Genomic DNA, 72089 nt, shown 5'->3' with positions numbered 1-72089 from the left:
TGACGTGCAGCTAGTTTGTGCCAACCTTGGTTTTATAAGTTATAACCTGGCAAAACTGTATGAAGCCGACTTCTGGAGCTTAAAAATTTTAGATGTGTCACAATGAATGAAGTGTTACATTTCACATGTTTTTATTTTTTGTTCTTCACAGGCTGTCTGCAGTGCCACTGCTGACTTCTGGATGGCACTGTAAAATTTTAATAGTCCCAATTTCAGGCACAATTTGTTTTTTGTTGAAGTGTCAGACCTCTTTTAATGGGAGTGAAAACCATGCAACGAGTCAGGTGCAAAACAGCTTAGGGGAAATATCAGAGAATGTAGGAGAATAGAGATTGCAATGACAGAGTTTTATTTATAGCCTCAACTTACATATTCAGATTCCTACATTCTTTCAAAAATAACAATGAAATAAACCTAATAATCAAAAACATGAATGTAGTTCCATATGTTATTCATTTGTATGTGGATAAGAAGGTATTTGAAGTAGGATGTGATTACCTTAACAGATTAATAATTAAGCCAGTGCTGTAATGTCTTCAGAGAGGAAAAGGGGCTTTCTTAGGAATTGTTTATTTCATAAAGTCAACAATCATGTCCAGTGTTAGCCAGTATACACCTTGAGATAAATAAATTGTGATTGCGAATAAGTACAGAAAACGTGCCTGCAACATATAGTCACACACTTGTGGTCACAAGAGGACAATGTCATTTGCTGTACAAATGCAAAGGGGAAAAATTGACATTAAGTCTTACTGTTTCAAGTCTTAAACAGGGATATGTAAAGCAGAAAAATTTGGAAAGATACAAAACTATGATTATCTTTGTTTGGGCAATGATGGAATATCTAGCTGAAATTAACTCTAGATTTTACATCTTATTATTGTCAATCTTGTATGTTTCTTTATTGGTATTAAAAGTCTCCTCAATTGCATATTTATCCAGAATTGAAAGATGCAGCTCTAATATAAAGAATAGATTACAAAATTTTACCAAATAGATCAAATAAATGATGAAATAAAGCAATACAAGAAGCTTTAGTGCTTTCTAAAAACAATAAAAAAATCATAATGCATAAAATTTTCTAAGTGTATTTTATCCCATGGGAAAATTCAGACTTAATAATATCTGAAACTGTGCCATCCTGCTTTTATCATCTTTCATATTGTAATTAAAATAACCATAGTAACAATTGCAGAAATGTCCTTCTGAAGAAATATTTGCAATGTGACTTTTATATTGTAATATACACATACACACGTGTTTTCCTCCCATATATGTAATATATTTATCAAAGACATTTTTATTTTATTTTAATTTACTTTCATAACTTTAGTATATTATGGCATTAAATGTTTTTTTCAGGAATAAAACCTAACTTCATAACATCAAAAGATTAACTTATGAAGTCTTTACTTGATAGGAACCAATTACCTTGATAAGCAGGAATCTTTTGCATATTAACTCAGAGAAAATTAGTTAACTGTACATGTAACATTTCCTATAAAGGTGTATGATGAGTCAAGCACAACTACTGAGGATGTTTACAATTAGCAAATTCTATTTTAATAATTTTTGCATGCATATATTTTTATATATATATATAGTCTTAAACAGTAAGGTCCTTGAGAACATGGATTATGTCTCATTTATTTTTAATATCTTATTGTACTCTTAGTACACTATATTAAAATAGTTATCATTCAATAAATGCTTATTAGACAATTTATATTTTATATATGCATGAGTATTACAAGGAAAAGCATACACTTATTAGAAAGACAAAATTTCATAGATTAACACATGAAAAAATCTTGAAACAATTTGTAACCATTTCTGTATTCCATTGAACTTAAATCCTTTCATATAAAATTCCTTTTATTATCGTATTTGTTTCCAAAGTGATACTACATCATTGATCCAATGTTTTTGTACAATAACCATTAGATTCTTCCTTGTTCATGGACTCCTTCCCCATTTCCCCAACTCCTTTCCCACTTCCCCAGCTTCTTCCTTTGAACTTCCAATTGAATTTTGTCTGTACTTTGACTACAACATTTACTTCTTTTCAGTTTTTTTTATTATTTATATATTTTATTCATATATATTTTATGTATCTTATTTACCCTTCTGGATTGCTCCTTGAAAATAGGATTCACATTTGATTCATCTTAGTACCCCAGTAGCAATTCACAGAACATACTAGCAATTCAATGAATTGAATGGATACATAAATCATTAACAATTTATTGAGTACCCACTCTGTGTACAGCAGTGTGTGAGACCCTGAGGATACAAAGAAACATAAGAGATGGCTCCTGTTCTAGAGGAGCTTGTGTTATTTAAAGGAATGCATATAGGTACATCAAAATGTAACCATAGGTAATTATGGGTTCACAATTTCCAATACTTTTGCTTGTCTTTCTTTATATTTAGTTTTTAAAAAATAAACTTCACTTATTAAAATACAACTTACAAAATATTCTTCATAGAAATAGTTTTATTCTTTTATTTTTGCATGACCTGAATTCAAATTACAACTTTATCAAAACCAAACAGCCTTCAAGCCTTCATGAGACTCAACATGAACATTCTCTCTGGATAGGTGCACCTCTATGCTTACATTTCTTCCTCCTAAAAAATAAAATAATTGTGTGTGCATGTAAATACAACCAGAGGCAGGCCTACAGAGAGTATCAGGCATAAATTATAAAAGTAGTTTATTCTTCTTTGGATTCACAGGGTAAATTATTCATATGTGACTCTGTAAAGCACATCGAGTAAGTGGACTATTTTCCCACTCGACTTCAAATATCCCCACTCCAAGCTTTAAAAGTACTAGCAGTATATTTTGGGGAGAAAAATCTATACATTTCTCTTAGCTAATATCTAACTGAGGGTTATCAAAGAAAAGACTTAAATGTAGCATATGTGATTTTCTTTAGAATCATACCATTCTTTCTTCTTTTCTAATTTAATATTTTAGAGGATAATAAGCATTAAGAACACAAAACAGATATCAACGTAGTAACTACTGTGAAAAATTCAAGTGTGACATAAGGAGAGAATCAGATCTTCAAAGCTTGACCCTCCCTTTCTCCAACAGATCTTGCCTAGAGCACCTATGTATTTCCATTTAAAAATGCTGCAGTTGTTACCTCTTTTTCCCTTTTTATCACTATGTAACAGATTTGGGGCTGTATTTAAAATTTTTAAAGAACCATGTTTTAGATGATAGGTGGTTTGAACTACTAAATAGAATATTGACGTGTGGGTGGATGTTTGTCTCTTTTCGCACGTTGCAGCTGAATGCCTGAGGCATTGCCAGAGAACAGTGGAAGATATTTCAAGAAGCAGGCAAGTTTGTATGCACCCCTGCCAGCCAGCAATCGATCTCCCTCCCTCTTGCCCTCACCTCTGTAAACATATTTATAGGCAATTGCATGTGCAATGCACACACATACATGCTACACAAGTAAAACTGTTTCTTCCGTATGCTTAAATTTTCTCAATGCTCTTCATATTTTTCATTTTTCTGATATTTGAATAGGTCAAGCAATCAATGTACACATTCAATGTGATATTGCATCTTGTTTTGCAGAAAAAGTTGGCATAATCAAAGCTAAATAATCTTGCAATCAATGGCATTTTAGAATAGAGAAAAGATTGTGAGTATGCATATGATTTTCACTTTCCTTGCTTCAAGTTTATTGACTCCAAGATACCAACTTGGCTTTTTCTCTTCTGTTCCATTCTGTTACTGTCACTCTTACACATGCATACATATTTGACTACATTTCCGAAAGAATAGAAAACAGTGGTCTGTTCCACTTTAGATAAAAAATACCTTCTTTAAAAATACATGTAAATAATCTTATAGAGAGATGAAGAAGGTTGCTATTTAGAAAAACATTCTTTTGAATTACTTCATAAAGTGAAGGTCTTTTGAAAAAAAAAGAAACTTCAGTTACTTTTTATTTTTTAAATATTTCAAGCTACGTAGATTGGATTTAGTAAAATTCAATTGTTTTATTTCAGGAATGCTTCTTGATGTATTTAGGTGCTGATATAGACACAAACTGATATCTGAGAGCTGGACACATAGTAGGCTCACAAATTGTCTTCTGTTGGAATTGATTTAAATGTGAAAGTGATTTGTAAATTTTCATTGTATATGCTTCTGGACCAAGATAAAAATGTCATCACTCCATTAATGATTTTATTATCTTGTATTTAGATATTTAGAAAGAAAGACTAAAGTCAATACCTGTGGCAATGAAATTTTGACATCTTTAGGAAGAAATTGTGTGTGTGTGTGTGTGTGTGTTTGTGTGTGTGTATGTGTGTGTTTAAAATCCTATATGTATTATACTTTATATTGGATCAACAAATTTATTTTGTGAAAGTTGCAGTATAAGTCCTTGTGTGTGTATGCATGTGTGTGTCTGTGTAAGAGAGAGACAGAGAGAGAGTGTGTAAAGTAGATAGAGAACAAAATATACAAAAATTCCAAACTAAACTTTATGAATTGAATTAAAAGCTTGCATAGAGGGCGTTCAGTCACATGAAATCGGTACAGACAGTTTTTCAACATAGAAGAAGGAAAATTGGTTTGAATAATATCTCAAAATAGCACAACTTGCAGCAAGTATATAATTTGTGAAGTAATTGGGTAATTAATTGAAAAAAAATGTTGAGCAGTGCACGAAGCTTGTCCATCTTTCAAAAACTGGAGCTCAGATGGCATATGGCAGAATATAAATGCGTCTCTTTTCTGATGCTTTGAATGTTAATTTTACAGACTGTTCTAGTTTATCCCATTTTTAATGGTAAAGATAAATTTTGGTTCACAAGAAAATATATTATTTAATACAGAGCTTATATTTTTGTTTTTTTTTTTTCAAAATTAATACAAGTCTTATGGAATATTTCTTAATATTTTAGGATATCTTCACTTTCTTAAATTTCTTTCATTAATTGTTTCTTTCGTCAGCATTTTCCTAATGTAGATTATGCCTTAGGAAACATGGTCCTAGTCACAATTCAAGGCCACTCTGTATACCTTTATATACCTTTATGGTCTCATTAGTTTCATTAGTTCATTAGTTTTCATTAGTTCTCTCCATAAACACCAACCTTCAATCTCACAAAATTCCTCTCTTCCTACCTCTAGCCCCCAGCCCCAGCCCACACAACATGTGCCAATCTCTTTCGAGATACTGTGTTTCTATCCAAAATGCCTGTGCTCATCTAATTACCTGGAACCTACATTCTCTTATTTTTATTTATTTATTTATTTTTTTTACCTGCTAACCCTCCAGTCACCTTTCAACACTCTATTCAAACATAGCCTTCTCTAACACAGCACCTTCTTCTTACTCAAGCTGAGATAGTTCCTCCTCCCTTTGAGTTCCCCTTGTGTTTGCTCCATTGTGTTAGAGATTTTTTTTTTTTTAAATGAAGTGGTCTCTCTGTCTAGATTACATGCTACTCAAAGGAGGAGGTCATGAGCAATTAATATTGGAATCCTCAGTACGAAGCATAATGTCTGAAATATACAAAATAATGCTAATTAATTTTGATAATATTTTGCTTGAGAAAAATAGTGGTTGTCCTCAAATAATAAGGGGATTAAAAACACTAAGTTCGTTGAGAGGCTGATCTGGGTGGATTATTTGGGGCCAGGAGTTGGAAACCAGCACGTTTTTACTAAAAATACAAAAAAAAAAAAAAAAAAATTGTTGGGCGTGGTGGCATGCCCCTGTAGTCCCAGCTACTCGGGAGGCTGAGGCACAGGAATTTCTTGAACCCAGGAGGCGGAGGTTGCAGTGAGCTGAGATTGTGCCACTGCACTCTCGCCAGGCGACAGAGTAAAATTCTGTCTTAAAATAAAACCAAAACACCCACTAAGTTACTAAGAATAATACATAATAAATAGCAGAGAAACACATAATTGAATAATGGAGTCATACAAGCTTAAAAATCGAGAGAGAGAGAGAGAGAGAGAGAGAGGAAAATAACTTAGCTAGCTAGGTAAGTTATTTTCTTCTCTCTCTCAAATTCTGATCTTGCATGTCTGACTCCTTTGTCACTTATAAGTATAAATCTTCTGCCTAAGTATAGGTGCTGAGAGACAGTATTTGAGCCAGGGTTGACTCAATCAAGTTTACCAAGGTTGACCTAGGGAAAATTACTTAAATTTGCATTTCTTCTTTGAAAAATAGGGAGCATATGAATACCAGCCACGCAGCTTGGTCATGAGGGTCACATGACGTCATACATGTAAAGTTCACAGGATGTGAACAGACTAATGTCTGTTCATTCAATAGACATTAGCTATTATTATTATTATTGAGATGGAGTTTCGCTCTTGTTCCCCAGACTGGAGTGTAATGGCGAGATCATGGCTCACTGCAATCTCTGCTTGCCGGATTCAAGTGATTCTCCTGCCTCAGTTTCCCGAGTAGCTGGGATTACAGGCATGCATCACTACATCTGGCTAATTTTTAAAATATTTTTAGTACAGATGGAGTTTCACCATTTGGCCAGGCTGGTATCAAACTCCTGTCCTCAAGTGAACCACATGCCTTAGCCTCCCAAAGTGCAGGGATTACAGGTGTGAGCCACTGTGCCTGGCCCATACTATTATTATTATCACTACTTTTGCCCCTCCTTTGAAATTTCTAGTCTTTACCATACTGGTTCCTGAGCTCTGCTTTGCATTTAAAAGATAATTTTAAAAATAAATAACCTAACTTTGGCAGTTAAGACACCATTTATCCAATTTCTATCTTATTAGTAGAAGTCAATGTAGAGAAATCTTTTGAACTTAATCTATTCCCCCTTAACAAATCCAGCTGGTAGTTTCTGTAAAACCCATTTCAGATGGTTAAACCTAGAGTCACTGAGTTCCCTTAGAATAAACTCACATTTTTACCCTCACCATCAAAGTCAAATTTACCTCCTAAGAAGTTTAAATATTCTATCTTTTCCTTTTCAGAGATCATTTTATTACATTTCTCATCTTTAGCAGACAAAGAAGTTACAATATTATAGGCCAATATCACTTCTGCAAATTGATGCTGCTGGTTCACACATTAGCACTAGCATTAAAATGTTTAGGTCAGAAACTACCTGCTGGATGATTTCTCATGGCATGAGGAGCTTGGATGGCAAGGACAGCACAGTCTGCCCCTCCCTACTTAGGGCATTGTGGATACTATGCTGCAAACACTGATAAAAAGCAGGTGTCACTGAAGTAGCTAGAATAATGGAGCTAAGAGGGATAGAAGGATGAGATGACATTTTCACCAAGTGCATTTTAATTCTCACTATATATTTTTTTAAGTTTAGTGAATTTTTTTTTTTCATTTCCTTCTTCAAATCACCTCTGAAACTCTTCCAAGCCTGCCCATTACTGTCTTTGTGCTGAGAACTTGTAGTCTCATATCAAATTCTGGGCCCTTCACACACACATACAAAGGATGATACTTGCAGGGATTGTGACTGGGACACACTGAGTATCCCAGTGACTGGGTATGCATTGAGTACCTAGGTAGCACAAGGCAGAGGGAGAATGGGAATGAAAATGTATATTTCCTCCAAGCAAGGAACTGATTGTCTTAAATTTAATAAGTATAGACATGTTTTTACTTTAAATGAATGCATACTATTGACCCAGTATCTAATGGAATGATGAAAAAATAAAGAAAAGTAGAGCTTTGTGACCAGATGAAAGAAAATAACAAGACTGGGAAAAAGTGTATCATAAATTTTGTGATTGTTGACAGTTACATCTTGTGACATTAGAGCAAAGTGGAAAAGTGGTTTGTGCCGTAAAAAGGTGTTAAACATAATAGAAGAGACACTATTAAGAGGAAATTTTTTAAACAAAACACAGTGAATTTGGTAGGACATTTCCTTTCAATAGACAAAATAGGATCGATGAGCTAGTCATCTGAAACCAGAATTAAATGTTGCTGGCCAAAACAATAAGCTTAGATCAGGATCAGGATCGAAGCTTATTTAAGCTTTGACCAGCTACAAACTGACCTGAGTTCTGCACAAAAAAAAAAAAAAAAAAAAAAAAAAAACAAAAAACAAAAAAAAAAACATTTTTAAATGGAGAGATGAAGAGATGTCATTAATTTGTGGTCCCCCAAAATCAAATTCATGGCACAGATATTTTTGAATCTTACATCTGTCAAATAATAATTTCAGCTATGTATGAAAAAGTTAGTTTCTATCACAATTGATAGTGTTCCAGCTACGTTAGGTAAAAAATCCAGGTTTATTGGAATTTTAAAACAAGAGACTAATATTTCTCTTACTGTTTCATTCCTCTGTGTAATACATATTGAAAATATTTGGAACTTCACCAAGATGGCTTGGTAACTCAGTTGGAAACGCAGATCTCAGTCACCCTTTGCGTCACTCTGGCTAGGAACTGCACTTCAGAGCTGGACCTATTTGGCCATCTTGGTGAAGCTCCAAATATTTTCAATATTTGAAAATATTTTAAGAACTCTTAAAAAAATCAACAAATACAGGAGCTAACTTTTTTGAAAAGATCAAGAAAATAAACAGACTGCTAGCCAGACTAATGAAAAAGAAAAGAGAAGAATCTAATAGCTGCAATAAAAAATGATAAAGAGGATATCAACACTGATTTCCCAGAAATACAAACTACCATCAGAGATTACTACAAACAACTCATAAACCAGCAAATCTGGCAGAAATTGATAAATTCCTGGACACTTAGACCCTCCCAAGACAAAACCAGGAAGAAGTCGAATCCCTGAATAGACCAATAACAAGGTCTGAAGTAGAGGCAGCAATTAATAGCCCACCAACCAAAAAAAGTCCAAGTCCAGACAGGTTCACAGCCGAATTCTACCAGATGTACAAAGAGGAGCTAGTAATAGTACCTTCTGAAATTATTCCAAACAATTCAAAAAGAGGGAATCCTCCCTAACTCATTTTATGAGACTGACTCATCCTACTACCAAAACATGGTAGAGATACAACTAAAAGAGGAAATTTCAGGCCAACATCCATGATGAACATCAATGCAAAAATCTGGCAAACCTAATGCAACATCACATTAAAAAGTTTATCCATCACGATCAAGTAAGCTTCATCCAAGGGATGCATGGCTGGTTCAACATATGCAAATCTAACAATGCAATCCATCGCATAAACAGAACCAAAGACAAAAACCACATGATTATCTCAACAGATGCAGAGAAGGCCATCAACAAAATTCAACAGCCCTTTATGCTAAAAAAAAACCTCTTAATAAACTAGGTATCAATGGGATGTATCTCCAAATAATAAGAGGTATTTATTACAAACCCACAGCCAATATCAAACTGAATGGGCAAAAACTGAAAGCATTCCCTTTGAAAACTGGCACTAGACAAGGGTGCCCTCTCTCACCATTCCTATTCAATATAGTGTTGGAAGTTCTAGACAGAGCAATCAGGCAAGAAAAAGAAATAAAGGGTATTCAGTTAGGTAAAAAGGAAGTCAAATTGTCTCTATTTACAGACAACATGATTGTATTCTTAGAAGATCCTATCATCTCAGCCCAAAATCTCCTTAAGATGATAAGCAACTTCAGCAAAGTCTCAGGATACAAAATCAGTGTGCAAAAATTGCAAGCATTCCTATACACCAACAGTAGACAAACAGAGAGCCAAATCAAGAGTAAACTTCCATTCACAATTGCAACTAAAAGAATAAAATACCTAGGAATACAACTAACAAAGGATGAGAAACACCTCTTCAAGGAGAACTACAAACCACTACTCAAGGAAATAAGAAAGGGCACAAACAGATGGAAAAACATTCCATGCTCATAGTTAGGAAGAATCAATATTGTGAAAATGGCCATACTACCCAACGTAATTTATAGATCCAATGCTATCCCCATCAAACTACCATTGACCTTCTTCACAGAAGTGGATAAAACCACCTTAAACTTCTTATGGAACCAAAAAAGAGCCTGCCTAGCCAAGACAATCCTAAGGAAAAAGAACAAAACTGGAGGCATCATGCTACCTGACTTCAAACTATACTACAATGCTACAATAATCAAAACAGCATGGTCCTGGTACCAAAACAGAGATATAGACCAATGGAACAGAACAGAGGCCTCAGAAGTAACGCCACACATCTACAACCATCTGATCTTTGGCAAACCTGACAAAAACAAGCAATGGGGATTCTCTGTTTAATAAATGGTGTTGGGAAAACTGGCTAGCCATGTGCAGAAAGCAGAAACTGGACCCCTTTCTGACACCTTATACAAAAATTAACTCCAGATGGATTAAAGATTTAAACATAATACCTAACACCGTGAAAACCCTAGAAGAAAACCTAGGCAAAACCATTCAGGACATAGGCATAGGCAAGGACTTCATGACTAAAACACCGAAAGCAATGGCAACAAAAGCCAAAACAGACAAATGGGATCTAATTAAACATAAGAGCTTCTGAACAGCAAAAGAAATAATCATTAGAGTGAACTGGCAACCAACAGAATGGGAAAAAATTTTTGCAAGCTATCCATCTGACAAAAGGCTAATATACAGAATCTATGAAAAACTAAGATAGACTTACAAGGAAAAAACAAACCCATCAAAAAGTGGGCAAAAGATAGGAGCAGACACTTCAATGGAAGACATTTACACAGCTAACAAACATATGAAAAAATGCTCATCATCACTGGTCATTAGAGAAATGCAAATCAAAACCACATTGAAATACCATCTCATGCCACTTAGAATGGCGATCATTAAAAAATCTGGAGACAAAAGATGCTGAAAAGGATGTGGAGAAATAGGAATGCTTTTACACTGTTGGTGGGAGTGTGAATTAGTTCAACCATTGTGGAAGACAGTGTGGTGATTCCTCAAAGATCTAGAAATAAAAATACCATTTGATCCAGCAATCCCATTACTGGGTATATACCCAAAGGATTATAAATCATTCTATTATAAAGATACATGCACATGTATGTTCATTGTGGCACCATTTACAATGGCAAAGACCCAATCCAAATGCCCAACAAAGATAGACTGGACAGGGAAAATGTGGCACATATACACCATGGAATACTATGTAGCCATAAAAAAGAATGAGTTCATGTCCTTTGCAGGGACATGGATGAATCTGGAAAACCTCATTCTCAGCAAGCTAACACAAGAACAGAAAACCAAACATCACATGTTCTCACTCATAAGTGGGTGTTGAACAATGACAACACATGGACACAGGGAGGCAAACATCACACACTGGGATCTGTTGGTGGGGGTGCTAAGGGAGGGATAGCAGGAGATGGGGAGATTGGGGAGGTATAACATTAGGAGAAATACCTAATGTAGGTGACAGGGTGATGGAGGCAGCAAACCACCATGGCATGCATATACCTATGTAACAATCCTGCAAGATCTGCACTTGGACCCCAGAACTTAAAGTAAAATTATATATATATATACATATATATACACACATATATGTATATATATACTTAGATTTCTGAAGCACACTCTATGAAACATGTCATAGATAGGATTAAGTTAATCATTATATGTGCATAATATGTGTAAATACTATTCATTATTGATAGTTCATGGGAACTATTGAAAACAATTGACACTGGGTATGGTTATTCTGTATTATTTGCCAGTGTCTATTGGTTCAGTCTTGGAACAATTTTACAAAGGATTACTGTTTTGAAAAGATTTTCTGATAACTCAGTACAATTTTTTTTTTTTAATTTTGAGGTTTCGAGCTTATTTGTGACATAATTAAACAGATATAAAATGCTGACTTGGAAAATTTTCATAATACAAAACAATAACAATGATTTACATATTTAAAAGAGATCAGAATACAAAATACTTTAATTGTAATTTATAATGTAAATTGACTGCAAAAAACTAGAAAAATTTGAAGAACATTTTGTGAATATCTTTCAAGTTGCTTTTCAATTTGTAATACCTCTTTAAATGTAATGTTAATAATACTTGATTGACATAAGATTTGGTGAACTATGTTAACTTGAATAGACATACTTTTGAAACACAAGTTTTTGTGTCAAAAATATATAAATCAATTCTAAAAAAGATCTAATATTTGTGGATGCAAAGATTAGAGAAGTTGATTTGTTTTGGTACATAATTTAGTTGTTCGAAAATTTTAAAAGTCTTTGACACAATTTAGGAATGGGAGTCTACTATTTTCATTTTGTATTAGTCCATTTCACACTGCTATAAAGAACTACCTGAGACTGGGTAATTTATAAAGAAACAGATTTAATTGACTCACAGATTAATAGGCTTAAAAGGAAGCATGACTGAGAAGCTTTAGGAAACTTACAAACATGGTGGAAGGCAAAGGGGAAGCAAGCACCTTCTTCACGTGGTGGCAGGAGAGACTATGAATGAGAGCAAGGGGGGATGTGGTACACACTTTGAAACCATCAGATCTCGTGAGAAGTCACTCACTATCATGAGAGCAGTATGGGGAAATCCACCCCCGTAATCCTATCACTTTGCACCGGGTCTCTCCTCTAGCATTGGGAATTGTAATTCAAGGTGAGATTTGTGTGGGGACACGGAGCCAAAACATACTGCATTTTATATTTTATGAAACCTAAAACAAGAGTTTCTAAAGTAACACTGGTGTTTAAATTGAGATATGCTGTAAGTGTGAAATATGCAATGGATTTTGAAAGCAATGTGAAAAAGATAATGTAAACTATCTCACTAACAGTTTTATGTTAATTATATGTTGAAATGATTATTTGCGCTCAATTGAATCACATAAAATATATTTCTAAAATTCATTTCTTGCTGCTTTTTACTTTCTAAAATGTAGCTACTAGAAAGTTTAAAATTATATATGTGGCTTTTGTTATATTTTGGTTAGATTTAATTTGGATTGTATAATTGCTCACTATTCATATTTTAATATTTTCTATTTCCCTCTGTCTTTTTTCTGTGGTACATGATTAGTGATAAATACTATCACTAAATTACAAAATGTACTGTTACAAAACTACCAAAATTATTAAGTATTTATATTGAACACTCTGAGCCCTTATTATAAATCATTATTTACTAAGGATATTGCGATGGTAAATATGTAAATTATTTTTATTACTAATCACATTATCTTAGTAATTTTGAACACTACTGAAAATTTAATGTTAAAATGTTAAGAGTAAATGAATCAACTTTGGTTCTATTCTTTCTGGGCAATACCATACAGAAAGCAGTTCTTGGATGCTAATATATCCTGTCTTTCCTATTTTGGATTACATCTTCTCTTTTTTTAAAGTGGAAATTTTGAATCAGAACTTGACAAGTGAGATTAAAATTATATAAATTTTATTTATATATTAAACCTATATAATTAAAGTGAGATTAAAAATATATAAAGATAAATATTATCCAGTTCTGAATGGGTTAAAATAGAAGAAAAATATTTTAAAATAAGACTTGCTAGTGAAGTGGCCAAGGATAGATTGGCACATCTGTGGTGTCATGCTTCAGTGCTGATGTATGGTAAAATCCTCTTCACTCAGTCATAGAGGAGGCAAATCAGAAATTAGATAAACATAACTAGAGGATCACTAGACACAAGCAACATTACTGTCCTCAAAGAGTCCTAGAAGTGCTAAAATCACAGCCTCCGGGTGATTTGCACAGAGAGACACTTGAAATTACATGTTGAGACCACAATCTCTGCAACTAATTTAATTATGCTCTGGACCACTAAGATCTGGTCTGGAATGGGATATTAAGGTTGACTTTGAAATGTGGATAATGCTGATTTGTCACAGACCCAGCTCAAAGTGTGTTAATGTTATAGACTGTGGTGCAGATTCTATGGTCTCCCCAGTAGGTTTTACACTTCTAAATTCAGAGTCCTGGTGCTAATACAAAAATGAAACCTAATGGGAAGGTAGGAAGGAAGGAAGGAAGGAAGGAAGGAAGGAAGGAAGGAAGGAAGGAAGGAAAGAAGGAAGGAAGGAAGGAAAACAAACATCAAAAAAGTTTTCAGAATTCCTGTATTCCTCTAGTGTTTTCTGCAATTCCATATTTCTATTTTCTTTTGAGAGGGATGCAGTAGAAACTACAAGCACATTTCCATTTAACAGAGACGTATTTTTCAACTCCAGTTTTTTTTTTTTTTTTTTTTTCAGTCTTTTATGAACTTGAGTTACCTCAGCACTACAGTTACATTCCTTTATCCTACAGGACCCTGTTTAAAAAGTCAGTAGAGTAGAAGTCCTAAACTGTGTTCAGCTGTCCTTCAAAACTTATTAAATTCAGCTAGCTGCATGGACTTATGCTCGTGTCCAGGTGCAAATGCACATACACACACACACAGATGCCACAGGCTCCCACTGTGATGAGTGTCTTTGAAGCTTAGAATAATGCAGCTTATTCATTATTATAGTGGCTGAAAGCATTATGGGACTTCATCTAAAGCACAGATAGACCATCAGTGCATTAGATGAAATCCCGTAATTATATTCTATTACACTATTTGTATATGAGTTGCCAAAAACAATGCTTTCATCTGCCAAGTAGACACAGAAGTCAAGGTGAACTGCAATCTTGCCATCAACACATTCTATTTTAATAGGGGACATGAGCAAACCAATAGTTTAGAAAAAAGAAACCCCTATACCAATACAAGCTACTTATATGTTTCAATAATGATATAGATCCCAGGCAAAGGATGGAAATGCGGTATAGTTTTTTGAAATGTAAAAAGTCTTTCTCTAATATAAGTTAAATATAAATGTAAAGAGGGTTATGTGAAAGATTATTTTTGCCTAAGATGCTTTATATAAAGTATAATTACATGGACGAAATAAGAGAAATATGTAATATTATAAACAGCATTATTAGTTCTATTTCATACTTTTTACATGCCATCATTACTGTAAAATCTTTAGGGGATATGCATGGATAGCCCTACCTCTTATTATCTAAACTGAGTTAAAATGATTCAAGATAACTGTTTCTTTTATTTACCTCTTTCAAAACTTTTGCTTTAATTTTCCTTAAATGTCTTCTACGTAGCCAACTAGACATTCCACTTAAAAATAGGAAAACCATTGAGGAAAGACAGCCAGACCAACTCTCTATGGGGGAAACAGGCAATTTCATTAAGATGGACTAAACACTAGCACCACTATAATTATTCTATGCTTCTTGCCGTAATATACGACAGTACTTCATCAAATATGACAAATATTGCTGAATGGTGACAAACAGAAATCAAAGAGATGATGTCTTTTAATACACTTAATTCATAATGATTTCTGAGCATCTAAAGACCTAGAATAAAGCTTTAAATGTACCCTTTGTTACAGTGACAAAATTTCGTGGTATATAACATACATGCATGCCTATGGTATATAATAAGGGTACATCTACATATTATATACCTTAAGCATAGCTTTCGTACAACCAACGTGTTTCTATGTTCTTTTGCTACTCAACTTTGTCTTAGGCAAGTTGGTCTTATGAATGCAATATTGATACATATGAATTTTTCCTTCCTTAAAATGCCGAAATCTAGATTGTTGAATACTAAACTCCCAACTAGTCTAGTAATAACTAAATTCATTTTCCTATAAAGTTTCCTTACTATCATGATTAAACTAAATAACTGGGATGGTTATTTTTATTGTACTGTCTCATGAAGTAGAATTTAAATAATTAAGCAAATAATTTGTTTCCAACATACTGTTACAAGGATCTGGTAAAAATTCGTAATTTTTATTCACTATTTACCCAAGTACTCTATATTATTCTACATTAACCTGACAATTCACATTAATTGTAGTATCAGCTGAAAAAAATGCATCATGTTACAACTTCCGCTATTACACTTGTGTGTAAATGTCATGGCTTTTTATGAAACTTCCAATTGTTTCAGTGAGTGTTGGCATGTTGCAAAGAATTATAGATAATGCACATATATGCATAATTTCAAAAAGGTAAGTAATTTCCAAAACAAGTTATAAGTCAATGTTATCTTAAAGTTTTTGTTTCTCTTCCAACTAGTGTAAAATCTTATTTTGTAACTCTGTAGATCTCATACTAATAGAATAAGAAAGATATTCACTACTTACCTATGTTAACCAAAGTAATTTCAATATAAATATTACGTGATAATTTATGTGTTAAGAGTTTAGAAATCCTCTAAGAGGGATTGCATGTTTTTAAGCTATAAAATAATGCATTATTTACTATTTTACAATACAGTTATTCTTTAAGATCCATCTAAACAAATATCAAAATGGCAGAAACTAAGTGAAAAACATATTTAATCTACATTTTAGTTGGCATAAAATGGTATAGACTGTAAGGGATAGTTGCAGTATCAGATGTTTACACATTAAGAAGATTGTAGATGTAATGTGGATTCATGAATTTTCCCCCAAATCTGTAGAATCACTTTGTCAGATTCAGATCCAACCAAGTTTCCTGAGATTCTTCACACTGGCACAAGTTTCAATTGCAACATTCTGGTCATTCAGGTATTGCCCTGGTTTTTATCTTTGTCATGGGGTTGATATCAGTAACTACATGAAAACCTGTTCTTTAAAAGTAGAACACAGAGGCCAGTGAAACTTCAGCATGCACACTGTTGGGCCACGTCACTTACAAGATATATAATCCAATTTCTATTACAGATGTTATTCTACTGAAATATTTGATTATGACATAAGCTATTCCTTATGTAAATTCATCTCAGAATAAGATTCATAAGTTGGTAATATAATTCATAAAAAGAAATCAGTTCTTGCTTATTTAAAAATTTTGTTTTACCAGGTATTAAATAAAGCATTTAACCTGGTTATAAAGATAACACTATTCAAAACAAATAACACTTGAAATTACATCAAAAAAACAATATTTTCCCATCTTAAAACTTAATGACTGTTTATTTTTGAGTTTATAAATGTAACATGTAGTTCACACTAAGAGCTTAATTGAGAAAGATGTTTAAAATCACTGATGTTTTCAAAACTTAGTATCCATCAGAATTCTGTTTCCATTAAAAATGTAGCATTAGTATATTTCACCTCTGAATTATTTTGTATGTCTCCCAAAATACAAAAAAAAAAAAAAAAAAAAAGTTTAAAGCATAGACATTGTAAGTCCAGCATTGTAAATCACTCTCCATCAGTTATTTATCACTACAGCCTGCAGTTTAACAAACCACAAACTCTGAAAATTATCATTTTAAACGTATATGGGCTAACTGGCTAGGAGACTCTGTCAATCATGGCTGTTGTTGCTCAAGTGTGTGTGGGTGGGCTGACTACTGACTGACTTATGATGGCCACAGATGGGACCACTATGATGACACAACTTTGTTTCTCAGGTCTTCTTCTCCTATAGCTCAGTTACAGGCTCATGGCAAAGGCAGAGAACCTTCGGCATGTGTCACATCTGTGAATATCCAATTGGCCAAAGAAATGTACATGATTAAACTCAGTATCAAAGAGTAGTAGAAGAAGCTCTAAATTTATGTGTCAGAGAGTGTTGAATTAGGCAAAGGAGAAGAATTTGGCCAACAATGCAACTATTTCCCCAATTTACTTTTTATTTCATTTTACTTACAAAATAACTCTATTGATATATTCATAGATATCAAAACAAAGAAACAAACTAATATTAAATAATTTAGAGAAAGAGAAATTTCTGCCGTAATGACATAACCTGAATGCTCATTTATCTCAGTATGTATTTTTCCAGGTTTTGCAAAATATGTGTGACATATGAGACTAAATTATGAATTATTGTTTGCTATTGTTACATAAACTATGGGCAAATTCAGAAAATAAAGAAATTTTTAAAAAATTGATCTGTTCAAACCTACAGTAAACTCGTAGTCAATGATGAAACTTTAGAAATATTTAAAGTCAGGAGTAAGAAAATGAGGCCCACGATTATTTCTTCTAGTCAACATTATCTTGAAGTTCCCAACAAATAAAGCAAGAAGGAAAAAAAATGAAAGAGATAGTTGATGAAGAGAAAAAAATGACATTATTCACAGACGATGTTGACTGATAGCAAGAAAAGTCTAAGAATATTTACAAATCAAGCTATTAAAATTATGAAAGGAATTCAGCAAGTCTGAAATCAATGGCATTTTAGACCCCATCACAAATGTATTAAAAAAAAAGTCATTCACAAAAGAAAAGATATAAAGTACCTAGGAATATTAAACAAGAGAAGAGAAAAATGATTACAGAGAAAAATTACAATGTGTTCTTGAAGACATAAAATACATGAATAACTGATGCCATCTGCTATGTTTACATATAAAAACATTTAATATGGAAGATTTTGCAGTATTTGTCAAATTAGTTTAAAAATCAATGAAATTTTAGTCAACATCTGAACCAGAGATTTTGAAGAGGTTAATTTTAAGAATAATCAAGGTCATTTGAAGAAGAAAAGAAAAGTGAGCAGAATGTATGTGCCCCTTATTATAATTCCCAGTAATTTTCAAAAGTATGGCTTTGATACAAGGGTAGACAATAGAAAAATGTGGCAGAATAAAAAGTTCAGAAACAGACAAAATCAACACAAAATTAGCATATGACAGAATAATTATTAAAAATCTATGGAAAAAAGATAGACTGTCCAATAAATATTGCTAGTGCTGCTAAAATTTATTAGTCTAATAAAAAACCCTATTATGTTTTAATATCTATAATAATTATCCCAAAATGGATAAAGACCTAAGCATGAAAATAAAAGTTTTAAAATTTTTTGAAGAAAACAGAGTGTCTTTGTAATTTTAAAGTAGAAATAATTTTGTAAACAGAATACAAAAAGTACCAATGTTAAAGCAGAAAGACCAATAAATTCCACCATGTTCATAAAGAAAAAATTCCTGTATCACAAAGAACACTGTGTATAAATTAAGAACAAGCCTAAACTGGGCTATTATATTGGCAGTGCATATAACCAAAACCACTGGTGTATAGCTTATATAAAGAACTCTTATAAGTTGATAACGGGGGCCAAAAGAATTCTAATGACAAAATATACAAACAGGCAATTAACAAAATAGGGAAGTTGAATTTTCAGTGATAATTTTAAAGGTTTCACTAGTAGTCAGAAAAATGGAAACTACAATTGAAGTGAACTATTGTCTTCCATCAATTAATTGGCAGTTTAAAAAGCATAAAACTTTGGAGAGAATGTTAAGGTGAAGAACTCATACATTTATGGGAGGGGTATAAGTTGGTACAAATGAATCTAGAGTACAATTTGGCAATATGTAGAAAATACAAGGGTGATCACAATGCGGAAAGACATGTGGTATAAATATGCCACAATTATTTGTGAACTATTCTGTGATTGAACACTTTATTATCTACATCCAAGGCTTGGTTGCTATAAGCAGTGACTCCAGAAAAATTTTTGCAGTTAGGGGATGGAGAGGGTGGTGAGGCACTATTATAGGCATATTTCTCAAACTCCAGTGTCAAGTAGCTTCCAGCCATATTCACACAATGAGAGGGACTTGCAGATTAAAAAGGAGAAGCCAGGTTATTTGTTTCCTATTGTCTTCCTTAGGCAATGTCTGGAAACAGCTACACTTTTCCTGTGGCTCAGTTTCCTGCTAATATTAATCCCTGGATTTCCTCACCACCCTTTGTTTGGTTTCTCAGCAATTTCATCACTGTGTACAAAATCACTGCCTTTGATTTTCCGTATTTTAAGTCACATGAACATTGTGAATCTGAGCTGAGCAAGGGAAGGTTGAGGAATTGTTGTGAGGAAAAATGGCCCTAAGACTGATTCCCGTCTTACTTAACACCTTCATATTTCAACTTCATGCTTCCAGTAAACATGAAATAGATATTTAGAGAATAACTACAACAAAATATAATATCACTCTCTGTCCTCCAAAGAGAGAAGCAAAGTCCCATCAGTCATGGTGCTCTTCACAAAGCCCAGAATCTCCAGGAGATGAGTAGTTGTCTCCACCAGATCTGATTTTGTTAGGGCTTACTAACATTCTTAATGTAAAATAGTAAGAAAAGAGGGAAGAGAAAGCATCATTGATAAATATATACATAAAATATGCATAGCTGCAACAGGTTTAATTTTGAATTGGTCATGAATCTATAGCTGATATTTGTCATGTCTACTATCAATCTCATGATAATTTTTCTCTCAGATAGTTCTTCATTTGGACAGTTATTTTCTTGGTGAGTTCACCTAACCCTTTCATTTTTAAAGAGTCCAAATTATTATGGGTCTTACATCTATTGAGTTGCTGTGGTCTCTTATTGATCTTTGTCCTCACAAATAGAAGTACCAGAGAATACCCCCAAAGCATTGTTTGCCCACCACCATTGTAGATCAGAAACCCAACTGAGCTTTGTAGTTAATATCATCCTGGCTGCAATCCAGTAAACTCCAATTTATTTCATGTTTACTGAACATCCAATTCTGTAAACTCATCTGAAACGTCCAATTCAGTAAATGCCTCTGCTTATTGCTTTAGTGCCACGAGGAGCAACATATAGCAAAGTGGCAGTATTAATATTCATATAATAGGGTTTTTGCTTTGTCCCATGGTGGGACATTCCTCCCTTAGGAATTAAGCCTTCATACTGGCAGAACCTCAGATTGTGGGGATTGTAATCAAAAACCCTGCTAGTGGGTCATTCAGTAATAGTAGTAAGGGTCACTTTCTCTTCTGGCTTCAGGACCTGTGTTTACTGGCTGTTAAAGAAATAGCTCCATAATATTATCTTCTGATTCAGGACCGATAGCACATAGTTTAGGATAGCACTCAGCCTCTCAGGGTGTTGTCTCATATCTGGTATTATAACAGAATGTTAACTAGGCCATTTCATTATTCTGTAGTTCAATTAATTCTAAAGACCAATGAGTATGTTGAGTCTGAGCTCATTGTTTCATTGTGTGTGTGTGTGTGTGTGTGTGTGTGTGTGTGTGTGGTAAAAGATGTGCTTTAATTTTGCTTTGTACTTGGTTGAGCTCAATTTCATCTATAGCATTTCTGTTTGATATTGAATTATGACTGCACATGTCCACATGCCAAGACCTGCTTATTTGACTGTACATAGTTCATCAGACTGTTGTGTTGAGAATAGATTGAATGAGGGCAAGAGTAAAAGCAATGAATTAGAAGGTTATTGTAATCAACCAAGTGACAATTAATAGTTGTTTTGACAAGGCTGATAGCAGAGGTGTGATACAAAGTGGTCAAATAATAGATGTATTTTGAAGTTAGAACCAACAGTATAGTCTGATCAATTTATTGTGGGAAATGAGAAAAAGATAAGAGTCAAATCACTCTAAGGTTTTCTATCTGAGAAACTGGAAAAATGTAGCTTCCATGTACTGAGATAGAAAAGACAATGGGAAAGGAAAATTAGGGAGAGAGATCAGGAGCTACATTTTGGATGCATAAAGTTTAAAGTGACTGTTAAATCCAAGTGCAGACATCAAGGGAACCATTGGATGATATGAGTATAAAGATAGGAGGTGATCCAGCCTGGCGCCTGGTGACAGAGCAAGACTCTGTCTCAAACAACAACAACAACAACAACAACAACAACAAAACAATAAAAACAATAAAGATAGGAGGATCATGAATGGAGTTTAAATTTGGGAGTCATCATTGTACAGACAACACTGAAAGCCATACAACTGAAGGAGATCATGGAGGCAATGAGTGAGATAAAATGAAGAAGAGCTCCATGGAGCACACCAAGATCAAGAGCTGGAGGGATAAGAAGAAATTATTAACAAAGGCTACAGAGAAGAGACAGCAAGGGAGGCAGAAGAAGAATTAGAAGACTGTTACATTCTGGAAGTCCAGTAAACAAACTATGTAAAGAAAGAAGGGTGCATGGCATGTGCTCTTAGATAATGAACAATAAAACCTAGGAATTGATTATTCGATTTAGCAATAGGGATGTCATTGATTACTTTGGTAGAGCAGTGGAGGTGAAGATTATTTGGAGTGGTATATGGAAAAAATGGAATATAAAAAGGAAGCATTACTACTGATCTCACAACTTTTAGAAATATAATCAGATAAAAATGGAACAAAGACCTTAACAGACACCTTGCCGAAGATATGTATATATATATATATATGTGTCTGTGTGTGTGTGTGTGTATGTGTGTGTGTCTGTATGGCAGTTAGGCATATGAAAAGATGCTCTGCATCATATACTATATGTATATACATATACATATACATATACATATACATATACATATACATATACATATACATATCATATACATATACTATTTGTAGAAGCAAAAGACCCAGAATAGCCAACTTACTATTGAAGGAGAAGAAAACATTTGGAGGACTGACACTATCTGACCTCAAGGCTTACTGTGAAGTTACAATAAAGATGACAGTGTGGTATTGGTGAAAGAATAGATGCAGATCAATGTAACAAAATAGCTCAGAAATAGGCCCACATAAATATAATTAATTGATTTTTGACAAAATGACAAACACATCACAATGGATAAAATATGCTTTTTCCAACAAATAGTGCTGCAACAAGTAAACGTCTTGCATACATGCAAAAAATAAATAAATAAATAAACACAGAACCTATACACCCTTCAAAAAAAATAACTCAAAAAGAATTGCAGACCTGAACGTAAAATGTGAAAGTGTTGAATGTGAAACTGTAGAACTAATAGAGAAAATCCAGATGACCTTCGATTTGGCAATGACTTTTTAGATTCAACTCCAAAGGTATGATTCATGAAAGAAAGAACTAATAAGCTAGACTTCATTATAAGTAAAAATTTCTGCTCTGAGAAAGAGAATCAAGAGAACGAAAAGACAAGCCACAGAGTGGAAGAAAACACTTACAAAAGACATATCACATAAAAGACTGTTACTAAAAATACCCCCAAAACAGAGCCAACCATAAGAAAAGAAACAATCTGATTTTTAAAAATGAGTCAAAGACCTTAACAGACACCTCACCTGAAACGATGTACAGATGGCAAATAGTCATATAAAAAATGTTCTGCAACATACGTCATTAGAGAAATGCAAATTGAAGCAATTATGAGATACCATTACATAACTATTAGAATGACTAAAACCCAAAACACAGCCACCAGTGCCGGCAAGAAATTTGAACAAGAACTGTCATTCGTTGCTGGCAAACATAAATATAATAAATTTGAATAGGCCAATATAAACTAAAGAAATTGATCTGTAATTTAAGACCTTCTCATAACAAAAATTTCAGGCCTAGATGGCTTTACTTGTAAATTCGTCAGAATATTTAAGAGAGAAAGAACATCAATCATATCCAAATAGAGTAAAGCATAATAATGTAGAAAAAAAAAACAAAACACTTCTCGAGTCTTTTTATAAAAGCAGACAATAATGTTACAAAAAAAGAAATCTTATAGATAAATCTTTCAAAAACCCAAATGCAAAGTCCCCCCCAATTTAGCAAATAGATTCCAATGATTTAAAAATCATAATAAATAAAAAAAAATTGATTTATTTCTGGGATGCAATTTTTCACATTCTTAAATAAATGTAATTTCAGAAATCAACAAAATTAATAAAATAAGATAAAAATTGCATAGTCAATTCAATAGATACAGAAATTTACTTGGTAAAATAAAATTCTGTATTTATTCATGATTAAATAAACCCTCAAAACAGGCTAGAAATGGAAGAAAACTTCTATAAAACAATATTTACTTATAAAGAAATTAAACACTATTTGTTGTAAGTTCTTTATATACTGAGAAAAATTGCATATTTATATACACTGAAATATAGTGAAAGCTGTTCACCTGAAACTGTGACAAACACAAGTATGTTTTTCATTAGTATGTCCCTTTACCATCATGTTAAAGGTCTAAGCCAATGGAATAAGGCTAAAGAAACAAAAATTCTATGAATTGGAAATGAAAAAGTAAAGCCATCATAATTTATGAATTAGTATGGTTGAGTAAGTAAAAATTCAAAAGAAAGCATAAATAAATTGTTACACTTTAATGAGTTTAGTAAGGTTTCTAGATGCAAGATCAATATACACAACTAAATTTTATTTTCGCATAAGCAATAAATAAAAATAAAATTCTAATAAGTGATACCCTTTACAATAACAAAAAAATACCTAGGAATAAATAAAAATTTGCAAGACTTCCTTAGTGAAAACCATAAAATGTTTTTGGGAAAAATTAATAAGAGCTATACAAATAAATTATTCAAGTTCACGGAAAACTCAGATGGCAAAGATGTCAACTTTCTCCAGATTGAACTATAGTTTCAGTATAATCCTAACACAAATCCTAGGAGGTTTATTGTGGAAGTTGTCAGACTACTTTAAGATATATGTGGTAACGATAAAGCTCAGAAATAGCCTAGACAATCTAAAGAAAAAATAAATTTGTTGACCTACTCTGCAGGTATAAAGACCTATTGTGGAGGCTAATGTTAACTCTATCTTGGAAGCTAATCTTCCATGACTTTTGATTAATCCCAGTTCTGGGAATGGCTCTGTGATTTCCAGTTCTTTCTATCATTCCTTGTGTAAAAGCACGTACTTACTGCAAATCCTGCCCTTAGATTAAATCAACTTTGATAAACTTATACTTTTATGCTTTTAAATTAAGCATGTGTATCTTTTCCCCATGTTATATAATCCCTGGTTCTGGGGGTCAATGGGATGGAGGTCTACTTGTCTTGTGGCCACTCAAGACCATAGTTCTGTCTGTTATGTTCCTTGGTCAAACTGCCCTATAAGGACAAGCTTGACTTGTTCACCTCCTTCTTAGGTTTCCTGACTTTTTCTGTGTTTGTCTGTTGCTTTGCATATAAAACCTTTTTATAAAATACTGATTATAAAGTTATAATAATTAATGTCATGTGTTACAGGCAGAAAAGTATACAAATAGACCAATAAAAAAAATCAAGAGTTAAGAAACAGACTCATGATATTTGGTGACATGATTTTTGAAAAGTGACTACAGAGCAGTAGGTAAAATGTGGTCTTTTTAACAAATGATGTGAGTAATTTGAAATCCATGTGGAAGGAAGGAAAGATTGACTTCAGTTGATCCCAGAGACACAATTTAATTCCAGAACGGTTATAGTTCTAAATGTGAAAGGTAACATAATAAAGCTTCTAGACAAAATTATAGGAGCATGTTCATGATCTTGGGATTGGCACAGATTTTTTAAAATATATATGTTTTATTGCACTTTAGGTTCTGGGTTATATGTGAACATGCAGGATTCTTGCATAGGTACATACATGGCAATGTAGTTTGCTGCCTCCATCCCCATCACCTATGTCTGGCATTTCTCCCTATGTCATTTCTCCCCAATTCCCTGCCCCCTGCTTCTTCCCCTAGTTCCCTGCAACAGACCCCAGTGTGGAATGCTCCCCTTTCTGTGTCCATGTGTTCTCATTGTTCAACACCCACCTGTGAGTGAGAACATGCAGTATTTGATTTTCTGTTCTTGTGTCGGTTTGCTGAGAATGATAGTATCCAGGTTCATCCATGTCCCTACAAAGGTCACAAACTCATTGTTTCTTAAGGCTGCATAGTATTCCATGGTGTATATGTGCCACATTTTCCCTGTCCAGTCTATCATGATGAGCATTTGGGTTGGTTCCAGGTCTTTGCTATTGTAAACAGTGCCATAATGAACATACGTGTGCATGTGTCTTTGTAATATAATGGTTTGTAATCCTTTGGCTAAATACCCAGTAATGGGATTGCTAGGTCAAATAGAATTTCTATTTCTAGGTCCTTGAGGAATCACCCCACTGTATTCCATAGGTTGAACTAATTTACACTCTCATCAACAGTGTAAAAGTGTTCCTATTTCTCCACATCCTCTCCAGCATCTGTTGTCTCCAGATTTTTTAATGATTGCCATTCTAACTGGCATGAGATGGTATCTCAATGTGGTTTTGATTTGCATTTCTCTAATGACCAGTGATGATGAGCATTTTTAAAATATGTTTGTTGTCCTCATATATGTCTTCTTTTGAAAAGTGTCTGTTCATATCCTTTGCCCACTTTTGAATGGGTTTGTTTTTTTCTTGTAAATCTGTTTTAGTTCTTCGTAGATTCTGAATATTAGCCCTGTGTCAGATGGGTAGATTGCAAAAATTTTTTGGCACAGACTTTTTTAATGAGCCTCGAAAAGTGCTAATCATAAGGAAAAATATCTGATAGTTTTTACTATATTAAAATTTAGGACATATATTAAAAAATACTTTTAGGAAAGTAAAAATGTGAGCCCTAGTGTAAGAGAATACATTCACCCCAAATAATGGTCAAAGGGTTTGTATCTTGAACCTATAAAGACTTTTTCAAGTCAATATGACAAACACAGATAGTCTAATAGATAAACAGAAAACATTTGCACAGACTTCACAGCAGAGAATATCTAAGAGACCCACAAACATATGAAAAGATGTTTGTTTACTAAAAATCAGAAAAACACAAATTAAGACAGCAATGTTACACACTTCATATCCATCAAAGTGGCCAGATAAATAGGAACACTACTGACATGACTAAATATTGGTAAGCATGTGGAGCTACATCAATACTGTTGCTGGCAGAGTGCCTATTACATTAAGCACATTTGACAATTTTTAAAAATTGTCTTCTAAAGTTGAATTTATCCTGTATTCTAGCGATTTAGTTTCTAGCCATACAAAATGCACCAAGACAGCTATACATCTTTGTTCATGGCAGCATTATTCACAACACCCAAGAATTGGAAACAACCCAAATGTCCATCAATAGCAGACTGAATAAGTTGTGTGCATACACACAATGGGCTGCTATACAGCAAGGAGAATGAAGGCATTATATTCGAATAAATCTCACAACCATAATGTGGGTAAAAGAAGCCAGAAACAAAATAATAGATACTCTAAGATTTTTATCTGTCAAAAGTTCCATATATATGCAATACCAAAGTACAATGTTTAGAGACACATGATTTAGAGGAGGCATGAGGATGTTTCTGGGGTGCTGGCAGTGCTCTTGACCTGGTTGATGGTAACATGGATGTTTGCTTTGTATTATTATAATTGGCTGAGATGTACATTTTTGTTTTCTATATTTTGTAAATGTATTACATTACTGTAGAATGCCTTTAATAATAGAGATCACTTTTTCTAAAATTGGGAAATTTGAATCGTTAGAAGTGCTGGAAATAATCTTATCATAGGTGTTCCGATCAGAATGATACACCATCACTAGCTGCTGGTAAACTTTGGGGATGAGTGTTCTTCAAAAGGAGATACCTATCTCCCCACCTCACAAACACAGTTTAATGTCCTCTAAGTACAGTTGGGAGTTTTTCAGTCTTTCCCCACTCACAGTGGGCTATAATGTCAAGACATGCAATATATTTTAAATCTGTGCAAGATCTTCCTTCCTGCTGTGCTTAATTTCTGAATCCTATGCTGTCACAAAAACAGATGTAATGTGATGCCCAGTGTAAAGAGCAAGTACCGATTTTCATCAACGCTACATAGCCTCTCCTGTAAATTGGTCCTCTGCACCCTGTTCAGGCAGATGAACCACATATTTTTTCAAGGTTTTATATTAAGATGGTAGTAGAAAACAAAGTTACTTTTTAAATTGAAGTAATTATTTTTCACAATTTAGAACCAAAATCGTCAGAGTTGAGGTGATTTTTTCCCCTATTTCAAGTATTTAGTTTGTGTCAGAAAAAATTATTTACTAAAATTATTTCAAAGAATACTTATTAAACTTGGCAAGCTAAAAGGCTCATAATATCTGTTATCTATTTTGGGTCTGATTTGAAATAACTTGATGATTAGATTCATAATTTGAAGAAAAATGCCAGATCTAAAAAACATTTCTAATCATTATAAATAAATGAAAATGAGAACTCCCAGTACACCTAAAATGTTAATTTGTTTAAGTGACAAGATAAATATCCTTTAATTGATTATGTTATCATCTCAATTGTGAATCTGACCTATCTATGCAGCAAGCAAATAGATTTCAAAAGAAATTATTAAGCAGACAGACCTTAGTCAGGTAGTCCTTTTTTTTTTTTTTTTTTTTTTTTTTTTAACATGGTAATTGGTCCTGCCTTAAAAAACAAGCCATTAAAGTACTGAGTGACTGTTTAGGTGGTTGGAGAAGTCATTAGACAAAAACTTCACATTTCTGTTTATTGATAATTTCATATTTCTTACCTACCTCATGTTTCATGTTAATGAAGGAGAAATAATACGTTTCATTTATATTATGACTGGAATATACTTGTCCTATATATAAATAAGACTTCACCCACTTTCTCAGTTTCGGAGAAAGAAAATAAATTTATAACTGTGGATTATTCAAACTAAATATTTCAAATTTCATTTGGCTTTCTCAAGCTTATCTTTCTTTCCTATCATGATTCTTTCACCTAACCCCCTTTTTGATAATTTCAGAAACTCAGAGGTTGACATTCATAGCCTAATTCTTGTTACAACAGTTTTACACAGAGAAAGCTGGAAACTCAGAGCTCTCCTTGGTAACTGGCAATATCCCATGATACTTTCTTCCTGCAAAGAGTCAGTGCCAAAGCACTGCAATTCTGCCAATACTTGCCCATTGTAGGATGTTTGTTACAGGGAAGGAGAGTGAAGCGGCTGTGGGTGGGGATATGGCGGGCAGTCCTGCTGTTCTGGCACATTCCTTTTTAACTCCTGCTAATAAAATGCTTGAGTGAAGTACGATCACCTTCAAAATGTGGAAACCTAGCAGCCTAACGTGAAGCCTGCAGTTTCTTCTGCAGTTACACAGCACTAGGACTTCCCGTGTCAATTGTATTGCCCCAGCTTTGTACCTACTGAATACTTAACAACATTTTTAGGTCAATTTGTATTTAGTTTGCTTTCCATCTCAGGTATACATTATTTTAGACTTGTTCCCACTTCCTTTCACCTTCTACACATTTTCTCTCCCCAGTAGTACTGTACTATCCTCTCTTTATGCTTTCCTTCTCTTTATGAAAGCCTACCAATTTTCAGTTCCCAGGAATAACAAAACTCTCTTTTTGGGAAAAATCACCTTTTTCACATATAGATCCAAGATACATTTCCAAACTTCGGTGAAATAATTACAGTTAACTACTAGAAAACTTTGAATAAATAAGTATAACATCGATTACTTTTTTTCCCCAGCAGTGACTTTAATTTTACTCTTTAGTTCTCTGATTCACTCTCATCTTCAAGTTACATTGATTTCTTCTTTCCAGTCTCATGCGTACTACCTAACGAGGACCTCTATCAACCATCCAAAAGTCTCCCTCTGCTTTAAATTCACCTCTTTTGGCAGGTAAACAGGAGTGCCTGTCCTCACCTAGGTCCATGGGTACAAGCCCAGGGGTGGAGCCCTCACCAGGGACCACGCCCTTCTCTACCCAGCACTTCTCTGCCCCTTTCCCGTATCACTATCACTCAGATCAGTCTCCCTGGGGACTCAGAGGCTACGTTTTTATGGGTAATTTTGTGAGTTGGGGCTATGGAATGTATGCTGCTAATTGGTTTGGGATGAAGTCATGAAAATTGTCCTTGTGTGCTGAGTCCGTCTCTGGGTGGGGGGACACAGGACAGACTGAGTCATAAGCCATGGGTCCTGGAGGGGTTAGTCAGTTCCCAGAATGCAAACGATCGGTCTTAGGTTCTATAATAGTGATGTTATCTATAGGAGCAATTTGAGAAATAACAAGTCTTGTGACTTCAGCCATGGGATTTCTCAGCAGTTAGATATTGTAAAAAACTATGCCTACCTTTTAACAGAATTCAGGCCCCTTCTAGAACTCTAATCTTGTAGCTTTTCACTCATTTTTGGTCCCCAGGAAAAGAGGGGCTTAGTTTTAGGGAAGAACTATTATTATCCTTGTTCCTAAGTTAAACGTAAACTAAATCCTCCCATTGTTGGCTTGGTCTAGGCCCAGGAATGAACGAAGACAAGCAGCCTGTAAAGCTAGAGGCAAGATGGAGTCAGCCATGTTAGGTTTTTCTCACTGACATAACTCTTTGCAGAGGTGGCTTCGCTTTCTTTAGCGGTTCATTCTTTTTCATCCTGTCAGTTTGTAACAAATGATCTTAGCTTTCCTTTATCCACGAATGTCTTTATTTCACCAGTATTCTTAAAGGATATTTTCAATGGATATAGAATTCCGGGTTTATAGTTTCTTTTATCCAGCTCTTTAAAATGTTGCTGTGTCTTTCTGCTTTACATGGATTATGAAGAGAAATCTAAAGTTAAATTTAGTAATGTATCATTTTTCTATGACTGCTTTCAAGATTCTTTCTTTGTCCTTAGTTTTCAGCAGTTTAATTATAATACATATTTTGGAAGAGATTTCTTTGGCTGTATCATTTTTGTGTGTGCTGAGCATTCTGAAATTCTAAGTTTACATTTTTTCACCAGATTTGGGATGCTTTCAGCCATTACATTTTTAAACATTTTGTTCTGCATACATTGTTTTTTTCTCTATGTCTGGAAATATAAATAAGTTTAGACCATTTATTACAGGTCCCCAGGTCTCTATTTTTTCAATCTTTTTCTCTCTGTCATTCAGATGAGATAATTTCTATCAATCTGTCTTCAAGTTCATTGATCTTTCCCCTTTTATTTCCATTATACTATTGACCTCACTTGAAAATATTTTATTTTCATTTCTAAAATTTACCTTAATTTATATGGGCTCTTCTCCTGTTAAGACTTCTTATTTTCCCGTGTATTTCAAGGATGTTTGGCCTTTCTTCCTAGAACATGGTTATACTCACTATTTTAAAGTGTTTGATAGTTCCAATATCTTAGTATCATCTTGATGTAGTTACTCTTGTGTCATTTTTTTCTTGTGAGATGTTGAAATGTTTCTGGTTCTTCCTATACCAAGTGATTTTGAATTGTATACTGTGCTTTTAAGTATCATATTTTGAAACTCTTAGACTTGTTTAAATCCTATCTAGAATGTTGATAGTTGATTGTTTGTTTTAGCAGGCAATTGATTCATTTAGGTGCAGATACGTCCCTATCTATTTCTGTATGCTGTGATTTCAATGTCAGGTCAGGTTTTAAAGACTCTTCAGTGATATTCCCACATGCATACCACTTAGTGGACTGTCTGGGACCTAGGTTGGGGTCAAGACTACGTTTAAGTTCTCAAAGTTTTTGCTGTGGTCTTCAGGGTCATATTCATGCACATGCAGAACAGGAGCGAGTCATGGCATTCATATACAACTTTATAGAGTTGCGTTTTTAAGCTCCTTCCATATCTCTGCAATGCCTTATAGTTCCCAGAAACCCTCTTCTCCTGGTTCTCTGGCTAAAAGCTGATGTTCTTGCTTCTCTGGCTCTGCCATGTACTTTTCATTATCCTGTGTGCCTACAGGGCAAAATGGTAAAAGAGAGAGAGACAAAAAGGAAAAGTAAGTGGATTCTCCTATGTTCTTGCGACTACAGGTCCTCTGACCAGAGAGGTTTTCTCTCTAATGAAGTTGTAAATTTCTTTCAAGTTCTCATTTCTGTTTCTGCTACTGCCACTGTGTGATCTCCTATGAAGTAGGGTAGTAAGACAAGAGAAATAAAAAAAAAAAAAATAGAAAAACACGAAATGTTCCTCATTGCCTTCGACAAAAAAAGGTCCCTCATAACAGAAATAGAGAGCTTCTTTTGAAACCCTTTCTGTCTGTACCTTGTATACAGCATTGGGTTCTGGACTATATTTGCATTTGGGCCAGAAAATAAAAGATGAAAAAAAATCTGCTAACTTACTGCTTATTTAGTGGTGCTATCCTAATAGGTGTGAGGTGATATCTCATAGTTTTGGTTTCATTTTCCTGATGACTAATAAGGTTGCACATCTTTTCAAGTGCTTATTGACCATTCGTATATCATCTTTGGAGAAATGTCTATTCAAGTCCTTTGCCCATTTTAAAATCATATTATTATTTTTTCAATTGTTAAGTTGTAAGAGTTCTTTATATATTTTGGATATTAACCCCTTATAAGTTAAATAATTTGCAAATATATTCTCCTATTCCAAAGATAGAACCTTCATTTTCTTATGTCTCCCAGTGTCTCTATTGAGAGATCTGCCTTCTAGATCCTTTATATGAAATCTTTCCACTTCCACACCTTAAAGCTTTTATGATCTTCTCTTTTTCAACAGTGATACAATATCTCAGGGCCATACATTTTGGCATATGTGTATATAATAATTTGCTCCATTTTTTCCTTCAATTCTTGGAAAAATAGTTGAATTGGTCTGATGATTGTTTCTTTCTTTCCATTTTTTGTGTTGTCTCTTATATTTGGATAACAGAAGACACAAAAACCAAAACTGGAAATCTCACTTGAACTTATTTTTGAGATCTATACTCTAATCAATTAAATTTATATTTATTGTGGCTACTAGTTGTTTGAACTATTATATTGAATGTTAATTTACTATATTTCACATTTGCTTCTTTTTGCCCTTCTCTTTTTAGGCTACTATATTGCTAGATTTTCTTTATTCTATTTGATGCTTACTACTGGTCTGAAATTTAGCCTTAAGGCCATGCCTTCTGTGTCCATATGGATGTTATAACCCCAGCTCTATTCTCTTTAACCAATATTCAGTATCCCACAGCCAGTGGGCTGCCTAATGCTTACTGCCACCCATTGAGTTTGGTCCATTTGTGGCAAAAAAAAAATGCAGTGGGTAAATTTGTTTAGTATATTTTATCCAGTTCTTCTGTGTTTGTAATGTTGAAGATTTCAATCTATCATGTTGCTTTACGGAGTAGTTCACCTCAAACAAGTGTTCTCAAATACAAACAAATATATAGGTGCAGTCAGTCCTCCATATCTGTGGGCTACACATCCGTGGATTCAACCAATGGCAATAAAAAATATTTGGGGGAAAAAAGAATGGTTGTGTCTATACTGAACATGTGCATAGTTTTTGTTCTTGTCATTTCCCGCTAAACAACACAGCATTATAGTTATTTATAAAGCATTTACATTATGTTAGGTATTATAAGTAATCTAGAGATGATTTAAAGTATACAGGAGGATGTGCATAGGTTCTATGCAAATACAACACCATTTTATATATGGGACTTGAACATTCTGTATCCCACAGATACTGTATACATACATACATGTGTGAACGAATCAATTAAATGATGACGTAGAACTGGTACATTATTTCATTTGATTCTACACAATATAGCCTATGTTAGCATTAACTTGATAAAAAATGGCTATGTTATTTTGTAGTAACCAAAGGCAATTCTTTACAATTGGCATCTTTCAAAACCTTTGTAGTTTTAGAATGGACTCTCTGTAACATCTCAGTGGAATTTGAAAGATAATGAATGTTGCAAACAGTAGTGTATGATAATCCCCAACATGAAAAATTTGTAGCTGTTGCAGGGACTGAAATTTGGAAGCACTTATCAGACCTTCTGAACTTTGAACAAAGTTAAAAAGCCTGGCAGCACATTTTTCTCTAAAAAAAAAAAAAATGTGCTATTTGACTTAGAAAGCAACTTCTCCATTCGAATCATGGCTTGTATGCTTCTGTGGTAGCCATAGCAAATGTTGATCATTATTTTAAAAGCTAGAGAGTAGGAGAGAGAGTAAAATATCTGCCTCAAGCATTTTTTTTCTCCAAAAATAAAAATAAAAAGAGAAAGGGAGGGAGATGCATAAAACAATATTCCATTGCTTTCTCTACTTTGTGTTCAATGCTTCTCAATTGCCTAATTGTTCATCAGCCTCACAAAAGAATTGCCTTTTATTTTCTCCAGGCACTTAGAGATGACTAAGTGTCACTTAGTCAATTGGCAGAACAAAGAAGTCAATTTATGGATCTCATTTTCTCTGTTTCATTATTCTTAAAAATAATTCAGTTTATTAGTTTAGTGTTCTGAAAAGGTGAGAGGGGATTGACAGGCCTGGAGTACAAAATATCATCCCATAGATTCAGGTTGTACACACATAATTCTGTTTAAAACAAGAGGTGAAAAGGTAACAGTTTCTCAGTCTCTTTGTGTTAAAAACTACTCTAAAAATTAAACAATACTCCCAACTCCTGACTTCCTTCAAGCATATTTTACTCAAACTTAAAGTCATATGCCCATGTTTTTCTTTCCACACTAATACTATTGATTAAGTAAGCTAATGTTCAATCATCTCTTTGATATATGTATAAAATAGTGTTTTAACACTATGAATATAAAGAGCTTAAAGAAAAAGTTTTCTAGTTTTCCTTTATGGAAAGAGTATTACTTCTGTAAAAATTTGGAAAATATATACATATAAAGAAAAAGTTACCAAAAATATCACAAGAGAAAATCACTAACATTTTTGTATCTTTGCCATATTTTCTAATTTATATATCTATATTTCTATTAACAAATTATAATCATATGAATGTCATTTTATAACTTCATTTTTATATTTGTAAGCATTTATAGGAGGCCATCAAATATTTCTCTAAAATAATTTTTAATTGCTAAAACATTTTCCATATGGATATATCCTTATTTATAAAACCAATCCCCTTTTATTAAAGAGTTAAATTATTTATAGTGGTGTTATTATAAATAACATTGCAATGAATGTCACTTAATGCCTGTCTTTGTATGCATCTCTGATAACTTATAAATTATTCCTTAGAATAACTTGCTGTGGTGAACTTACTATATTAATACATACTGAGATCTTTAAGGCTTATACAGTATGTAGCCAAAGCCCCTTTCCCAAATTTACTAATTTGCTATCCTAAGAGTAGGGTCTATTTATATACTTTATAATTCACCTTTAAATGGTGAAAATAATAGCTTAACAATCAATGATAATGGAGCCCTTGAGTCATAGGGTCTAATTTTTCTATTACTTATATGGATAATTAAAACTTACTATTGAGGAATGTGTGTTTTTAATTATTATATCTGTAATTTTCTCAGTATAAATTATTTTATGTTTTTAACTATTGCTTAGTCTTCTCTACTATTAAATCTCAGATATATTATTGTTATTTTAGTTGCTTTAATGTAAATGTATTGCTGAGAAGTGTAAAACATATTTACATAACAAAATGTTTCCTTATATATTTTTTAAAAATTTTCTATTAATAATTATAAAATATAGGATTTTGGATTTTACTTGTTTTCTTTTAACAAACATAAACTATTCCTTTCTAAATTGAACAAAAAACTCGGGAGAGTTTTATAAAAGTTGGAGAAATATTTGAAGGAAAGATGCACAGATGTTTGCTGTTCTCTTTTAATCACTTTTTCCCAGAAATTGTTCATTTCACCAGAAAATACTAAATGTAGGAATAAAACTGCTGCATAGTACAATCTATACTCACAAATGAAATTATCTAGTTATATTCAATCTATTTTGTATTTTTTTTAACAGCAAATGGCTTTTCTATATGCAGACTGAGCATTGAAATGCACCACAGCCACAAATTGTGATTAGAAAAGCTGCTTGTTTAGCAGTTTCAAAGAGAACCAACATGACAATCAAACATGGAAAGAGCAGATGGAAATTTTATTTTAGGAGATGCAGCAATAATAGAGAAATTAGGGAGCAATTAAAACATGAAAAAAAAAAACAGTTTAGCTGAAAAAGTAAATCCAAAGTTATTTCAGTTCAGTTCCCAATTACTCTTTTTCTTAAGCCAAGGTTTGAATTAAGAAGAATGAAATGTGAATGTTCCTTTAGCAAATAAGGAACAACTTAGAGTGACATGTAGTGATTGCCTAAAACAGTCTTAAAAACCAGAGCAATCACTCAATACTAGTATTTCTTTTTAGATGATTAAATTCTTGGTATCTATATTTAGACTGTTGCTAGATGTCAACAGTATCTAAAACTTGTATTTAGCTTTGTACCTTAAAAATTTAACTATTTATAAAAATTAAAATCTGTTTTAAGTTGGTTGCTCAATAGGGCCCTAGGTATAAGTTTCTCACACAACTTGCACCTGAATATGTCAGAAGAAATTAATGTAAACTTTAAAATTAAAGCTCTCTTTCAGTCTCTACCTCTGCATCTGAATGGAATATGCCAAAGGCACAAGGTTTCCTTATTGTAGACAACAAATACATAATGTCAACAAAATGCTTTCACAGGGACAGTTTTAAATGTAAATGAATTGTAGCATCAGGTGGCAGTGACTCCAGATTCTTACACAAAATCGTAGTACTGCTGGTGCTGGAGCTTAATGCACAAGGATACAGCTGTACCCTGAGCACATGGGGCCAGTGGAAGAACAATGTGTTTGCCAGTGTTCATGATAGTGCCTCAGGTCAGATTCTTTAGAAACAGAGCCTCACCTAAGGATTTACGTGCAAGTGATTTACTAAGGAAGTCCTCCCAGGAGAAACCCATAAAAGAGAGACAAAAGCAACACAGTGAAGAGGTTGAGAGTAACCATGTGCCATTTTAGACAAAGGCCCCTGGAGGGTGGCTTCTGCCTGATCCAAAAGGAATTTTGAGGAGTTAATTATGCCTTAGTTTATCCAAACACATAATTGCCCCACAGGGGAAGATGCGGTTTGATTAAATCAAGTTGCCACCAAATGGCTGATTGGTCTCCTGCAGGGTTAATAACATACTGAACACTTAGACTCCATTCTTGATGAAGTCAGATATGCATCTTCAATGAGAAGAAGTCTGTGCTGTTGGGTCCATATGTAATCCCCAGGGTCTAACACCAATGGCTAAATATGTGGACCTGAAGTGGGAAAGACTAGATTTTGTTTTTGTTTTTTTGGGCAGGAGGTGTGTTGTTGAAGAAGGAAGGGGTGGGGATCAGAGGTTAAGTTTGTATGGCTATGAAACATCCAAATGGAGATGTCACATAGACAGTTGGATGTATAGATCTGAAGTGCAGAGGTTTTCATACTGAAATTATACAAATTCATATTTTAGTCTACAGGTAGCACATAAAGCTAAGGGACAGAGGAGTTCCTCCATGAATTGATGTACATAGAGAAGAGGTACAGGACTAAAACCTGCTCCATTCCAATGTTTAATGCTCAAGAGGATGAGGACCAGAAGTGAAAGAGACCAAGAAGGGCCAGCCAGTGAAGTAGGAGAAACCCAGGACAATAACATGTCATGGAATACAAATCAAATGCTACTGATGCCTCCAATAGGATGAGGGGTAAGAATCACTCATTGGATTTAGTACAGTTTACATCATTAGTGACCTTACTTTTGACACAGTGTTGGGAACACAACTTTAATTAAGGTGGATTCAAAAGAGAATAAGAGGAAAGAAATTGGTGGTGGCAAGTAATGAACATCTCTTTGGAGAACTTGTATTTATTTATTTAGTTTGTAAAGGGAAGTAGAGAAATGGAGCAATAATGGAGAGAACATTTAGATAAAGAGAATTAGAAAAAATAACATTTTTATTCTGCTGGGAATGATCCAACACCACGGGGATTTTGATATTGCAAGACAGAATCAGCAGAGCAACAAGTGTAGGAATAGAATATAGAATCAAGAACATATTTGAAGAAGAATGAGTAAGAGTAACAGACATTGTTATCTGGATCTTCTCATTCTAAAATTTTTGAGGAATGAGTCTAAAAGATGCCATGTGTGATGGTGGTAGAAAGTGTAAAGAAACACAGCTGGGCCAGGCATGGTGGCTCATGCCTGTAATCCCAGCACTTTGGGAGGTTGGGGCAGGCAGATCACTTGAGATCAGGAGTTTGAGACCAGCCTGGCCAACATGGTGAAATCCAGTCTCTTCTAAAAATACAAAAGTTGGCCAAGCATGGTGATGTTTGCCTATAGTCTCAGCTGCTTGGGAGACGAAGGCAGGATAATCACTTGAATCAGGGAGGCACAGGGTGCAGTGAGCTGAGATCACACCACTGTACTCCAGTCTGGGTAACAGAGTGAGAGACTGTTTCAAAAAAAACAAAACAAACAAACCAAAAAAGAAACACAGATGAAGCATACTGAATCATGGGTAACAAGATTGTGAGTCATTACAGCATAAGATGTACCCTAGATTGCTGGTGAATTGGTATACTCTTGCTGAAAAACTTCCATGTCATATTCTTAGAGAAGAGAGGACCAGCATATCACAGTTATTCAAAAAATAGCGTTGAATGGGTAAGATATTGTAAGATATCATGGTGTGTACTGGCCAAAAAGAGAAAATGAATTGAGACTTAAATAATGGCTGATTTCATATAAATTTTTCTTTTACCTCAAGATATGTTAGTTCCTAAAATATACCTATAATATTAAGGGGGAAAATTCTACAAATCCATTAGTAATTAAAATAAAATCTTAACTGCACTAAGCATTTGCAGATGATATCAATTAATTTTCTAATAGTAAGTGTAAGTAAAATAATATTTTGGTACTTCTTTCCACTGGAAATTTTAAAATATGTCCACAAATTTTTAAATATGTCTTCCTTCAAAACTAACCTCCTTACTTCTCTCTGAGAGTGGAAAAAAGTGAGATCTATGTTTAGGACATGAATGACATTGTGGCTTCTCTCACTACTCATTCTTGGGGAAGCTGGATGCTGTGTAATTAAGGAACTCACACAGTCTTAAGGACATATTTACCTGGTGAAGGATTTTGGAGGCCTCCTGCAAATAGCAGCAAGGAAACTGAGTATTTTGCCAACAGCTTTGTGAATGATCCTCTAGCAGATTCTCCAGCCTCAATCAAGTCTTCATATGATTCCAGCTCTAGCTTACATCTTGACTCATCAGAGACTGAGTCAGAGCCACCCAGCTAAACCACCACCAAATTCTTTACCCTTAGAAGTTGTGACAAAATAAATGTTTGTTCTTTTAAGTTGAAAGTTTTGGGGAGATTTCTTATGTGGCAATAGATAACTAACATAGCCTTTTTCTCTGAATTTATCTTAAAATTTTTTTTTAAATTTTTTAAGCTGGATATTGTTGCATTATCTGTCTTCTCCAGAAAAGCCAACAGTTTGTCTCTGCCATTAAAGCAGAGGCTAATTTAGCTGAGCATAAAATCCTTGGATTAGATTTCCTTTTCTTTACAATTTTGAACATTTTGATTCTCCATTTTCCAGTACTGAATATTTTACTCATTCCTTTACCACAGTTTTTGCATTCATTTATTGAATCTTTTAATTTGGTTGTCAAGTCCTTTTAAAACAAAGTTTATTTTAAAGAAAAATTTTCAGATTTATAGAAAAATTATGAAGATCATTCAGAGACTTCCCATATACCCTGTGTTCAGTTTCCCCTGTTGGTTATTACACTGAGTTGGAGAATTCAAAGATTTACAAAATGAATGATTCTGAATAGACATGAAATTTTAGATTATTGCATATAGGTAACTGAAGGCTGTCAACATGCAATAAATTGCCTGGGGAGTGATTATAAGAGGAAAGAAACTAGGGCAATGCCTTTCAAAAAATACCAATACTTAAGATGGAGAGGAAGAGGCAACACAATAAAATTACAGGGAGAATGGTCAGAAATTTTGGAGAAAAACAGGGAAGCACAGTGTTAAATAAGCCAATGTAAGAGTTTCTAATGAAAGAAAAGCAGCCAAGGTTATCAAATGCTACAGAAAGATGAAGCAAAATGAATATCCCTTCAATAAGTGACCTAGAGATCCCACTTTAAGTAGGAAAACAGAAAACTCACCAACAATGAGAATATTGAGTATTTCAAAAGAAGAGAGACATTCTGGGGAATGTTAATAAAGACAGTAAAATATATTCTCAAGATTTCTAATTATAATTTTCAATAAAACTTAAGTCATAAGGAGTTTATGTGCGTATCTGAATTTCCAAGTTCTGCATCTCCAATTGTTGTATACAAGTTCTAACCTACATATTTTGGGGACATTTCAAGATGCACCACTCTCCTAATCATAGTTGATTAGATCAAGGGTGAATGCTTGCTATTATATGGCCCTATCAGTGTTCTTCCCAAAACCCAAATTAGGATTAGGAGTGAGAGAGCAAGAGTCAATTAATTTCTCCGTAAAATAGCAATAATCATAAATAAACTTGAAGACCATTTTGCCCCCAGTGAGGTTTGTAATCAGCAGAATGCCATCTGCTTACCAAAAATAGGCAGCTTGTTTTGATCTCTTATTCATTAATTCTCTCCCTGTGTCTTATTTGCCATTGTACTATCCAGAGCATTCTTACCTTTTTTGTGTGCATTTGGCCACAGAATGTCTAGCTATTTTTTTCAAAGACCTTATGCCACTTTTCATGATTTCTGGTTCTTAGCAGATATTTGGATATTATGCTTTTATTTCTAAGAGCATAGTGAGTCATCATTATTTTACAGTCTGTTCCTCATAATTCCATTGACTAGAGTGCTTATGAATCTATCTTGTTGTTTATTGCGTTGTTTGCCTAGATTGTCTTTTTTGCTCATATTTAGTTGTGTGCCAGATGTTTTATTTAAAAATATATATATTTTTAGAAATAATTTGAAGTTTAAGGTTATTTCCTTCAGGGGGAATTTTCTTTTGCTTTTTTTCAGGTATGTTGGGGCATTAGCAAAACAAATGACCTTAAGTTACTTTCAAGATTTAAGATTCTCTGTGTCCCCAGATGACTTTGAGCTTGACCGCAGTGCTTGCAAAGCTGCATTACTTTCTGTTCACTTTTACTATGAGTGTGTGACCCTTAAAAGTTGTTTACCATGAGCACCCTCCCTTGCCAAGGCTTGGACTCCACTGTTGTTGCTCTAGATCAAGGAGTTTGTCAGAGGTGCCCCTTAGCTTCTCAGTGTTCCTTCTAGATCTGTGCATGTTTCCTGCACGTAAGTGGCCCTGAGGACCAGGCTTACCTGGATTTCTCCTGTTCGTTTGTTTTGCCTGCTTTCTTTCACTCCCTCCGTTCCTCCCTGCCTCCGTTCCTCCCTCCCTCCCTTCCTCCCTCCCTCCCTTCCTCCCTTCCTCCCTCCTTCCTTCCTTCCTTCTTTCCTTCCTTCTTTCCCCTTCTTTCCTTTCCTTCCCTCCTTCTCCTTTCTCTGCTTTTTTCTTTCTTTCTCGGTCTTCCTCCGTAACACGGGTTGGAGTGTCATGGTATGGTAAACACAGCTAATTGCACCGTTGTCCTCTTGGGTTCAAATTATCTTCCTGCCTCAACCTCTCATGCTGCTGGGACCACAGATGCATGCCACTATGCCCTGCTCATTTTTCAACTGTTTTGCAAAGATGAGGTGTTGCTATGTTGTTCAGGCATGAACCACCATTACCAGGCCCAGCCACTTACCTGGATTTCTATATTTTTCTAGATCTTGACATGGTTATTTCTCACCATCAGTTTGAAATTTTTAATTGTTTTTAGTGGCTGTCCTATTTTGTAGAGCCTGAAGCTGACACAACTTGAGAGACTTTCTTTAAGAAACATAATACAAAATTAGATGCGGGGCCTTGGGAGGAAGTGTGCAAGTGAAGAGCCCTGAAATCTAAGCTTAACTAGGTTCACCGTAAATCCTCCTCTGGTTGGCTTCACTTAGTGGTTAGGGCCAGTTACCTCCTACTCTGTCATTACCGAAAGGGAGGGCATCATGATGTATCTTCAAAAACACATCCCCTTTTCGCTGTGATGTAATATTTTCATCACGAAGAACAGCAAAGCTAACAGAGCAGAACAACTCTCCCTTTTCACATGCATCTTCTCTTCAAGTGGAACAGCAGGCAGAATTATCCACATTATTTCTCTATTTAGTATCTCACTCTCCCTTTTTCTCTCTTATAGGAAAGCATAGTTGAATATGCAGAAGTTAAATTTGCTATGATGCAACTCCATTATTACCTGTAATTTTTTGTGGGCTTCTTTAAAGCGAGTTACTTCTAAGTGCATGTCAGATTAATTTTTAGCAATTTTTATTATTAATTACCATTATTATTGCATTGCTGCTCATGTTATAATCTTCATGGCTTATATTTTTGGAATTGGGATTGTGTTGAGGCCAAATGGTTAACTTTTAAAATTTTGTGTGTTTTAAAAGAATGCATATTTTATGTTGATAGCAGGAAACTCTCTATAAATCAATTAGATTAAAGTTATTAAACTTAGAGAGAGTGACAAGAAAGGAGAAAGCTTTAACCCATTGGTTTAGAGTGTGGCCTCTGGAGATATACTGCCTGGTTTGGAAATCAAACTCTGTTGACTAGCTGTGTGACTTCTGTGAGTCTCAGGTTCTTTGCATGTAAAAAGAGAATGGTAACTTCCTTAGCCATGCGGGGTTATTGGGAATATTAAATGAATTCATACATGTGAAACATACTTAGATCATTGCTTGCATAATAAAGTTGAAACAGCATTATTATATTACTATTAAAACAGAAATGGATCATTAAACTTCAAAAAAATAAAAATTTATTTAGAAAAATATTTAGTGCAGTGGTTGGCATACATTCTCAATAAATATTCAACATTATTGCTATTATCGGTTTTGGTATCAGAGTTGGTCTGTGGCAGAAGAGAGAAATCTCCCTTTGATTCAAAGACTGAAGGAAAGAGTGGTGCCTGAAGAAGTTTGGGGGTAAAAGATGCAAATGAAGTTATTGGATGTCCTTTAGCTCATTGCAGTTTTCAACATCTAATGTGATCATATGAGTTGATACTGCACTCGAAAAAAAGGAAGAAAAAAAAAAGAACTCAAAGTTCATATGCCTGACTATAATAGAATGGGAGTAAAGTAAATGGATATTGGGTTTATTCCTCAATAGGGTGGAAAGAGCTCTTAAAATGGATAGTCAAGGGGATACAGCACATTTACTGTGGCTGATTATGCAATTGAGACTGACACAGAGCAAAATAAAAACTGAAAGGTCTAATATACTAGATACAATGAGAGGAAAACAAGCTTAAATGGAAGAGAGGAAATGGGATGGAATGGAAGAGAGGCAAAAGCTCCTAGACATAGGAGAAAGATTTGAGAGGAGAATTTTCGTTCACAAAAAAAAGGTGCCGAAATATTCCAGGTGATGACTAGGTTTGAAATTTATAGAAATGGAAATGGTGATGTTTAAAGACTTTGAGTCCAGAATGCTGGAAGGTACATAAAGTGGAAGTGAGAATCACCAATATAGCAAAAAGAATGCTTGGAAATGAAATCTTTGAGCCAACGAATTAAATCTTGAGAAAGAAAAAAAATATAGACTGGAAGGCTGTGAGTTGTTGCAATGAAAATGAGAAGATCATAATGCAACGCAGATTTTACAGACACTACAGATACGTCATAGTGGAGCATTAACCTTAAGACAACAGCTGTTTAGTATTATGCAAATATTCTTATCCAAACACTCTTCTATGCTCTAAAATATTTAAGTTCAGAAATTATCTTTGGAAATGAGACCTTAGGCTGCAACAGTAATGCCTATACTAATATTAAACTATAGGTTAAATCAAGCCATAAAATAGAGTCTTCATACCCTCACTAAAATTAGATAGGTACTGTGTCTTTAAATGTTATTTTTTCAAATGAATTTACTCTAACAGTACCTATTTGTTTTGGTTTTAAAGCTTAAATTATGTGCCACTGGAAGCAATACTGACTTGACAGATACTTGCTTCTATAGTGTGATTTGAGGGGTGTTTTGAGAGAAGGTTCATTTGAACCTAATTGTCTCCACCACTGGTACTTTTTTTATCTATTAAACTGTTGCTCAGATGAATTTATCAGATAATTTCAATGAACCAGACATCAACTAGAGAAAACAAAATAAGAGCCAAGAATATTGCCCAGAAGAACTGGACATCGTAAGCATCTCTACAAATGTGACATAGGGTCAGTGCATACCAACCTAAAAGAAGAGGGAAAAAATGGAAGAAATATTTTTTACCTATTTTCTGATTTGGGGTAGAGAAGGACTAGTTGTCTGTGCACTAAATTCCCATCTTTACATGTAATAAAAACAAAACATTCAAGAAGCAGTTAAGTTTCCTTGAGTTGATTTAAAATATTTTCTTTTTATGAAGATAGAAATTTATTTTAGAAAAAATAATTGACTGAATCATCTTATTAAAGAGTGGTGATGGACAGGCTCACACCTGTAATCCCAGCCTTTGGGAGGCCAAGGCAGTTGGATCATCTGAGGTCAGGAGTTAGAGACCAAACTGGCCAACATGGTGAAATCCCATCTCTATTAAAAATATAAAAAACTTAGCCAGGCATGGGGATAATCCCAGCTACTTGGGAAGCTGAAGCAGACAAATTGCTTGAACCCAGGAGGCAGAGGTTGAGGTTACAGTGAGCCGATACCACACAATGCACTCCAGCCTGGGTGGCAAGAGCAAAACTCCATCTCAAAAAAAGAGAGTGGCGTTATCTAATTGTAAGTGTACTTGCTTACCCTTGTGGACAATGCTTGCTAAGGACTCAAGCAAGACAGAAAGGCTGCTTTATGTAAATTACACCTACGAGTTATTAATTATTGTAGATGAGTGTTGTGGAGTAAATAGTTTTTTATTACAGATAGAACAATTGTCTTCTTGTGACTGGACTAGAAGATCACAAGGTTTTTGCCAAAGGGTTCATATGAACTCAAGTAATCATAATCTTGTTTGGTGTGGGAGTTACATGGAGGTGAGAATAAGGCCGTTCTTGGGAGTGTCCCAGAACTCTTTTTTTTTTTTTTTTTTTCTCTCTCTCTCTTTTCCTGCATTCTTACCAAACTAGAAAGGTGGAATATTAGGTACAAATCATGAAAGCTAGCTAGCAGGAGAACTATGAGGACTGTGATCTCTGCTGAAACCACAGATATGTTTTAGAAAATTGAAGAATTTGAACACTGAAGCAAGGAGAAAAGAAAAAAAAGAACCCAGGATTCTCTCTTCAAAGTTATTTCTGAAAAGGATGTTTTTAACAGTGAAGGGTATACTTAGTGTACATAAGAGTGTGTAAGTGTGTTGTGTTGCATATACGTGTATTTTTAAGTGTGTGCTAAAGAAATAAACTGTAAATATTAGTATGATATTTTATTTGACTTTCCTATCAGACATGCTTTGTTCATATTTTTTTATTAAAAGGATAGCATGATAATACCTGGTATACACAGAGTTGTTCAAAAGTACACACAGAAGCAGCCTGGCTACTTAGAGCAGCCTACTCTTTGTGTGGGTTACCTTTTATTCTGAATTACTTGAACAATAGATTTATAAACATATTTATATCAAATAAAAATACATAAATCACACATGGTCAGTGGATTTAAAACAGTGTAAAAATTTAGTACTCCCCAGATTTCACAAATCCAACTCAAATGCCAGTAGGTCACAAAATCAGATACCTTCAGGGATAGCATAAAAGAGAGAAATGTCCTGGTGAGTACTCCTGGCAAAGGAAGGACTCAGGACTCACTTGGAGAGGAATTCTCTACCTGGCTCCAGGGGTGTGTTACCTAGTGGGAATGTCAGCCCTGATTTTCCAAGAGAAACAGAAAATTCTGAGATTTTAAAATGTAAAATCTTGTAATTTTAAATACTGGCTACTAGTTTTAATTTAAAAACATGTATAGACCAGACAAATTTTACATCTGAGATAGAAGAATACCAGTTTCACCCAATTGATTGAGTTTTAATTGAATCTCTCTATATATTTATTCACATTTTTTGAATTGGTGAAAGTCCAAATGAGCTGGCTTCAAAAAAGAGTTCAGGCCGGGCGCGGTGGCTCAAGCCTGTAATCCCAGCACTTTGGGAGGCCGAGGCGGGTGGATCACAAGGTCGAGAGATCGAGACCAACCTGGTCAACATGGTGAAACCCCGTCTCTACTAAAAATACAAAAAATTAGCTGGGCATGGTGGCGCGTGCCTATAATCCCAGCTACTCAGGAGGCTGAGGCAGGAGAATTGCCTGAACCCAGGAGGCGGAGGTTGCGGTGAGCCGAGATCGTGCCATTGCACTCCAGCCTGGGTAACAAGAGCGAAACTCCGTCTCAAAAAAAAAAAAAAAAAAAAAAAAAAAAGAGTTCAGACTTCTAACATAAATGGCAAATGGGCTAAAGTTTACCTCTTCATGAAACATTGATAAGAATTTATAAATAGTCCTTTAGGATTGTGTTGTGCCCAAAGAGTAGAAAATTGAATGAATTATAATCCTGAAAATTATAAATTCATAATGTAAACCAGTTGACTCGGTCTCAAATGCATTGATTTATTTAATCTGCAATAGATGATTTTGATTCTTATAGAACCAAATTCACTGACTAAGCTACTCTTGTCCTGCGCAGATAAAGGATAAGAGGTCTGAGGTAGCCATGGCCTAGGGCAGTTTGGATTTGGTTCATAAATATTTTAAAGTTGTCAGAAATACCTCAGAGTTGTACAGGGCCAGAGATTAAGAGATTCAATCCAAGAAAGGAAAGGAAAAAATTCACTAATGATATCAAAAATCGGACAAAGGATGACATTAATGATACCCCTTGCATTTTCCTCTGGCAGTTCATTTGAGGTGTGTGTGCAGGGCGGGGTAGGGAAGGGACTATATTTTCTTTGAAAATAGAAATATTTTTCTGAAGGGAGCCTTAGCTTTATTGAAGCCTGAAGGATGGTCGCTGTTGTTTAAATACGCAATAACTAGTCATGGTAAAACTTGTGTTTGAATTTTAATTTGAAAGTTGGAAAATTTTGATGTTTAAAAAATTGAGTTTTCCAAAAATGGATAATTTTTATAGTGATAGAAAACCGTAATAAATGCCAAGTGTTTGCTGATTAACCTAACCATTGTTTCTCAAAAGCCTTTAGTTTAGATTCTTTAATTAGAAATTTTAAGAAATTGCTAGTCTACCTTCTATATAATAAGTTTGTAAATCAATAGAAGAAAAAGAACTGCATAGTGATAAAGGAAGGTGTACTACTAGTTATACATTCATTTTATTCTGTATTTTGTATGAACAGATATGTATGAATATAATAATTAATTAAATGAAAGAAATCACCAATAACAAAAATGGAAATTCACAGCTTCTAAAATTTTAGCAACTTAAGTCTTAATTTTAGATATGTTGATTACAGTGTGTTTCAAGTCAATTCTGAAACTCAGCAAAAGAGAATTTTAAGGAGACATTAATTAGATTAAATAACTACAATATTTTTTATAGAAAATGTATGTGTATGCACATAAATATACATCTGTGAGGATTACTGTCATGGAAAGCCAAAGAGCAACTTTACAAGAAAGGAAATTATTTGCAATCATGAAAGCTGTAATTAGGCAAACATAAGGTGCCACAAAGAAATTTCTCTAAATTTCTTCGAGGAAAACAATGTCCAGGAATTGGATTCAGTCTTTATTGCATTTATGAAAAGTGTAGCCAGTTTTGTATAGATGCTTAAATTACTTTAAACATTATTCCCTAAAAGTGCTTGAAACTTCATTATGTTATCTGAGGGAGACGAAAGTCACTGTGGAATGAGGATGTGAGAATTATTAGGAAACCATTGGAAAATGATAAACACTCTTCAGTCAGTGGTAACTGCCATGGAAATTATTGCCCTCTTATATTTGAAGTTTTGAATGTAAGTGATAAAAAACAAAGAGATGAACAAAAGCAAACAAAAAACCTGTAAGATACATTGCTGCATTTTTAAGCCATCTCTGATTCTTATTCAAGAAAAAGTGAAAATCCTTCTTAATAATGTAAAACATTTTATGCCAGACATGCATTGTATTCTTTAAATATTGTGAAATATGTCAATGTCTATAATTAGTTCTCACGTACATACATGAGGATTCACCATTTTTTGTGATTAGGACACTACATATTAGCATGCAGTTTAGAGAACATTATTGCATTTGAGTTCTAAAAGTGGAATTTAAAACCGCGTGTGGCAAAATCTTCTGAGCCAAAAGATTCACAGTATCTTATCAAATACAAAATAATCTGCATATCGAATGAAGCAGATATCTATCAATATTGAGAAAGCAAGGTGCTCGACATGTTGGAAGTCTTCCATTGAAACTTCTTAGAAAGGTTTTACCAATGAAGAATCATTACATAAAAGACAGTATAGTGTCATACATAGGTCTGTGTTTGGTTATTATTGTACTGAATCATATTTTTATCATAATTGTTTCTTCAGTATTCTATGCTTAAGAGATCTGCTAATATGAATGGCTAAAGGATAAATAAAGCTGACAAACAAAAGTGAATATATCTTTTGGCATTAAGATAATTATAGATCATTACATGGTAGGGATAGCCGATTGTTCTAAAGTAATATGATTAAATAAAACAATTTAAAACTGTAATTCACTCAGCTTTTTAATATCTTACTATTTCTCCTTTGTTGCTTCAAAGCTATGAATTTCAAGATTTATTTGTCACTATTCTCTGTATTTTCCGCTGTACACAGTATTTGTGGGCTATGGCAACCAATCCCCATGGGCTTTCTTTTGCTTTAATTTGCATAAACACAGGCATCATATGAATATTCAGTGAGTGGCTTTGCATTAAGTAAGTGCCCTTAATCAGCTTTTCAGTTCAGTTTTATTGGTTGCACGCACAGTCAGTTATTTCATCCAGAAAATCTGAAGGCCCTACAAACTAACCAGGTAAGGATTGTAATTCCTTGATGCATTTAATGAAAGAATATTATCATTTGATTACATAGGTTCTGGAGAATGCTAAAAACATGATGTTTTTTTTTTCCCCCCCCATGTTTTTTTCTTCCCTTGGTGGTCAGGTGGATGCATGATTCTCTAATTTGCATAAACATCAGCTCTATGAATAATTCATCAGGGTTATTTTAAACACTAGGCTTCTACTTTGGATGGCACTAGGGTACCACCATTTGATTGGCTGGATGCTGTTTTCATCACCAGCAGAATTCCTATAACATGAAAGCACCTAAAGGAGCTGAATTGAATATACAGTATTTGTTTTTTGAAAAATGTGTCATCTTTTCAAAGCAAATTGTCCTGCTTTTCCCTTTCCCTACCATTACAGCTTCTAGCTTTTCATGATAAATACATTACAAGCTCAAATGTGGCTATTTGTAGACTTGACCGGTGTCTGTGATTTCTGGAGAATGGGGTAGCAGCTGTATTCTTCCGAACATGCATAAACATGAGTGACATGTAAATAAGAAACTATCAAATGCATATGGAGCCCTGAACAGCTCCATTGCTAGGTTCCATCTATTTTCTTCATCAGAATTTTCTGTTTGAATAACTTTGAGACTGTTTTATCTATTTTAAAATGCCATAAACAATTATAGTACTATATATGCATATAATAAGCATATATGATCTGACAAATTATTTCTTGTTGAATATGTTATTTATGGTTTCTTCTTGGCCCACCTACAGATTTTTTAATTTGATAGCTCTTTGTAACACAATAGTGGCAAGAGAAGTGTTCATCAAGAATGGCCAGGATAATAAATTTAAATATTAGGGTGTAATTCACTCCCATAATTTACTAAAAAGAAATTGTGCCTTTCTTTATGTTTGTGGAGATGAGGAATATGGAATTTCAAGGAATTCTTTGTTAGTCTCTTGAACATCACCCATTTGCCTTTCTGGTCTCAGAGTCCTCACTGACAAGATTCTCATTGTAAACATTTGTGATACTGAGACATGACAGACACACAGGATTGGAGAATGGTGCAAATTGAATTTAGTCTTTGGCACATTCCATTTTTGTCTTCCCATCCAATAGAGAAATATAGCACAAATAAGATGCTAAGCAATTTCTGTTATGAATGGTGTATTAAATACTATATGCGATAAATTAATCTATATAATTAACTATAAAATACTCCACATTCACTCCATTTCCTATACATTGTATGGATGAAAATATAAAAGACATTTTCAATAAGGAATAAAGAAGGCTGAAAATTTCTCAGTATTTAATAGGTTTTCCATATGAAAATTTAAATTTTCCCTTTAAATCAATTTTGTACTCTAATGCTCTTCCCTGATTTTTTGTAAATAATATGCAAATACATGAGTTACATATGCTGCTAAAGCTAAAGAAAAATAAAACCCTTTTTACTTTTTTTATTTTTATTTTTTAGCTTTCTATTCAGCTAATGATAAAGTTGAGCTAGTTCCTATTTTCCTTTATTTGAATTATTTGTAATTAGGTGAGAGCCTGTTTCTATTTTCTTTCTTTCTTCTTCTTCTTCTTCTTCTTCTTCTTCTTTTTTTCTGCTATACCTTTGAACAAAAATGCTAAAGAAACCGTTCTGAGACAATACTCCTTCACTCAGGACCAACATTCATAAACACATTTGACATATTATATTGTCTGTTGTCAAATGCTCCATAATTTAAAAAATGAAGTAAGAAATTCAAAACTAAAATTGTTTAAAATAAGAGGAAATTGCATCTTTCTCTCAGAATTCCATGTGACTATGTTAGGAATTGTGATTCACATGTAATTATAAATAGTAATTTAAATTTCACATCTGCAGTGCGCTATGTTTAATTAAATCTTTCAAGATTCAATATGGATGATGTTTAATTATCAGCCATTAAATGTTTACAGCTGTAATAAACACTATGCAGTCTTTACCATTACTATATGAAGATTGTAGATGTGGAACCGTTTAGTCAAAGATGCTCATTTAAGAGATGCTCATTCTATTGAACACTTTTCAGAAAACCAGCTAAATATATATATCTCCAATATTTATCTTTCATTTGTTTCAAAATAATCCAAATTATTTTCTAAACAAGAAGTTATAATTTCAGAAGACAATCCTATTCTTCTGTAGATCTGTAAATATATGTCTATAATTCTATTTTATGTGTGTATAATTTTGAAAATGAAAAATTCTTATCTAATTCTTTTTGACTGAGCAATTGTGAAATGTCCAATTTAATATGATAAACTGAATTCCTTTATGTTTTTGCCATTTGTATTATTTGCAGAAATCACTGAAGCTTCTTTAAAGAAAATGTATTTTTAATAAAGTTGACAACTGCAAAGCTAGTGAGTAACCAAAGAATTTGCCTTCCATTTCAGTAGGGGATTCTTCCTAGAAGGGCAAGAATCATCTTGTCTTTTATAAGCCTTGTTTAAAGAAAAGAAAGCATTCAGTTAAATTTTAAAAAGGAATCATTACAACAATGAAATTAAAATTATAATACATTACATTTCTAAGGAGGAAAAATAATTTGTATTTTGCAAATACAGTCTTATTTCATGTAGTGCTTTTATATTTTCAGACATTTTTAAAAGAAAAACAGTGAGGCATAATATATATACATTAATACTGTTAATTAAAAGATATTTTCATTAAGATCTACCTGATCATCTTGCATGTGGTGAACAATAGAATCCATACACTATTATCTATATAATTTTGCATCCTTATTTTAATCTTCTGATTACATTGTCAAAAAAATTGTTAGTGAAGTATTTAAGCAATTAAGTGTGTATATATCATTGCTTAATCCACTGGTAGTTAAGGAAAACTGCAACCAACTAGGAAAACTGCAACCAACTGGTACTTTAGTCTGAAAAAGATAAAACCTAAATTAATCTATATGAGGTGCAATACTGAATGAGGAACATTCATCTGCACAAAAGTTTGGAACTGAATGATATCTTAAGGCAAGAAATATCAATTAGCTCATAAAGATCCCTAGCAAATACATGCATCTTTATGAGAGACTGTTCTCAATGAAGATAGGATAACTCCTTTTAATCTAACTGGTGAGAGCAAGTGTATGACTTGAATACCTATTTTCAAATCCTTCCACCCAGCAGGACTCATCTCGCAGGAACCCAATCATTCAGATTTGCAAACTTACTTAAAGCTTTCCTTTTATTGTACTGAATGGATACTGTTTAAATTTAGATGAATAAAACAAGTCAGGCTTAACCTTGTGTGTTAGTTAGCCAGTTAAGTTTCTTAATATAGAAAAGGATGAGAAGGAGGAGGGGTGGGGCTTACTTTTGAGCTTTCCTGTTCTGATTGGAACTCTCTCTAATCAGTTAAACCACTCTAATTGTTCAACTCCATTAGTTAGAACTGTATAGTTGATTTTTTTAAATAGGGTTAAATTCTATAAAGTTATTGAGTAACCTGAATTTGTACAGCTACTCTTAAAATATGATCCTAATTATAATTAGGTTATCAGCCAATCTAAATAAAAATTCTATAAGCTTTGGTAGTGTATTTTTTAATTAATTAAAATTTTAATTCAGACCCTGTTTGAAATTTCCCAGTGGCATTCTGAACTTAGTGATTGGAAAAGCACAAAAGTAATATTTGTCGATTAAAATTCCATTTTAAATATTAATTATTTTGGATGAAAATAAACCATTTTCTCTCTCCTTTTATCATACTATTTATCAAAGGCATTTATGACATATTGATAGTCTACCCAGAATGGATACTTAAAAGAGCAAAACTTTTAGAAGAAATTTTTAATGAGGGAGGCTCTTTTAGGATTACTATATGTTCTTCTTGTCTTAGTTTGTAAGTGCATTAAATATATAAATTTTTAGTGGTGAATTTTAAATAAAGATATCTGGATTCAAATAGTATTATATATAGTATTTTTTACATTTTTACTTACAAGTAAGGCTGGTTAAAAATTGAGGCATTATATATTTTTTATCAAGTGATATCAAAATTATATTAGCCTTATAAAATTTGTTGAGCAGTTTTACTTTCTCCATTTTCTCTCACACAAATTGTACATGAATTATCCATTTCATCAAGTTTAGTATGAATTGCCTATAAAGCCATCTGGGCAATGTATCTTTTTGGGGGGAATCTTTTTTTTCATTCAATTTCTTAAGTGGTAGTGATTAATTGGGTTATTTATTTCTTATTGCATGTATTTTGATTATTTATATTTTTATAAGTTGTTCTTTTCACCTAAGTTTTCAATTTTATAACATAAACTTAGTCATTGTATTTCTTATGACATAAAACTTGTACTGTATGAACAATATGCCTCCTTTTCATTTTGTATTTTATTTATCTGTGATTTTCTATTCCCCCCACATTGGACATTCTTGTAAGAGTTTTCTCTATTATCAGTCCTTTCAATGTAATAGTTTTGGGTTTTGCATATTACTGATATTATGTCCTTGTTCTTTATTTTATTGATTTTTGATTTTTAAAGCTTTGTGGTCTTGGATGCCTTAGAGGTATCTCTAAGAATTGTACCAGCTCTAAAATTCTATGATTCTATGAAAAACTATTCTATGTTTAGAAGCCAATGGAACTCTCACATATACATAAAAGGAAGTGGGATATTAGTTTTTATTGGGTGAGTATGTTAATGTAGATATCCTTTGTCTGGAGTAATCACAGCTAGACTATTTCACACTGCCATGGGTAGACTTTAGCTTTTGAGGAAATTTACTTGGGAAAGGCTCTTGCAACTCATGATAATAATATAATTTCTAAAAGAATTTTTAGAAAGCCTATCATTTTATTTAGACAGAGAGAACTCAAATAATCTACAGAGTAGCATTTGGGATATGTTATTCTTAGAATTAAAATCCAATACATTAATTGCTTAAAAAAGATTTGTGAGAAGTACACAATATAACATGAAATCATTTTATGCTCTTACAAAAGGTCAAAAATCTAGTTGAAATTTTTTTTTTGACATTTTCAATTTTGTGAGTGGATCCCTCACATAAAATTATCTCAATATCATGCAAAGCTAATGAAAGTTCCTCAGGATTCTAGTCTGTTTGCTTTGAAAGTATTTTCTTAGTAAAATCAAATTCATGCCTTTGGTATCTTAACATTAAGTCAAGTTAAAGTCTTGGTTAATAAAAAGACACACACACAAACCACAGACTGAATTCTTATCTGAGTGAAGACTTGGCTTTTGTTTGCCTGCTTGTTTACTTGTCTTTTGGTAAATTGTCCTAAGATGAATTGTTTATTATAATGGCATTCATTATTTTTTCCAAAGCCTGCTAACATGGTAAATTGTATGGCCTAAACAAATGTTGTAACTAATACTGCATATTGGAACTATTTGAGATTTCATACAAACAAACTTAAATAAAGTGTAGGAAGAAAATAAAAACGTTTTTGAATATGGTATTTTAACAAAATGATCTATTGTCTATTAGAATATAGTAACTTGGAAAGCTATAACATTAGACTTTTATCGTCAGTTTTAGCCCCTTTACCCTTCTTTGATTTAGAGAATACTACTTTGATATACTTTAGTTAATAAAGTCACTGGTTCATTTATCTGCTTAAAATGGTAATATAAATTTGAGAAGGTTAAAATAATTTTTTAAAGGTTAATATGATATACAAGTGATCCAAGATGTAGAAAATAATTTTCTCTTAAATATAAATCATACATACTGAAAATACTTTTCTAGTCATGATTATTTTTATTCCAATGTGATCAATTTTACATTTGCTGTTTAACATGATTTCAAGAGTAATTTTCTACTTATTCCAAGGTCTGTAAATTGTTTAGTTCAATATCTAGTTCCCAGATACTTGTATCAAAATATGTCTGAGCTTGCACCTATATTTTCACATGAAATTAGACCATTAAACCTAACTTCAAATACTCAATTCAGTGATTCTTTTTCTCGGGGAATATCCAAATTCCTTTGCCACCAATTTTAAAGTCTTCTGGTCACAGTAAGAAGAATGTTGCATACCAACAGACTATTTTAATCAGTTATATAAAGTACCCTGGAGAGAATTTGATTTCACATAGAAAAGATAAGAAAGTGTCAATAATAGTTACTTCTTGATACATCTGAGACAATAAATAATATTTTAAAAGTACTAATATCAAGATTTTGAGGGTTTTTGCTTAGAATTAACTTACAATACTTTTGTGCAATGTGGTAGGATTTTTACCTGGTGGAGGATTTGTATAACATAATGGAACAAGCTGGGAATAAACTCAAATCTCATAACAGGTCATGCAATTATATAAGTACTTTTCTGGAAAATCATTATCATTCTTTTCAATGTAGAATTCAACTTTATTTTACCAGTATTGATATTTCATAAATCAAACATCAGATGTCTTCTATCTTCTACTTCCTTCTGTGAGAAATAAATGATAAATAACTATTTATAAGTACTGAGAATCACAAGAGGCAATCTGTTGAGGGGCAGCCACAATAAGAAAATATGTTGCTAGAAATACTTCTCTATTTATGTCAAAATTTGTAGCATTATTCTCTATATATTATCAGAAACAGGGAGGAGTCTTGCCTCCAGTATTTATTTACTTCTTCTGTTTATTCTCCACCTTAAGTGCTAATCTTAGCTTGTTACACCACTGTAATTCTCACTGAGTGTTATTGTAATATTTCAAACAATAGATCCAAGCATGAGAAGGAAAACAAGGTGAAATTGCAGGTGATGATTAAAAAAAAAAAAGAAAAAAGAAATTCATGTAAATGTTTGAATGTGAGGCAAGATACACAGTGAAAGGGAGAAAATAATAAAAGAATATTATAATATGCACATGCAAAAGAATGAAGTTGAGTCTTTATTCTACACAATATACAATAGTTACCTCAAAATTCATTGAAGATGTAAACGTAAAACCCCAAGCCATAAAACTCCTAGAAAAAGTATAAATGAAAATCCTCATGACATTGAATTTGGCAATAATTTCTTGGAAATGATACTCAAACACAGGCAGCAAATGCACATATAGATAAATAGGACTATATAAACTAAAAAACTTCTGTACAACAAAAAACACAATCAATAGGCTGAAAAGGCAACACATGAAATGCGAGAAAATGTTGGCAAATTATTAATCTGAGAAGAAGTTAGTGTCCAGAGTATTTAAAAAACTCCTATAACTCAACAACAAAAAAACAACCCAATTAAAAATTAGGCAAAGGACTTGAAGAGATGCTTCTCTCTCTCTCTCTCTCTCTCTCTCTCTCTCTCTCTCTCTCTCTCTCTCTCTTTTTTTTTTCTTTTGAGATGGAGTTTTCCTCTTGTTACCCAGGTTGGAGTGCAATGGCGCGATCTCGGCTCACCGCAACCTCCGCCTCCTGGGTTCAGGCAATTCTCCTGCCTCAGCCTCCTGAGTAGCTGGGATTACAGGCACGCACCACCATGCCCAGCTAATTTTTTGTATTTTTAGTAGAGACTGGGTTTCACCATGTTGGCCAGGATGGTCTCGATCTCTTGACCTCGTGATCCACCCGCCTCAGCCTCCCAAAGTGGAAGAGATGCTTCTCTAAGAATCATATAGAAATGATCAGCAAGCATATGAAAAAATGCTCAATAGCACTAACCATTAGAGAAATGCAGATCAAAACCACAGTGGAATACTACTGTATAGTCATCAGAATGGTTAATATAAAAAAAAATAGAAAGTGTTGGTGAGGATGTGGAGAAATTAGAAACATTATGCACTGTTGGTGATATTTTCAAATAGAGCACCTGCTGTAGAAAACACTATGGTGATTCCTGAAGAAATTAATTGTAACTTTATATTACACAGCAGTCACACTTCTGGATATACAGTGGTCCCTTGGTATCTGTGGGAGACTGCTTCCAGAACTTGTAGAGAATAACAAAATTTGTGAATGTTCAAGTCCTTGATATAAAGTAGCACAGTATTTGCATATAACCCATCACGTCCTCACATATACATTAAATCATCTCTAGATTACTTACAATACACAATATAATGTAAATGGCTATTATATTATATCATTTAAGGAATAATGACAAGAAAAAAATGTCTGTACACGGTCAGTAGAGGTGCAGTATTTATTTCCAAACACTTTGATCCATGGTTGATTGAATTCACAGATGGAAAACCCATGGATATAAGGGGCCGATTTTTTAAGTAACTAAAAAGTTGAAAGCAAAGGTCTGGAAGAGATATTTGCATGCTCATGGTTATGGCAACATTATTCACAATAATCAGGAGGTGGAAACATACAAATGTCCATCACTGGATAAGTGGCTAAACAATATGTGGTCTATACACACAATGAAATATTATTCAGCCTTAAAAAGGAAAGATTTTCTTTCAGATACTACAACATGATTGAACTATGAGGGCATTATGGTAAGCAAAACAAGCCTATCACAAAAGGACAAATACCATATTACAGCTGCAGGAGGTGGGGGGCGCACCCGAAGACGATCCCAGTTTCCTGATTGGAGGCCCTTGGCCTGTCTTACCCAAATGGGGAAAGGGGCCCCAGAGGTGTGGTGAGCTTACCATTTGAATATCATGGACCCAAAGGAGGGAGGGAGGGTAGAGAGAGGGGGGAAGAGAGAGAGAGAAACAGAGAGAGAGAGAGAGAGACCCCCATGCTGCTGTGGGAGGGGAAATCCCGAGGGGATATCCCTAGAGGTAAGGAGCAGCAAAACTTCAACCCAGGAGTTACTCCCTCCTCATTCATGTTCTCGTCCAATGAGAGGAATTCTTTCAAACTTCCTCTGGAGTGATTGATCTTTTTGACTCTGATACCAGATTGGCTGCTTGGTCCACAACAGAGCGCCCTCCTCCCAGAGCTTTCCCTGAGGTCTTTTTGGACAAAGAAGCCCACCTGGATTCCTCTACTTAGCCCTGGGGTGGCAAACCTAGGCAAAGAACTTTACATTCCCTGATGGGGGAGTGGATGGAGGTGGCACTGGGAAACTCCCGCTTAACCAGGCCTCCGGGAAGATCAGTTTTTTTGTTTTGTTTTTCTTTTTTTTCCTTAACACAGTCCCTTAATGTGATTCCATTTATATGAGGCCTCTGCCGCAAACTCTGAAACAGAATGGTGGTTACAAGATGCTGGGAGGAAGGAGAAATGGGGAATTGTTGTTCAGCAGGTATAGAGCTTCAGTTTTGCACTATGGGAAATTCTAGAGATAATTGCACAACAATGTGAATATTCTTAACACTGCTGAAGTATACACTTTAAAATGGTAAATTTTCTCTTATGTGTTTTCATACCACAATAAAAAATTTTAAAAGAATGCTGCATAAATTCAACATGCACTAACCAATATAGATGATTCTGCCAAACTTCTCATTATGAAGAAAATTGATTTAAAGTGAATTAAAACTATATCTTCACAAATTTTTGAAAGAATAGTGTAATGCCAAAGTATTTTTTATAGCGGAAGTCAGTACACAAGCTTAGAGTTTGAAAAATCTGGATAATTGTTACATTTTTTGAACATCTTTTTGGCAAACCAAAAAGATGTTTATTTTATTCTAAATGTTATCTACTTATATTAACTTTTGAGAGAATAGAGCATATTTGTATTTCATTTTACATTCTAACTAGAGTTTTGATCATTTTATGCTTATAATATTTTAAATTGTACAACTGTACATCTAGCTCTTCATCCATCCACCATGCTGTCATGTACGTAATTTTTATACTATATAATTTTCCTCTTTTTTCTTCTGTCTACATTGCAATGCCTGTGAGTTATTATCATGCCATGTATGCCCAAATATCTTAATTTTCTAAGAACTTAAAGAATGATGAAAGAAGATTCATTACAATTTTTAAGAATTATCATAATATTTGATGATATTGTGAGACAAATCTTGTACTTTTTGACCTAGCTATCAAATCTCTGAAATAATAAGGGATAGCAAACTTGACTCTTACCCTAAACTATATGAAAAGGTAGATTTTCATTTAGTTTTCTTAAACTAAATGAAAATTAAATGAATCGTGATCCAGCTCCCTTTTCATTTAGTTTAAGAAAACTAAATGTGAATCATGATTCACAATGGATGATCTTCTTTTTCACTAATAACAACTATTGCATTGCCATTCTTCACACCAGTTACTGTATTAGGACAACTGCATATTTTGTACAGTTTTCTCTAGCACATGTTTTGAAATTTACCCTCCAAAGGCCATCTCCTATAAATGGGCTGCAGTGCAATTAATGAATATTTTATTGCTTTCTCTCCTTTTTCTGATCTAGAATAGAAAACAAGGGGAAAATGTGAAGTGTCAAAGTGACAGAGATGTTTCACTGATCCACTCATTCTCTGAAAGTATTTTGTTAAGTATATGTGTGTATTTTATGTAATCAATTAACTAATGCAGATACATATCAGGGAAAACATGAATAACTCAGTATTAATATGTCTAGTTTTTAAGCTTAATTTCTGCCATTGTAAGAACATCACTTTTAGTTAACTTGAAATAAGGTAGACATTGACTGGATGAATGAATCTAACAGGTCATATGTTCTCTAGAAAGTCAAATGTTTTGAGAAAATCTGTAGTGAAATTATTCACCGCGCACCATATTTCTGTTGTCACTAGTAGATAATTTTTGCCTTGTGCCCATGTGAAATAGAGCTAAATTTCTCAGATTGTTACTTGTCTACCAGAGAATTAATGAGAGATCTAGGTCAAATTTGGGGCATTACCATGCCCCCTACCTTCTTTCTGGGATAATTCACAAAATAACTCTCTTACTATTAGTAACATAGTTACTATTGTAACATCACCCCTTTGCCCTCCAACAACTTCATATATGTTTTCTATGGTTTTAAAACAGACTATCTAAAATATTGTGTGAAATTTGACAAGTTTATATTGATCTGGCCACATGGTGCAATTAAAGGAGAACACTTTTTAAAGATCTAGTATGTGTCCAATACCATGTTAAACATTTTAGATGTATCATCTCATTTTATCCTCACAACCACACTAATATGTATGTACTTAATGATTCACAGTATGTGCTCATGGTTCACAGCTGCATGCCACTCCAGGAATTCCCTCAGCCGAAGGTAGCTCCCTTATTTCCTGGTAGAATAAAAGAGAGAACAGCAAGGAGTTCAGAATGATTGAAGAGGTATGCCAGAAACTTGAGTCATGCCAAGCAGCTGAAGTATTATTCCCTAGGCCATTGTACTTAGAATTAAGTAGTACATATTAGTTGACATAAAATGTAGATATTGTTAACTAAGGTAAGATATGTCTTAACTTGAACTTGTGGATGTTCAAGTTAAGATAGGCCAAACAATTTATTCAAGGCTGCCCAGCTACTAAGTTAAAAGTTAGGTTAGTCTAATGCAAAAGCCTATACATTTTTTATTATATCATGTGGATCCCAGGTTAATACTGCTAGCCCTTTACATTATGAATTCAATTAGAGTTACAGTAGAAAAGTTCATTGCATTTCTAAAATAAAAGTAGAAACTGAAAGAAAAATTTGAGTTATTAATGAATAATATGCAAGTTTTTTCCAAATGCTTTCAAATATTTTCTACTGATACCCTAAGATAAAATTAGATAATTTCTACAGATAAATGTGATAGATATGGTTAGAATTCTGAACTCTTTATTTCTTTTTTTTTTTTTTTTTTTTTGAGACGGAGTTTTGTTCTTGTTACCCAGGCTGGAGTGCAATGGCGCGATCTCGGCTCACTGCAACCTCCGCCTCCTGGGTTCAGGCAATTCTCCTGCCTCAGCCTCCTGAGTAGCTGGGATTACAGGCACGTGCCACCATGCCCAGCTAATTTTTTGTATTTTTAGTAGAGACGGGGTTTCACCATGTTGACCAGGATGGTCTCGATCTCTCGACCTCGTGATCCACCCGCCTCGGCCTCCCAAAGTGCTGGGATTACAGGCTTGAGCCACCGCGCCCGGCCTCTAGACTTTATTTCTAGTTAAAATTGTACATATTTTTCTCAATTAAGATGGATAATTTATTCTTTTAACCTTATATAAACATTATAAATATGTAGGTTTTGCTTTTAGATGGATTAAATGATTTTTTATTGATAAATCAATCTATTCAAATATTTGTTGAGTATATACTATGTGGATTCCATGGCCTCAGTTAGAAATAAGCCAGGTTTATTTCAGAAATAAGCAGAAGGCAAGTGTAGCTGGAGGGATGTGAGTGAAGAAGGGTAGAAGAGGCGTGCCCAGAGGGAAACAGATGGTGCAGGACCTTGGAGCTGAAAATAAGAATTGCATTTTACTCCAAGGATAATGATAAGTTACTGGAAAGTTTAATCAGGGTGATGCATTATCAGATTTATTACTATTAATTAAATTGTTCCTCTGGCTAATGAGTGAAGGGGAAAATATTTGAGATGCTGAGTAGAAACTGGGAGACCAGGTAAGAGAGAAAGAATGTAGTTCGGGTGGGATATAATGTACATTGGACTAGGAGGGTTAAGGTGAGGAGTGAAAAGGGAACATTCAGAAAATATTCAGCAAGTAGAACTGACAAGACTTGCTGATGTAGTGGGTGTGTGGTGGGCAGTGTTTATCCCACAGTCAACATACAGGGCAAATAAAATCCCAGAGTGACAACCTCGACACACTGAGGTATTGGATAAAATATTTTTGTTTCATCCTGAGAAAATGCAGCTTTCCTTAGAAGAGTTGGCCTTTCAACAGAATGACCTGTCAGAGAATAAAGGGAGTCAGAATCCTTTGTGAATTCTTAGCTAATGATTTTTTTTAATGGCTAATCAAGAAGTAGAGAGAGAATAAATGAAAGATGAAAATTTTATAATAAACACTATTTTATGAACAGTATGAATGATCTGATATCTAAATCACAAATGTTAAAGATTTCTTTTTTATTTTTTCTCAGACTTTCACTTTGTCTCTGGGCAACTGGCAATTTTAATTATAGTGAGAAAAACAAAAAAAATTTTGACAACTTAAAAATGTATAAGACTAGATTGGTTAAGTTGAAAGTATTCTCTTAGAGTAGGATGCTAGCTATATTTTATTTGAATTATCAGGTATTATCAGAAATGTAGACATTTGGAGAAAGAAGTGCATATCAGAAAATTGACAGCTTTGTGGATGGCTTGAAAGGTAGGAATAAGATATATTTTTTAAAAATACCAGAGAAAAGGACTGAAGCTTCCCAAATGCAGAGAACTCGGTGATTAAGCATATTGTCAATAGAATCTGACAGGAGGCATGCAATAAGAGTTTGGGTATTTCATACAAAGATGCTATTACGCCAGACAGATAAATACACATCCACCAATTTTCTCTTTGGGTTTGATGAGTTTGACACAGTTCTTCCACAGTCAACAAGCCTAGGATTTAATGGTATTATTATTGATTTTACTGATTTTACTGGAAATATTTATCTGGAATATGGCTGGTTTGTGACAGATCACAGAGGGAGGTGAGTCAGTATGTGATTGATATATAAGCAGATAGACACTGAAACAACTGTGACTAGATTGTTGTAGGCAACGGGAAATTGAAAATATTTAATGTGTCACTACATTCCGTTTCTGGATTTTTAAATGAAAGCTTTTAGACATTCTTTTCAATTTTAGAAGTTAAAGATCAAAAAGGAACTGATGAATACAATAATTGAAAGCTTATTTGAAAACACCAACATTTTAGCTCTCAATTCCCATTAAAAGTCTCAGTGTAGGAAACTTTTAAAAATGAAGCATGATCAAAGATCATGAGCAATAAAAGTTTTTACTAGAGAAAGCCTGACCTTTCTAACTTAAGCTAGGCTATCAGGTTCACTGGGGAGAATAGTAACTCACAGTTGGAACTTGAATTTATCAAGTAGGGACTATGCATTAAAATAATTTCATTTAGTGTTCAATCAACCCTAAGATGTGGTTATTATTATCAACATTTCACAAGATAAGGAAGGCAAATATTATCTGGAAGTGAAGAGGTGGAAGTATGATGCAAACTCATACTCTTCATGATATTTGTACATCCTTCTCTCAGTAAGTCTCTTTGTTAGCAGTAGGGAATCTCCCATTAGTTAGAAAAAAAATGATTAAGAGGCAGATTTCAGCTCCAAAGGTAAAAGGAAGCACCTTTTTTCTACCTTTTAAAAACTCTCAAATTAAATGAACTTTCCCAGAAGGTATTGAGATCTCATGTCTATAATTATATTCTGTAATGATGATGAAATAAATGATTAGGAATGGGATTTTATTACTAAATTCAACTTACTATAAAAAGGGAGTAGGGTAGGTAGATGTCATTGCTAACAGCACCCAAGGAAGATCAGGAAAGTTTGGACTCTTATCTTCTTCACCTCTGTGCAGAGACTCCAAAATCATCACTGTTCATCTTCCATTGCCCTGCAGAGCAGTAAGGATTGAAACTGAAGGCCAATTGTGAATACGATCCACCATGAGCTTCTTATGAATTGACTTGTGTTTCTCAGATAATAAGTAACACCTCAGTTAGCTTCTGGCCCCAAGGAGTGCTACTTTCATCTCCTGAACGCTTTGAAAGAGATTTGATACCTGATGGCATCTTGACAAAAGCACACTCCATCTTCTGATGGAAGCTGAACCAAAATTGTTGATGTGACTAGGGACTCGGGGTACTCTAGATTGTTTGGTGTCCTGTATAAATACATTTAAAAGACAAAAAAATGCTTCCTTAATCTAAGGACAAATGCCCTTAGTACATAGATGCTGCTTACTCTGCCGATGCATTAGAGCTATACTAGTTATACTCTTGTTTTCTGAGAAGTTGTTTTTTTCTCTAATTTATTTCTTTTTTGATCTTCACCTATAGTTCTGTTTGGCTTTTCTATAACTTCTGTATCCATAAATAAATAATTGCTGTGGCTCTAGCATTAGATAATATCTATCTATTTAATATTTTGAGTCATCATTTTTATCGTGACTACTGAAAATGACTGGGAATTAACAGAAGGTATCAGATATCTAAAGATGCCTTTGAAATATGGCTATTTGTCTCTGTCCTCCCACCTTTTCAAATAAATGGATTTTACATCTTTATTATCAATGAATATTATATGATCTAAACACTGTTAAGCTAATATATGTGTGTATCTATCATAAGAAATAGAGAAAATATTTATTACAACTATTGGCTAGAATGTGGAGCAACTGGAACTCTCTTACAATGCTGGTTGGAATACAAAATGTTTTAAACACTTTGGTTAATAGTGTGGTAGTATCAAAAATTTTTAGATGAATACCTACCAAATAATCTGTTATTCCACCTTTAACCATTTGCCCAAGAGAAACGAATATAATTTTCTATCCAAGATTCATATGAAAAAGCTCATAGTAGCTTTATTTGTAATAACTCCAAACTGGAAACAACACAAATGCCCAAATACAGGTGAACAGTTAAAAAAAAAAATGTGTTCTATCTATACAATGGAATACTATTCAGCAATTAAAAGGAATGAATGCAGACTACCATGTGGATGAATCTCAAAATTATTATACTGGTAAAAGAAGTATATACTGTGTGATTGTATTTATATAAAGGTCTTTAAAAAGACAAACTAGTCTATAGTGACAGGAAGCAGATCAGCGGTTTCCTGGGGAACCAACTGGAAGAGAAGGATGGGCATGGGAAAAGGAGGGATTATTAAGGAACAACAGGAAATTTTGAGGGTTGACAGGTAGGCTCACTATCTTGATTTTGGCAAAGCTTTTCTGACAAATATGTATTTCAAAACCTACATTGCATTTTCAATATCTGCATTTTATTTTATGTCAATTTTATCTCAATAAACTTATTTTAAAACTACAGTACATAAGAAAGGTGCTTGTTTTTAGAAAAATATTTATATTTAAGTAAAGGATCATAATTATATGTATGAAATGTGATTAAGAGTTTGTTAATATATTCAGAAGGGAGACTAGTCACTTTAAAAATACACAAAATGCTGAACAACAGTCACAGCAGAGTATGTATCATCCTGACAATATCTTCTGGTCTGTCTCCAGTGAGAAATTTTTAGTTATAGAATTCAATGAACAAGTTTTTTTTTCAAAGAGCTGGTCTTGGAGATGTTGAAATAAAAAAAAAAAAGTCCATGCGTAACCTGTATTACAATGGATATCATATTTGGTCTATGTTTAGCTCCATGTTGGTTCCAAGTACCAAAAAGCAAAATGAATTTTCAAATAGAAACTAACCTTCTTTATAATGAAATACGAATCTGCTATTCTGTTATTGCTGTTTGCAGTGAACCATTACCTAAGTCCCAATCACCTATCATGCAGTGATACTAGTAGTCACTGGATAGTACCCACCCCCTGGAAATAATGGAATTCGAGTCTAGAAAATGTCTTTATTACGTGCTTCTCAACTGTGCTGTCTTTCAGTGTGAAGAACCTCTTTTTTGTTCATTACCAATATTGCCTTCTCCTGGTAGTAGCCTCAGTACTATTGTATATCTTTCTATTTATTGTAAAGGTTAAAAAAAAATGAAACCCTTTCATTTTTTTGCATCCCTTATATTCCTTGTCATCTAAAAATTGTACCATATCACCAAAGATCAGTTCTAATCAGATGCAGTAATGCTTGCTGTTAAAATATACAGTGAAAGGAGCTACTGTCTGTAGGCTAGTATTTAGCTGCAGTTTCGCTTTGCATTGTAAGGTCCTCCTTTGTTGTAGGCATTTACTGTTTTCAGACAAAAACTCAGGAGTTTCAAGTCTTCGTAATACTTTGATACCTCACTGAGAAGCAGTGTGATATAGGTGGGATTAAATATCCATATCGTGTCTGTGAAAAAGAATCTTTCTTCCAGGATTTTAAAAAAAGGCATTTCAGGTCACTTGATAACACTTAACAAACTTGGGTACCCCCAGGAACCTCACCATTTAATAACTTACTCAAAAGAGACAGAGTATATCCAAAAGGTAAAAAAAAAAAAAGCACAAACTTGAGGACAGGTAGGCTGGCTTTCGGGTGTGCATCCTGTGCTTATAAGAATCCTGCTCTGTTTAAGTTTCTGTTGTAACTATCTTGAATTCGTAATGATTTTTGAAAAAGAGGTTCCACATTTTCCTTTTTCACTGGTTCTGGTAAACTGGTAGCCAGTCTTACTTATGCTCAATGTATAAACTGTGTGACCTTCTAAGAACCAGTTTCCTCATCCATAAAATGAAGATATTTTTGCACCTACCTCCCAGGATTGTTCTTATGAGCATATAAGAAACAATTTAGCTCAATATCTGACACATAGCAAATACTGAATAAATATTATTATCTTTGTTGTTACTGAGTCATTAGATTCATTAATTACTATGTGCTGTTTTAAATGCCTATAAGACAGAAAATTTTACTTTGAAGATGTATATTGTGTGATGTATATTGGTGTGTTAACTTTTAAAATATACATGTAAGTATTATAATATAAAATAGGTTATGTATATGAGTGACTTACATGGCATTTGCATCAATTTCCTCTGTAGAATTAAGATTAAATTACACTGAATTACTAAATCCCATATTTTGGAATAATTGATGATGAAGAATACTTTAGGGTTCTCCTCACCTTGACTAAACTTTAGACAGGCTTCTTCTTGACTATAGGCTCCTGTTCTTCTTTATATTAGAGCATTTACTTTAGATAATTTGCAATTATAAATTATATTTCTTGTGGGCCGGGCGCGGTGGATCAAGCCTGTAATCCCAGCACTTTGGGAGGCCGAGGCGGGTGGATCACGAGGTCAAGAGATCGAGACCATCCTGGTCAACATGGTGAAACCCTGTCTCTACTAAAAATACAAAAAATTAGCTGGGCATGGTGGCTCTTGCCTGTAATCCCAGCTACTCAGGAGGCTGAGGCAGGAAAATTGCCTGAACCCAGGAGGCGGAGGTTGCGGTGAGCCGAGATCGTGCCATTGCACTCCAGCCTGGGTAACAAGAGCAAAACTCCGTCTCAAAAAAAAAAAAAAAAAAAAAAAATTATATTTCTTTAGCCAGTCCACTGTTGTTGGGTTTATTCCATGTCTTTGCTATTGTGATAGTGGTGCACCTGTTCTGACTGTGCCTGGCTTTTTGAACGATTTATATTTCTTTGACTATACACCCAGTAATTGGGCTGCTGGGTCATATGGTAGTTCTATTTTTAGCGCTTTGAGAATTATATATATTATACATATAATATTATGACATATATTATATATATTACAATATAATTCTGCATTGAGGATGCAATCAACACTTAAGGAGAATTTTTTTTTTTTTTTTTTTTTTTTTTTTTGAGACGAAATTTCTCTCTGTCGCCTAGATTGGAGTGCAGTGGCACGATCTTGGCTCACTGCAACTTCTGCCTCCCGGATTCAGGGTTCAAGCAATTTTCCTGCCTCAGCTTCACAAGTAGCTGGGATTACAGCCATGCACCACCATGCCCAACTAATTTTTGCATTTTTAGTAGAGATGGGGTTTTACCATGTTGGCCAGGCTGTTCACTAACTCCCAACTTCCAGTGATGTTCCTGCCTCAGCCTCCCAGAGTGCTGGGATTACAGGCATAAGCCACCATTCCTGGCCTTAAGGAGGATTTTTATAGCTGAGTAGAATCCAAATTGATTGAAGTGGAAGATGGGGATAAAAGTATAAGAGAAAGAGTAGTTCCAAAATGTTATTTAAAAGTAGAGTGACCAGTTCATCCTTGTTTGTTTGGTACTTTCCAGTTTTAGTACTGAAAGTCCCATGTTGCTGTGATCTGAATGTTCATGTCTCCCCCAAATTCATATGTTGAAATCCTCACTGCAATATGATGATATCAGGAGGTGAGGCCTTTGGAAGTGATTGTATCATGTGGGTGGAGCTCTCATGCCCTTAGAAAAGAGGCCCCAGAGAGATCCCTTACCCTTTCCACCATGTGAGGTTAGAGTGAGCAGATGGTTGTCTATGAGGAAGAGGGCCCTCACCAGACATCAAATTGCCAGTGCCTTGATTTGGGACTTTCCAGCCTCCAGAGCCATGAGACATAAATTCCTATTGTTTATAAGCTATCCTGTTTATTGTATGTTGTTATAGCAGCTCTCATAGCCTAAGACACATGTCATGGGTAAAGGGCAAACCCAGATGGTTTATCACCTGAAAAACAATCCACACCTTTCATCCCATGCCTTCTGATTTCACTAAAAACATGGGAACAGAAAACCAAATGTTACATGTTTCACTTATAAGTGGGAGCTAAATCTTGGGTTCACATGGACATAAAGATGAGAACAGTAGACACTGGGGACTCCAAAAGCACAGGGGGAAGGGCTGAAAACTTCCTATTGGGTAATATATTCATTGTCTGAGCAGCAGGATCAACAGAAGCTCAAACCTCAGCAGAATGCAATATGCCCATGTAACAAAACTGCATAAGTACCGTCTGAATCTAAAAAAATAATACAATGTTTTTCTGTACCTTTGTTATGTAAATCTTCACATGTAAATCTTCCCTGCCCAGTTTTACAACCTAAGAATGTCTTTCTTATGGATCTGGGAGCCATGCCTTTGAAATATAATCATCAGAAAAAGATTGCATTCCTATCTCCCAGTCTCTGTTCAAGAATATGTTTTTTGCTTTCCACCTATTAAAAATTTTCCAGTATTCTTTCTTCTGTTGATTTCTAGTTTCATTCCATGGTGGTCACAAAAGTAATCTGTATGATTTCAATTTTATTAAATTTGTTGACTTATTTTGTGGCCTAACATGTTATCTATCATAAAGAATGTTCCAGCTGGGTGTGGTGGCTCACACCTGTAATCCCAGCACTTTGGGAGGTCGAGGTGGGTAGATCACTTGAGATCAGGAGTTTGAAACCAGCCTGTCCAACATGGTGAAATCCTGTCTCTATTAAATTAGCCGGGGCATGGTGGTGCATGCCGGCTACTCGGAAGGCTGAGGCAGGAGAATCTCTTAAACCTCGGAGGCAGAGGTTATAGTGAGCCAAGATCGTGCCACTGCACTCCAGCCTGGGCAACAAGAGCAAAACTCCATCTCAAAAAAAAAAAAAAAAAAAAAAAAAAAAAAGAATGTTCCAGGTGTGCCTCAGAAGAATGTGCATTCTGCTGCTGTTGGATGATATGTTCTGTCTATGTCTGTTATGTTCATTTGATCTATTGTTCAGATTTGCTGTCTCATTGTTAATTATCTGTCTGGATATTCTATCCTTTATCGAAAGTAGGGGTATTGAAGTATTCTAATACTATTGTATTGCCATTTCTCCCTTCAGTTATGTCCATCTTTGCTTTGTATATTTAGGTACCCTGATTACAGATGCATATGCTTTATAACTGTTTCATCTTCCTGGCAAGCTAACCCTTTTATATAATGTCCATCTTTATTTCTTGTGGCAGTTTATTACTTAAGTCTATTTTGTCTGATACAAACATGGCCATCCCTGCTACCTTTGGGTTACTATTTTTATGGAATAACTTTTCTCCATCTTTTAACATTCAGTCTGTGTGTTTTTAAATCTAAAATTGGGAGAGAGAGATCCAAGATGGTTGATCACTAGCAGCTCGGGATTGTAGCTCCCAGTGAAAGTACAGAGAACAAGAGGAGGCCACACTTTCAGATGTATTCTTGTTGCTCACACACCAGGAGAGTCCCAGCGGAGGAGTCCCACGGGTCGCCAGCGCGACTCTTGTGACCTGCGAGGCAGTTTTGCCAGTGCATCCGAGCTTCAGTTCTTGGTGCAGAGTCAGAAAAGCACCATCAATCTTAATGCCGCTGTTTTAGCCAGCGCGGTGGGTTGCTCAGATTTCGGCGCTGAGAATCAATAAGTTGGACGTCCACTCAGAAACCCAATTACAAAGATAGTAATTATAAAGACCACAGATGGATAAATCTACAATGAAGGGAAGAAAACAGCCAAAAAAGGCTGAGAATACCCAAGATCAGAATGCCTTTCCCTCGCAGGGGATCACAGTTCCTCATCAGCAACGGAACAAGGCTTGATGGAGAACGAGTGTGTTCCAATTACAGAAGCAGGCTTCAAAAGGTGGATAATAAGAAACTTCTGTGAATTAAAAGAACTTGTTTTAACCCAATCCAAAGAAACTAAGAACTTTGAAAAAAGGTTTGAGGAAATGTTAACAAGAATACACAATTTAGAGAGGAACATAAGTGAATTGATGGATCTGAAAAACACAATATGAGAACTTTGTGAAGTATGCACAAGTTTTAACAGCCGAATTGGTCAAGCAGAAGAAAGGATATCAGAGGTCAAAGACCAACTCAATGAAATAAAATGAGAAGACTAGATTAGAGAAAAAAAGGCTAAAAAGGAATGAGAAAAGTCTCCAAGAAATATGGTACTATGTGAAAAGACCTAATCTACGTTCGATAGGTGTACTTGAATGTGACGAAGAGAATGAATCCAAGCTGGAAAATACGCTTCAGGATATTATTCAGGAAATTTTTTCCAACCTAGGAAGGCAGGACAATATTCAACTCCAGGTAATACAGAGAACACCACAAAGATATTCCTCAAGAAGAGCAACCCCAAGGCACATAATTGTCAGATTCACCAGGGTTGAAATGAAGGAGAAAATACTAAGGGCAGCCAGAGAGAAAGGTCAGGTTACCCACAAAGGGAAACCTATCAGACTTACAGCAGATCTCTCAGCAGAAACCCTACAAGCCAGAAGAGAGTGGGGGACAATATTCAACATCCTTAAAGAAAAGAACTTTTAACCAAGAATTTCAGATCCAGCCAAACTAAGCTTCATAAGCGAAGGAAAAATAAATTTTTTTGTGAACAAGCAAGCACTCAGATATTTCATCACCACCAGGCCTGCTTTACAAGAGCTTCTGAAAGAACCACTACACATAGAAAGGAACAAAACAGTATCAGCCTTTCTAAAAAATACCAAAAAGTAAAGAGCACCAATATAATGAAGAATTTACATCAACTAATGGGCCTAAAACCCATCGTTATGCTGCATCCAGACCCAGCTCACATGCAAGGATACACAAAGACTCAAAACAAAGGGATGGAGAAAGATTTACCAACCAAATGGAGAGCAAAAATAAAAAATAATTAAATAAATAAATAAACAAAAAGCAGAAGTTACAAATTTTGCCTCTGATAAAATAGTGTTTAAAGCAACAAAGATCAAAAGAAGCAAAGAAGGACATTATATAATGATAAAAGGATCATTGCAACAACAAAAAGAGCTAAAGATCCTAAATATATATGCACCCAATACAGGAATGTCCAGATATACAAGACTAATAAAGAGACTTAGACTCCCACACAATAATAGTCGGAGACTTCAACATTAATATTAGACAGATCAATGAGACAGAAAATTAACAACGATATCCAGGAATTGAACTCAGATCTGGAACAAGCAAACGTAATTAACATTTATAGAACTCTCCACTTTAAATACACAAAATATACACTCTTATCAGTACCACATCATATCAACTTACAAGTTTAAATGAAATATTGGTTGGCTCCTTGTTTGTTATTTTCTTTCCTCTTTTTTTTTTCATGTCTCCATTATTAAGCACAATTATAGACATACCCATATTTAGACTGCATTTAGGCCGAGCAATAAAGCAATACCCCTATTCTCTCTCCCTCTTCCTCTTTCTCTTTCTTCCTCTTCTTTATTCTTTTATTATTATTATTATTCTTTTTTTCTTTCTTTCTCTCTTTCTTTCTTTAAAAAAAAAAGATAAATCTAAAATTATTCTCTCATAGAAAGTAAAATGTTGAGTTTTCTTGTATCCATTCAGCCACTCTGTGTGTTTTGACTGGGGAATTTAATCTATTTACATTTAGAAATATTGATAGGTAAAGATTTATTATTGCCGTTTTATTCTTTTGTCTTTTTAAACTCTTTTTTGTCTGTCTTCCACTGTCTTCCTTGGTGTTTCAATGATTATTTTGTAGTGTTTTTCTGCATCTATCAACCTGTCACCCAGGTATTCAGCCCGGCATGCATTAGCTGTTTTTCCTGATGCTCTTCCTCTTCTTGGCCCCTTCCAACAGGCCCCAACGTGTGGTGTTCTCCTCTCTTTGTCTATGTGTTCACATTGTTCAGCTCCCACTGATAAGCAACAATGTGCATTAGTTTGGTAAGGATAATGGATTCCAGCTCCATCCAGGTCCCTGTAAAGAACATGATCTTATTCCTATTTATGGCTGCATAGTATTCCTTGGTATATACACATCGCAGGTTCTTTTTTTTTTTTTTTTTTTTTTTTTTTGAGACGGAGTTTCGCTCTTGTTACCCAGGCTGGAGTGCAATGGCGTGATCTCGGCTCACCGCAACCTCCACCTCCTGGGTTCCGGCAATTC

This window comes from Saimiri boliviensis, chromosome 1, assembly GCF_048565385.1.
Source record: "Saimiri boliviensis isolate mSaiBol1 chromosome 1, mSaiBol1.pri, whole genome shotgun sequence".
In the NCBI taxonomy this organism is placed as follows: domain Eukaryota; kingdom Metazoa; phylum Chordata; class Mammalia; order Primates; family Cebidae; genus Saimiri; species Saimiri boliviensis.
The sequence above is the reverse complement of the archived record's forward strand: the minus strand, read 5'-3'. Positions refer to the sequence as shown.